The sequence below is a fragment of the Mesocricetus auratus genome, unplaced genomic scaffold (genome assembly GCF_017639785.1).
Source record: "Mesocricetus auratus isolate SY011 unplaced genomic scaffold, BCM_Maur_2.0 Super-Scaffold_100015, whole genome shotgun sequence".
Taxonomy (NCBI): Eukaryota; Metazoa; Chordata; class Mammalia; order Rodentia; family Cricetidae; genus Mesocricetus; species Mesocricetus auratus.
In genome coordinates this window covers 42,173,115-42,244,815 of record NW_024429198.1, presented here as the reverse complement: position 1 = coordinate 42,244,815, position 71,701 = coordinate 42,173,115, and the positions used below count along the sequence as shown (strand labels likewise).

The 71,701-nt window shown below is 45.9% G+C and overlaps 1 protein-coding gene and 1 long non-coding RNA gene across 5 annotated transcripts; one reads left to right on the top strand and one right to left on the bottom strand.

Annotated features, from left to right (window-relative positions):
- Positions 1–14,048: 14,048 nt before the first annotated feature.
- Positions 14,049–48,017, bottom strand: Gata6 (GATA binding protein 6). 2 transcript variants are annotated; one of them, XM_005065381.4, is made up of 7 exons: positions 47,885–48,017; positions 45,442–46,589; positions 41,451–41,617; positions 37,711–37,836; positions 36,393–36,480; positions 36,201–36,304; positions 14,049–15,398 (listed from the first exon to the last, which is right to left on the bottom strand). In XM_005065381.4, the coding sequence occupies exons 2-7, from the start codon at positions 46,550–46,552 to the stop codon at positions 15,231–15,233; spliced, it is 1,764 nt and encodes a 587-aa protein (XP_005065438.1). In that variant the 5' UTR covers positions 46,553–46,589; positions 47,885–48,017; the 3' UTR covers positions 14,049–15,230. The 2 variants fall into 2 exon arrangements, with proteins under 2 accessions (XP_005065438.1, XP_040613758.1); XM_040757824.1 differs by lacking the exon at positions 47,885–48,017 and adding an exon at positions 47,245–47,621.
- Positions 48,018–48,035: 18 nt separating this feature from the next.
- LOC106022253 lies at positions 48,036–52,834 on the top strand. Of its 3 annotated transcripts, none has more exons than XR_005881664.1 (5): positions 48,036–48,156; positions 49,325–49,421; positions 49,522–49,596; positions 49,821–50,028; positions 52,197–52,834. It is a non-coding gene; the product is annotated as an uncharacterized LOC106022253 (long non-coding RNA). The 3 variants fall into 3 exon arrangements; XR_005881665.1 differs by lacking the exon at positions 48,036–48,156 and adding an exon at positions 48,626–49,021; XR_001197272.3 differs by lacking the exon at positions 48,036–48,156 and having other exon boundaries at positions 49,037–49,421.
- The last annotated feature ends 18,867 nt before the right edge of the window (positions 52,835–71,701 follow it).

The following is a 71,701-nucleotide window of genomic DNA, read 5'->3' as shown; positions in this document are numbered from 1 at the left end:
CTGACTGGAGCAGAGAGCCTCACTCCACTGAGTCCAAGGAGAGGAACACAAGGAGCCTGGAAGAAAAATAAAAACAAAAGACTTTGCCCAATACATCTGTCTGCCCTTGTGGTGACAAGTGATCTCCAGGGACTCGGTGGGAAGCTGCTTATTTTAGCAAGTGTAGGTGTTGTCCTGATTTCCTGCTCCTGTGGGACTTTCATTCATTCCTGCAAATGTGGCCTGAAGAGCCACAGGAGACCAGCGAGCATTCCATGCAGAAAACTCAGAAATAACCTGTGGACATACATGGCCCTGGAAAACCCTACTGGAAATGTGGTGTAGTTGGTAGAGTGCTCACCTAGCACGCACAAAACCCTGGTTCAAACCCCAGTACTACATGCACAGGTGTGGAGGCCCAGGCCCCTAACACCAGCTCTTCCGAGGTTGAGAGAGAAACACCAGGCATTCAAGATCATCCATGACTGTGTAGAGAATTTGACACCAGCCTGGGCTACACAAAACCCTGGTTCAAACCCCAGTACTACATGCACAGGTGTGGAGGCCCAGGCCCCTAACACCAGCTCTTCCGAGGTTGAGAGAGAAACACCAGGCATTCAAGATCATCCATGACTGTGTAGAGAATTTGACACCAGCCTGGGCTACACAAAACCCTGTCTCCAAAACAAGGAGGAAGGCAGAGATATGGCTCAGCCAGTACAGGTCCTTGCTAACAAGTCTGACTGACTTTAATTGCCAGGATCACAAGGCAGAAGGAGACAACCAACTCCGGAGAGTTATCCTCTGACCAATATGCATATGTGTGTGAGCACACACGCACACACCATAGGCTAAGAAAAGAACTACCCATATTAGTGTCATGCTAACTCCTACAGTGTTGAACAAAATGATGCTCAGCACAGTGATATGCCACCAGCATCTGCCAAAATCCAAATCCAAGCTTTTGCTCAGTCTCTCTGCATAGTCCAGAACCACAGTCATTGAAAGCCAAGTCTAGAAACCCAGTATCTACTCCAGTGCATCATGGCTACAGCTCTGAGACATGGTTTCCTGAGCTGCACCTTGGAAGGCCCCTCTGTTCTCTACAGTGCTACAGTTCTGCTAACACTAATCACCAGCCCTATAAATGAGAAGTCAGCCCTAATGCATAGTCCTGAGAACATACAAAAGACCCTGTCTTGAAAAAAATACAGGCAGAAAGACCACAATGACTACTATAACACCAGGTAGGCCACAATCCCATGAACCACACCCTTTCTCTCAGTGCCCACCCACCTGCCTGTCTTCGTGGTCCCCCCAATAGTCTACCAGCTCCCAATTCTGTCCCTGAGCCCCTGCTAGACTACTGAGTTATCCTCTCTCTCTCTCTCTCTCTCTCTCTCTCTCTCTCTCTCTCTCTCTCTCTCTCTCTCTCAAACACACACACACACCAAACAAACAAACAAAAAAAACTACACAGGAACTCCACCAAAATCTCCAGGCAGGCCACATGCCCTGGGACCTCTCTCTCAGCCTCCTCCTCACCCTATCTATCCCCAATCCCCCCACCCCTCATCACCATATCCCAATCCCCATTTCTGATAGGGACCCCCTACTTGACCAGAGGCAACCCCAGCCATCAGAAGTTCAACCCTCAATTCAGGTGGAATCCCTCTGCTCAACTATAGGCCACTCGGCCTAAGAACCAGAGAGGAAACAGAAATCAAGGAACAAAACACTAATATCACAAAGACAAAGGCAGAACCCAGCACCCAGACCTGTAACCACCAGAAACCCAGTGTCTACAAAGAAGGTTCCAGGACAGCCAGGGCTGTTACACAGAAAATCCTATCTTAAAAAACCAAAAAAGAAAAAAGAGAAAAAAGATACACACCCCAACATCAAAATAGATTTTATCTCAGAGTAAAGGACTGGGAAAAGATTATTCCAAGCACATGGGCATAAGATGCAAACTGGTATAGCCATTTTAATATCTAACAAAATTAGACTTGAAACCAAAATTAATCAAAAGGAATAAGGAAGGACACCTCATACTCAACAAAGAGAAAAAAATCCATCAAGATGATGTTTCAATTCTTTTTTTTCCCCTGAGACAGGGTTTCTCTGTGGAGCTCTGGCTGTCCTGGGTTCTGTAGATCAGACTGGCCCTGGATCCACCTGCCCCTGCCTCCCAAGTGCTGGGATTAAAGGTGTGTGACACCACCAGATAATGTTTCAATTCTTAACATCTATGCCCCAAATGCAAAGGACACCCACATTTGTAAAAGAAACATAGCCACAGTTTAAATAACACATCGAAGCCCCTACATTGATGATGGGAAATGTCAATATCCCACTCTCAGCAATAGACAGGTTATCCAGACAAAAACTAAGCAGAGAAATACTGGATCTAACAGATGTTATGGATCAAATAGACCTAACAGGTGTCTACAGAACATGTCATCCAAAACAAGAGAATACACCTCCTTCTCAGCACCTTCTCCAAAAGTGATCCCATATTTAGTCATAAAGCAAGTGTCAACAGATACAAGAAAACTGAAATCACCCCTGCATCCTACAGAGAGAGCACCATGGATTAAAGCTGGATTTCAACAACAGAAAACTTACAAACTCATGGAAATGGAATAACTCTCTACTGAATGACTACTGGGTCAAGAAAGAAAGAAAGAAAGAAAGAGAGAGAGAGAGAGAGATACACAGAGAGAGAGGGAGGGAGGGAGGGAGGGAGGAAGGAAGGAAGGAAGAAATGACTTCATAGATGTCAATGAAAATGAATTTATAGCATACCTACATTAAAAAAAGTTGGAGAGAGCTGGGTATGGTGGTGTACGCATTTAATCCCAGCTCTCTCGAGGCAAAGTAGACTATCTTTGTGAATTGCAGGCCAGTCTGGTCTACAAAGTGAGTTTCAGGACAGCCAGGCATGTTACATAGAGAAACCCTGTCTCTAGATTGACCCCATCCAAGAAGGGGAAAGGGACAAGAGTTCCTGAGTAAATTGGGAGCACGGGGGAGGGGTGGAGGTAGGAGAAAGAGGAGGGAAGAAGAGGAGGGGGGGAGGAGAACATAAGGGATCAGGACGGTTGGATTTGGGGGAAGAACAGAGAAGGAGAGTAAGGAAAGAGATACCTTAATAGAGGGGGCTGTTATATGGTCTTAACGAAAAATCTGGCACTAGGGAAATCTCCAAGAATCCACAATGATGACCCCAACTAAGAATCTAAGCAATGGTGGAAAGGCTACCTTAAATGTCCTTCCCCTATAATGAAATTGATGAATGCCTTAAATGCCATCATAGAGTCTTCATCCAGTAGCTGATGGGAGCAGAAGCAGAGATTCATAGCTAAGCAATGAGCCTAACTCCTGGAATTCAGGAAGAGAGGGAGGAGTGATGAGCAAAGGGGAAACCCACAGAAACAACTGGCCTGAGCAAGTGGGAACTCATGGACCCCAGTCTGACAGCTGAGTAACCAGCATAAGACCAAACTAGACCCCTGAATGTGGGTGCCAGTTGTGGGGGGGGGCTGAGCAGTCTATGGTGCCTCTCTCAGTGGAACCGGTATTTATCCCTAGTGCACGAGTGGACTTTGGGAGCCCATTCCCTATGGAGGGATACTCTCTCAGCCTAGATACATGGGGGTAGGGCCTAGGTCCTGCCCCAAATATGTGACAGGCTTTGATGATTCCTCCTGGGAGGCCTCACACTCCCTGAAGAGAGGATGGGGGCTGGATGAAAGGTGGTAGGGTGAAAGGAGGACAGGAAGGAGAGGGAACTGGGATCGGTATGTAAAATAAGATTTTTAATTTAAATTTTTAATTTAATTATAAAAGAGAAACCCTGTCTCAAAAACAAACAAAAATGGAGAGATCTCATACCAGGAAACCTGAAAGCTCTAGAACAAAAAGAAGTAAGCATATTCAAGAGGAGGAGATGGCAGGAAATAATCAAACCGAGGGCTGACCAATAAAATAGAAACAAGGAGAACAATACAAAGAATCAATGAGACAAGAGTTGCTTCTTTGAGAAAAATCAACAAGGCAAGCAAACCCTATCCTTAACTAAAAGATAGAGAGAGACCATCCAAATTAACAAAATCGGAAACAAAAAGGGGGCGCATAACAACAGACACTGAGGAAATCCAGAAAATATCAGATGTATTTTTAAAACTTGCATTTCACAAAATTGGAAAATCTAAAAGAAATGGATAATTTTCTCTATACATACCTGTAGGCATTTCGGGCGGATAGGGTGGGACAGGTATTCTGGCACTCAGGAGTCACAGAATACTGAGTGTTACACAGCTCAGATGGAAAAGGTATCCTGGAGCTCAGGAGCCAAGGACTACCACAGGCTGCAGTAGCACAACATCTGCCTCAGGGAAAGGCTTCCCCAGTGTATTGGCTCTGCTCCGGCAGGAGAGGGTCTTCCAGCTGGGGATGTTTGCCTAGTGTAGCAGTTTTGCTCCTCTGAGCAAAGTTGCAACAGTTCAGCTCTGCTCCCGGGAGAGGAGAGGCGAGTGGAACAACTCCGCTCTATCTGATCGCTCTGCTCTGCCCAGGGTCGCCTCTGCTCTACCGCCTTGGCAAAAGAAGATCTTCACCCAAAGCTCACCAAAGGGGTTTATTGGGAAGAATCCAGGAGAGTAGCTGCCCTCTGCCAGAGTGGCAGAGGACAATCTGGTAGCACAAACAGCCACAAGCTGAACAGACACAGGGTTTATATAGGGCTTCCAGGGTGGGGATTGGTCAGATTTTAGTGCTAGAGCTCACATTGGCTAGAGCTCCTGCTCGAGGATTTGTTAGTTTTCTGCACAGGATTAGGGTCAGATTTGGCTCTGGTTTTAGGGCCAAAGTGTGTTTCTTTCTCTGGTCCTTTTTGCCTTTTGGCTCCAATTTTAGGGCCAGGGTGCATTTCTTTCACTGACTCTGATTCCAGGGACAATGTGTGTTTCTTTGACACTGGTTTTAGGGTCAGGGTACATTTCTTTGGTTCTGAATTCAGGGCCAAAATGTGTTTCTTTGGCTCTGCTCAGAGTGTGTTTCTTTGACTGATCCTTTTTCCCTACAATGCCACTTACCAAAGCTAAATCAAGATCAAATAAAAAAAAGTAAATAAACCAGGAGGTGGTGGCACATGCCTTTAGGGCAGAGGCAGATTAATCTCTGAGTTCCAATCAAGCCTGGTCTATAATAGAGTGAGTTCCAGGGATACACAGAGAAACCCAGTTTCTAAAAAAAAACAAAACAAAAAAGCTTAAGTAGATCTATAACCCCTATGGAAATAGAAACAATCATTAAAAATCTCCCCATCAAAAAAAAAATAATAAAAGCCTAGGGCTAGACAGTTTTAGTGCAGAATTCTACCAGAGTTCCAAAGAAGAGTTAACACCAATACTTCTCAAATTATTTCAGAAAATAGAAACAGAAGGAGCATTGCCAAATTCATTTTATGAGGCCACAGTCACCCTGATACCCAAACCACATAAAGATTCAACAAAGAGAATTACAGACCAATTTTCCTTATGAACATAGATGCAAAAATACTCAACAAAACACTCTCAAACCTAATCCAAGAATATATCAAAGAGAGTATCCACCACAATCAAGTGGGCTTCATCCCAGAGATGCAGGAATGATTCAACATATAAAAATCAATCAATGTAATTCACCATATAAGCAAACTGAAAGAAAAAACCTTTGTGACCATCTCAATAGGTGCTGAAAAAGCCTTCGACAAAATTCAACACCCCTTCATGATAAAAGGCTTGCTGAGATTAGGGGTGCAACAGACATACTTAAATATAATAAAAGCAATTTACAGCAAGTCAGTAGCCAGCATCAAATTAAATAGAGAGAAACTCAAAGCAATCCCACTGAAATCAGGAACGAGACAAGGCTGTCCACTCTCTACATAACTATTCCACATAGTACTTAAAGTTCTAAGTAGAGTAATAAGACAGCTAAAGGAGATCAAGGGGATTGGAAAAGAAGAAGTCAAAGTATCATTATTTACAGATGATATGGTAGTATACATAAGCAACCTCAAAAATTCTACCAGGGAACTCCTGCAGCTGATCAAAACTGTCAGTGATACGGATGACACAAGATCAACTAAAGAAACCAGTAGCCCTGCCACATACAAATGACAGACTGAGAAAGAAAGCAGGGGAACAACACAGTTCACAATAGCCACCAAAGTATAAATGTCTTTGGGTAACCCTAACCAAGCAAGTGGAAGACCTGTGTGACAATAACTTCAAGTCTTTGAAGACGATATCAGAAGATGAAATAATCTCCCATACTCATGGTTGGGTAGAATTAACATAGTAAAAAAGCTTTCCGGGCATTGGTGGCACACACCTTTAATCCCAGCACTCGGGAGGCATAGGCAGGCGGATCTCTGTGAGTTCGAGAACAGCCTAGTCTACAGAGCGAGTGCCAGGATAGGCTCCAAAGCTACACAGACAGAGACACCCTGTCTTAAAACAGCAACAACAACAAAAAATGTCCATCCTACTGAAGACAATTTATAGATTCAATGCAATCTCTATCAAAATTCCAACACAATTCTTTATAGACCTTGAAAGGACAATACTTAATTTCATGTGGAAGAACAAAAGGCCCAGAAAGCTAAAACACTCCTGTACAATAAATTAAATTCTGGAAGTATCACCATCTCTGATTTCAAGCTATACTACAGAGCTATAGTATTAAAAACTGCATAGTATTGGCACAAGAAACAGACATGTAGATCAATGGAACTGAAGATCCAGACATAAATCAACACATCTACAGACATCTGATTAAAAAAAATTAAAGAAGCTAGAAATACACAGTGAAAAAAAAAAGGAAAGCAGCTGTCTTCAGTAACCTGGCCAGGCTGCAATGTTGTGACTGGGACCCCAATCCATCCACAGAACCTTTGACCATGCCTGTCCTGCCTGCAAGATGTGCTAGGGGCATTGGTGGCTCACAGCTTGTGAAAGTGGCCCACCAATGTGTGTGGTCTAACATGAGGCCCAAGCCACATGAGGGGACACTGACACTGCCTGCATAGCCAGGACCTGGAAGCTGAATGGCTCAGAGACCTCCGATAGAACCAAACACAACTGACAAAAAGAAAAAGAAAGCCAATGAAATTATTTCTAAAGATATTCCACTATACTCATAGGTCTGTGCCTAGCTCAATAGACATCAGAGAGGCTTCTTCAGGCAGCTGACCGGAGCAGATGCAGAGACCCTCAGCAAACATTAGGCAGTGCTCTGGGAACTCTGCAAAAGAAGGGGAGGAAGGATTATGGGAGCCAGTGCAGTCAAGAACACCAGGAGACCACAGAGTTAACTAAGCAAGGAAGGCTCACAAAGGCTGAAATGGCAATCGCAGAGCCTGCATGGGCCTATGGCAGGTCCTCCACATCTGTGCTGAGGTTGTTTAGCTTGGTGTTTTGTGGAACTCCTAACAGTGAGAGAGAAGGTTACTTTGAATCTTTTGTCTGCTCTTGGGACCCTTTTCCTCCTACTGGGTTACCTCATGTAGCCTTAATAGAAGGGTATATAAGGGCTTGTGCCTAGTCTTATTGCATCTTATTTGGTTGGTATCACTGGGAAGCCTGATATTTTCTGACGGAAAATGGAGGAGCAATGGATCTAGTGGAGAGGAGAGGTAGGGGGACTGGAAGGGAGGCTGCAGACAGGATGTATTATATTAGAGAAGAATAAATTTTAAAAATGAAAAGAAAATGCAAAAAGAACAGACTGGGGAAAAGGCACAATTATTCAGAGTGTTGCTGTGAGAAAGAGTCCAATGTAGTCAAGCATATCAATGAATTAGAAGTTATGGCAGGTAGCTGGGAACACTGATCCAAGCCTCTGATCCTATGCTGAACCACAAGTGTGTTGAGTTCAAGGACTACATAGCAAGACTCTGCTTCAAAAAGGGGAAGCTGAGGCTGGAGAGATGGCCCAGCAGTTAGGAACACAGGCTGCTATTCCACAGGACTCAGGTTCAATCCCCAGCACCTACAAGGTAGCTCATAACCATCTCTAACTTCAGTTTCAGGAGGTCCAACACCCTCTTCTGGTCTCTGTAGGCATGTACATGGTACACAGATATGCAGACAAAACATGTATACACATAAAGAAAAATTTAAAGCAAGGACAAGGAAGAAATTAACATGAAAGTGATAACTATTATACAACCAGAAAGAAACTTAACCAGAAACATACACAAGACTTGTGTGAAGAAAAACTTAATTTCAGTATTATCAGAAAGGAAGAAATTAGGATGCCATTTGGGAAAGCATACGGTTGAATTAATACATATTCTACAAGTTATAATAAAAATTTCACATGGAAAAAATGCAAGCCACAAAAACAAAATCAGCAGCAGCCTAGGAGATGGGTCTGCTGGTAAGAGCTTCATAACTCAACCCATGTCAACATACCAAAGTGCTGGTGTGCATCTGTAATCACAACACTCCTACTTAGAAATGGAAATGGAGACAAGAGAATTAATTACCTGGAAGCTCTCTGGCCACCTAGCCTGGGGCACAGAAGTCCTCAGAACAAGACAGGAGAGAAACAGCCAAAGAGTTGTCCTGCATATACACACATGCACTCTCTCTCTCTCTCTCTCTCTCTCTCTCTCTCTCTCTCTCTCTCTCTCTCTCTCTCTCTCTCTCTCTCTCACACACACACACACACACACACAGACACACACACACACATATATTAATTGATAAGTAAAGAAAAATATTTAAAAAGCACATTTTTAAGAACCAGTCTTTAAAGTCTTTATTACATTTCTTTATTTTTTCTTTTTGTATGTACCATGGTGTGCAGGTGTGGATAACTCAGGTTGCTAGGCCCTTTACCCACAACCCTCAAGAAGACTGTTAGTAGTAAGGAGGCTCTTTGTAACGACTGTACAAAACTCTAACACCGTGCTTCTCACCCTTCCTAAGCTGCAACCCTTTAATACAGTTCTTCATGTTGTAGTGACCCCCAGGCATAGAATTATTTTCATTGTTACTTCATAATTGTAATTTTGCCACTGTTGTGAATTGTAATGTAAATATCTGTGTTTACTTGTGGTCTTAGGTGATCCACTCAGCCTCCAAATGGTTCAAAACCCACAGGTTGATAATCCCTGCTCTAAAGCCATAGACAAATTAACTATCTTTAAAAAAAAAAAAGACCAAATCTGTTCATAGTACTATGATTTATAATTCCAGAACCCAAAAACAGTGAGGCATGAAGATAGTGAATTTGTGTTGCATAGCAAGTGACAGGCTAGCCTGGGCTGTATGAGCATGTCTGTAAGGATTCAGGCATTATGCTGGCCTGACCCTGTCACCTACCAGAATGCATTCAGACAGTACCCTGGTCAGCCCAGTTGCAAAGGACCCCTTTAAAAGAAAGACCTCTGCCCACTTATGCTCTCTTTCCCTCTCCTTCCTGCTATTCCCCTGAGGCAGACAGGACTTCTCCTGTCTCCCTCCTTTCTTCGGTCCTCTCTCTGTCTCTGTGTCTCTACTCTTTTCTCTCCCCCTCTCCCCTTTCTAATAAAACTTCTCACAACCTTCAGAGCAATACAGAGAAACTGTCTGGGGGGGGAAGGGGGAAATTCACTTAAGCTCTGTCTGCCTTGGTCACCCTCACCTGCCATGGAATCTGCCAAGGTCCCCCACATGCATTATCATAACAATACCTTTATCTCAACAAAGAGAGAGAGACAGAGAGAGAGAGAGAGAGAGAGAGAGAGAGAGAGAGAGAGAGAGAGAGAGAGAGAGAGAGAGAGAGGAGAGAGAGAGAGAGCTGGGCATGGTGGTTCTCTATGAGTCTGAAGTCGCCTGATCTGTGTAGTAAGTTCCAGATCAGCTAGAGCTACATAACAGAGTGGGAGGGGGGGCACGGAGGAGAGTTGTCCAGGCTCTGGATGTGGTTTTGTAGTAAGGCATCCGCCTAGCATTCATGAGACTGTAGATTTTATCCCCAGCACTGTAGAAAGAGAAAGGAAAGATTATCTGGATATATATGTACACATCTGTAATCCCTGCATTCAGGTGGTAGAAGCAGAAAGATCCCTATGTATTTGAGGCCCGCTTGGTCTACATAGGAAGTTCAAGTTCCAGGCCAGACAGAGCTCCAAGTCGAGTCTCTGTCTCAAAAACAATAAAAGCGCTATGAAAGGCCCCTTAATCACTCTTAATCACAGGAAAAGGCATTCAACCTCACTCGAAACAAGAGAAATAACTAAACAAAACGCAAAGATACTAGAGACCAGATCAGAATGTTAGATAGCAGGTCATGTGACTAAGAGAAAACAGCCGTTCTTGCACGCTGTTAGTGGGAGTCTAAACTGGAGTAATCTCTGTAAGAGCAACTTGGCAGAGCTAGGGGAGGAAAAGTCTGTCTGGGGTGTGGCTCAGCCGGCACAGTGCCATCCTCAGCCGTGCTTTAGCAGGGTACAGCCTGGAGTCCCAGCTCTCCGAAGGTGCACAGCCATCCCCGGCTACACGCTTGGGATACATGAGACCCTGCTCCAGCAAGTAAAAAGTCAAAACCCTTGAGTCTGCACCCCTACTTCTAGAAGTGAACGTTTCATTCCACTTGCATATTGTGACCTGACAAAAAATGTTGTATCAATTGCAGCATTGCCTGAAAGCAAAACAATAGGGAACTGATTAAATAATGAGCACAGGTATGCTAAGTGAAAAAAGAAAAAAACCGCAAAGCAGAGTTCGGCGCCTGCCGCCACATACATGAAACCGTGAAATGCGTGCTTTTATGTGCTCGTGGACGCATCCCTAGCTGATGCGCTTCAGCTGTGCGACAAATAAGATGGGCACCGTGGCTCACGCCTCTAATCCTAGCACTTAGTAGGCTGAGGCAACAGGCTTGGCACAGGCCAGAGGCCAACCTGGGCTGTATAGTGAAAACCCTCAGCATACAGACTCTCATATGGGAGATGGGGGGGCTGAAAGGGAGGGGTAAAAAGGAGAAGAGCGAAGGGAAGGAGGAAGGGGGGAAAGACAGAAACAGAAAAGGAAACAACTGGAAAGGAACGGAATGGAACAGCAGACAGGAGCCGCGGTAGAGAGAGGAACTGAACAGATAAAGACAGAAGTGAGGCCAGCCATGGTCCACTGCCTCCAACGCCTGAATTCTGCCTTTGTCAAGAAATGCCAGAAGCCAAGCATGATGATGTGCACCTTTAATCCCAGCACTGAAGAGACAGAGGCAAGCAGGTCTATGTGAGTTCAAGGCCAGTCTGGTCTACATAGCAAGTTCTAGAACAACCCAGACTAAATAGAGAGGTCCCATCTATTATTTTTTTTAATCTTTTTTGTTTCATCCTTTTTTTTTTTTGAGAGACACCATCTTAAAAAAAAAGTTAATTAACACAAAGGCTAAAACATGTAGCTTCCTTATTCTTCTATAAAACCTGTAAAATCAGATGCTGGGGGTTGAGGTGAGGACCCAAGGGCCAGTGCAACTCTTACAAGTGCTGTGTGCAATTCTACTGCGCAAAACATCACTGGCAATGAACAGTTATCAAGTCATAATAGCAACAGTAACGTAAACTGCAACAGACACTCACCAAAGAAGATGGAGCCCAAAACACCGATGCCAAGATCTTGTAGAAGTGTTCCAGAAAAAAAAAAAGGCACAACAAAACTCTCAGAGCCTTTGCACCAGTTAGAGGTTCTTTATATTCTTGGGAAGCAGAGGCAGGAGGATCAAGAATTCAAGGTCAACCTTGTCAAGTTAGAGGTTAATATGGGCTATGTGAGAGTCTCTCTCCAAAAGACCCAACCACACTAAATGAAAACAAACCCCCAAATCCCAAACAACCAGTCCTCCCAAGTGCCTGAATTACAGGCCTGCCCCAGCATGGCCAGCATGCCACCTTTAAGTGGAGATGGAAAGATAAAGGGTTCAAATTAAATGTCAGTACACTGTGCCAGGCTACGGACTTTGTGTGAGGTGCTTCTCTTGCCTGTTCCTCGGTAGGCACCTTTGTAATGCAGGGATCACACACCTACTTTATTTAGTCTGAGACAAGCTGGTTTATGTGCAGAACTTGGGACAGGAACCAGCAGACAGGCTAGGGAGACAGTTCATTTGGTAAGATGCTGGCTATGTAAGCAGGAAGATCTGAGTTCAGAGCCCATAAAAGCTCAGGTGGTTATGTGTGTAAGCCCAGCATCAGGCAGAACCAGAAAGATCCCAGAGGTGCGCTGGCTGGTGAAGCCTAGGTTCGGTGGGAGACGCTACCCCAAAGCTAAGATCGTCTTATAAGGTCATTCCCAAACACTAAAAGAAATTGCCTAAAGTTGCTTTCCAACCTCCGCATGTGCACACAGCAGCCATTGTAACCCCTCCCTCATACATACACTACACACACACACCCACGCACACACATACACACACTCAAAGAAATAATCACTCCAGAAGTGATTTACTATTTCCTCAGGCTAGTCTTGGAATGTCAAAGGAAAATAATTCATAAAAATATAAATATACTGGGGAAATGTCAGCAGGTAGAGTGCACAAAGCCTGGGTTTGACCTGCAGCACCTCAAGCAGAGTTTGGTGGCACAAACCTGTCAATCCTAGCATTCAGGAGGTAGAGGCAGAAGCATCAGTTCAAGGCCGGCCTCTGCTACATACACAATTCCCGGTCACGAGACGGTCTGAAAAATAATTACATTTCTATAGCTATATGCAAAGTGCATAAAAGGTGTAGTACTTTGTGTAGGAACTGGAATACAGCAAGTGTTATCTGAGTAGAATGTATTTCCTCAGTCTATTAAAGGAACAAACACAAAAATATTGAGCAAGCCCATAGGCGGAGGTGGGGAGATGGAGAGGAAACTCTGTAATAGCTGTGAAGACACAGAAGGGAAGCAATGAAAAATTAGCTGTTTCTAAGAAGTAAAAAAATGCACTAAAGACACTGGAGTGATGAGCCAAGCAAAGCAAAACTGTTTTTTTTTCCTAGTTCTGCAGACCCAGCGGCAGCTAGACTTTTCCATTTTCCGGTCAAGGTCCATATGGATGTGTAAATTTTCTGTAAGACTGCAGACCAAACAGGTTCACGGTGAGGGGCAGTGGCAAGTCTCACCAACCAGCCCATGCTCTCGAACCTGATAGGACACATTCTCCCTGGACCTCAAAGACCAATGCTTGGGGTGCAGAACAGGACAGTTCAGCTTCCCTGGTCTGGAGGGCCCTTCAGACTTGAGACTCCAAACTGGGCAACAGGCCCACTGTTGCCTCAAATACAATCTGCCAATGGGACTGTGGGGCTCAAACACAGACGCAGGCAGCTCATTCTAAAGCTAATAACAGAAGGGGAAGTATTTCTGCTGAGCAGTTTATCTTTAATTGCTATAGTGTAGCCTCTTTTGCCATATTCTTTAAAAGAAAGAAAAACCAAGCCAAATAAAAATCTCTTTAAGTAAATTGGTGACAGCAGCCCTGTGACAGCCGTGGGAAACGGTGCAGGGCAGCTCTCTGCTGCAGGTGTGGAAGCACTGCGGGACTTCAGCGAGCATGGACACTGTCTGAGAAGATGAGCTCACCTGTGACCCTATCCTTTAGGGGCCATCACCAGGATCCATTTATCATCCTGAGTCCCTGTGAACTGTCTTTGTGCCTTTGAGAGTCTGATTTTGCGGAAGGGAGGAACAGAAAGTGTCCTGATCTCGGGTCCCACGGCGTATTCATTCACAAGGAACTCTAGGATGCTGTTGTTAAGCAGTGGTCCTAAACAGAACACTCATAATCTCAGGCAATGCCGTTGTTGCCACCCTAAATGGGAAGTGCTAAATCACCGCACGTGCGTGCTACCTTCAGATAAACCAAGGTGCACAACGTCTCCCAAAGGGCAGTACTCTGACGGTCTCGGGGCAGTACTCTGCCAGTCTCGGGGCAGTACTCTGACGGTCTGGGGCAGTCTGCAAACGCCACATGCACTGATCTCATGTGACAATTTACAGACACACAGCAACAAAATGAGATGAAAAGAAAGGAAACTCACTGTACAGAACACAAAACAATACCCTTTTTATTTTTTAAAACTCTGGTGAAATAAGGTTTCCATACGACATCCCATTTAAAAAAAAATGTAAACCAACCTGTGGGTTAGTCACACGGTACAGAATTCAAGAGTGTTTACAGATGCTTAGAATATTTACAAATGCTATTCTTTAGGTAGTAAAGGTTTGTTGTAATTTCCAGCACTTTTTCCTCAGTTAAAGAAAGGGGGCTGTGTTGGTGTTCCTGTATAAAAATTCATATATGGAGAAAAGGCAATTTTCCTGAGAGAAGATTTGTTCTTGATATCTTTTTTTGTTGTTGAGTTTTTTTGTTTTTGTTTTTTTTAAACAATTGGGTATAGAGAAATGGGCTGTGGGTGTAAGAAGCATATGTCTAAGTTAACATTTTTTAAATTATTTTAAGTACCATTAAGTTAAAATGTTTACATTCATTATAAAAATGCTGTTAAATCTTATGCAAATGATTTAACACTGATTGCTGCAACGCAAATTGCACTTAAAAAAATTATTGTGTACATGGAAGAAAAATATCTTGTTTGCTACCCTGTTTACAAATTCCAAGTGGCCTCAGATCAGCCACTACAATGAACGCTGAGAAAAGTCAGTCAGCATCTGTCCGTTATAATTCGGTCTTGCAAACTAATATTCTTGTCGAGACCCCAGGACTGCACTCAGCCTCTGGAATGTACCAAATGGCTTCAATGCTCCTTTCCACGAATGCTTGTGAAATGTGCACATCAATCAGGTATGAAGAAATTCTGGGATAACCAAGGTTGATCACAAGAAGCACATGATTTGGGGCAATATGCATAAAACATTTTTTTTCAATCTCTCAATCTTCCTTAGCAGACAAGGCCTCAGTCGTTGTTGTGATTTCTGCCACTGGTGTGGGGCAGAGCCAGAGGCAGGCTGGCTGCAGGTGGCCCAGGCTGGCGGGAGCAGTCCATGTGCCTGCTGTGCTGGCCCTTCCTGCGGGAGCCATCTCTTCTTACTTCAGCAAGCTTCTTGGGAACTATATCTCTTTCAAAACAAAGGCACAGAAATCATGCATTGAAGGAATGTTATGTCTGCATTTTTACTGCCATCTGACTACTGCTGGACAAATTCAGGCCTGAATGAGGCCCTCAGAGCCCTCCTGGCTTCTTGTCATCCTCTCGGCACCAGCTCAGGCCAGGGCCAGAGCACACCAAGAATCCTGCCGTACGGAGGATGTGACTTCGGCCGGAGAGGACAGACTGACACCTATGTAGAGGCCATCTTGACCCGAATACTTGAGGTCACTGTTCTCGGAGTTGGTGCCCTCTCCCACTGCAGACATCACTGAGGCGCCGGCCTGGTGGAAGGAGAACAGAGAAGAGTTAAGTTAGCTGGCCCAGTCTTCCTGCCTTAACATCTGGGAACAAATGGTTGGCACAACTAAGGCCAGAGTTGCCCCCAGAGAGCAACTCGGGAGAAATAAAGCAAGGGCATCCACGGCGCCGAGCGATGCCAGCCAGTGCCATTCACCTGCTCCTGGCAACAGAAGAACGATGCTGTTACCTACGGGGACCACCTGGCAAGATGCAGAGGTGACAGAGGAAGGGGACCTGAAGGACTCCGGGTTGCCAAGGTGATGAGCTGACAGTGGAGAGGTAAAACACCATGTGGCTCTAGATCAAACGCCACCAGAGCATGACATACCAGTTACAAAACATCGTAGGGTCAACCCAGACAACTGCAGCATTTCACGGGAACCTGCTTAGACTATAGTTTGAAAGTTTCTCAAAACCACATACTCTGTAGTCACACCTTTTTTCTTCCTATATTTCAGGCACCCTAAGCTCTTCCAAGGGTTAGGGCTCTGTTCCATACTGGATACTTGTTCGAAACAGGCTATGATCCCTTAAAACTTTAAATAATATTTCTGGAAACACCACCCCTTAAATTCCTCAAACAGCCACACGGATGTTCTGGCCATGTCTCAGAAACTCAGGCTGCCAGGTGGATTGGGGGTGTGCTCTGTGAGGCCTGGACACAATGCGGTCCAATGGACTCCATTTCTCAAGGTGGATTGGTATTGTTCTCCAACCCTCACATGCCTGCATGGAGCTAGAAGGCAGTGCTCCAGGAGAGAACTTAACTAGTCCAGTCATGTGACCTGCCCCCGCCTCACCCAAGCTTTCCGACAGGACAGACCAAACCCAACCTATTGTGCCTGACCATGTTGACTCCTCATGACTCCCAGAGAGGAGTAGACTGGGGGTGGGCTGGGAGGAGGTGGGAGAGGAGAAGGAGGGGTGGGAGGGAGAACCATGGTTGAAATGTAAAATGAAATAAAAAAATAAAGTAATACAATGTAAAAATATGACCCTGAAGAAAAGGGAGAGAGGGAGACACAAAGATACAGTTCAAGGCCAATCTTGGCAATTTAGCAACATTCAACCTCAAAAGTAAATGTGAAAAATGAAAAGAGGAAGGAAGGGAGGAAGGGAGGAAGGGAGGAGGGGAGGAAGGGAGGGAGGGAGGGAGGGAGGGAGGGAGGGAGGGAGGGAGGGAGGGAGGGAGGGAGGGAGGGAGGGAGGAGGAAACCTCTAAAAATTTTAGCTGAAGCCAGGCAGTGGTAGCGCACACCTTTAATCCCAGCACTCGGGAGGCAGAGGCAGGCAGATCTCTGTGAGTTCAAGGCCTACAAAGCAAGTTCCAGGACAGCCTCCGAAACAATACAAAAAATACAAAAAATAATTTAGTTGAAATATAATAAGTGCATTTTGTAATGTGTATGTACATGCTCTGGAAGTATTTCATCTAGATCCTCTTGCATCAAGAAGATACAGGGTGGAGAGCAGGAAGGTTGAGTCAGGGGAAGAACAGAGGAGAGCAGGATGAGAGATACCATAGTAGAGGAGTCATTTTAGGTCATTTAGGTTTAAGGGGAGATCTGGCACTAGTGAGATCTCCAGAGATCTACAAGGATGACACCAACTGGCAAACTAAGCAGTAGTGGAGAGACTACATTAATAGCCCCTCCCTGATAATGAGTTTGATGACTGCCTTATATGCCATCCTAGAACCTCCATCCAGTGACAGATGGAAGCAGAGACAGACACCCACAGCTAAACAGTGAACTGAACTCCTAGAACCTAGTGACAGAGAGGGAGGAGTGATGAGCAAAGGGGTCAAGACTGGGCTGGTGAAACCAGAGAAACGGCTGACCTGAACAAGGGGGAGATCTTGAACCCCAGACTGATGGCTGAGAGGCCAGCATGGGGCTGATCCAGACCCCCTGAATGTGGGTGTCAGTGAGAAGACCTATGCAATCTATGTGGTTTTTGGGTAGTAGATCAGTATTTATTCCTGGCACACAAATGGACTTGGGGTGCCCATCCCACAATGAGGGATGCCCTCTCAATCTGGACACCTGGGGAAGGGCCTGGGCCCTTCCTGGAATGAAATGACAGACTCTAGAGATCCCCCATGGAGGGCCTTACCCTCCCTGGGGAATGAAATGGGGATTGAGTGGGGGGTTGGGGGGGTTGGTAGGGGGAAGCTGGCGTGGAGGGAGAGGGAGCTGGGACTGACATGGGAAGCAAGCTTGTTTCTAATTTAAATATATAATAAAGTGTTTCAAAAAAAACATAAAAAGAAAAAACAGGGTGGAAATGTCACAAAGTCATTGAGATGTCAAATTTTTGTTTTGTTTTGTGTTGTGTTGTTTGTTTTATTGTTTGAGACGGTTTCTCTGTGTAGCCCTGGCTGTCCTGGAATTCATTTCTGTAGATCAGGATGGCCTGGAACTCAGATCTGTCTGCCTCTGCCTTCCAAGTGCTGTGATTAAAGGCATGTGTCACCATGCCCAGTTGAGATAACCAAAATTTAATAGAGATTCTTGTGAAACTGTTGAGATGACTGCAACAATACTGTTCAACAAGCTGATGCTGTAGATAGCATGACACTGGTAATTCTGAGAAGAAACTTCAGGTCTTAATTCCAGAAATCCGTTGTGTTAGAAAGGCATTCTACAACTCTACAACAGGGGCAGATGACATAGGGAGATTTCTGTCACATCCAACATCTCATCAATCCACTTATTCCAGAAACAGCAAATCTGCTGGCTTCTGGCTGTGTCTGAGTTCTGTGAGCAAGTGTTGTTTCTGAGAAATGCAGTGTGCTTGGATTACCCAGACAGCAGGGATGGCAGAGGGCTCAGTGCTCACAGCACTCCACAAGGCCTCTGTTGGCTGAGCTAGGAGCTCCCAGGAACCAGGGTATAAGGCTAGCCAGCAAGCCGCTCAACCGCCTGTCCTGGCTGACAGCTGAAGATGAGTGGTAGGGCAAGAGTCAGAAAAGGAATCAGAGGCCAAAGGCTTCTGGGTTAGGACCTAAATCAGCCTGCTTGGTAGGGACAGGTTGAATTCCAAAGTTCTGGGTGGGTCACCCAGAGGGTGCAGTCACCTCCCTCCGTCTCTTCTGTGTACTGATTACATGGCTTAGGCATGGCTCAGGAGATCATGTCTGTAATCACATCGGCCTTGCTATGTGAGCATTACACGGCGGAAGCTATGTTCTCTATATGTAATATTTCTTTATTGATGTGTGTATGTGTGCCATGTGCACGTGTATACAAATGCATGTGTTCTCGACAGCACGTATGTATCTGTCAGGAGAATTTACAGCAGTCGGCTCTCTCCTACCCCCCTAGGCCTTTCCTGACGTCGCCATCCTACCCGCCCATTGCTGTTGTTAGTGAGGCCAGGATCCTCAAGAAAAGGGGTCCGCATGAGATGGGAGGACTTGAGAACACAGAAAAGAGATGCGGCTGAAAGGCAATCTACAAATGGTATCAAATGTCTTGCACCTGTTTCCTCGTCTACCAAATAGATGTCTGCTGCTGGAGAAGGCTCAGCAGTTGAGAGCACCGGCTGCAGCGGACCCGGGGTTCAATTCCCAGCACCCACATGGCAGCTCACAACTGACTGTGACTCCAGTTCCAGGGGCTCCAACACCTTCATACAGACAACACATGCCGGCAAAACACCAACATACATACAATGTAAATAGATAAGTGAGAAGTTCTCGAGGGAGGGAGGGAGGGGGGGAAGGGGGAAGGGAGGGAAAGGAAAGGAAAAGGAAGGGAAAGTGGGGGGCATACACTTCTAATCTCAGCACTGGGGAGGCAGGCAGTGCAGGATTTCAGAGTATCAGGCCAGCCTGTCTACAGAGTATCAGGCCAGCCAGAGCTACATTGCTTTTGTTCCTGGGCAATGACTGTTGGGCTCAGGGAAGAAAATAAGCATGGAAGAGTATCTTAACAACAATAACTTAATAACAGTACTTTCCATGTGCGTAATCTTTACTACAGTTGGGTACCTACTGTAGAGACTTTATATATAGATGCTAACTACAATGTCCAACATAGGTGCAATTTAGATATTCATTTTGGCTTTTCCAGACAGGGGTTCTATGTAGACCTGGCTGTCCTGGAACTCTGTAAGTCTGTCTGTCTGTCTGTCTGTCTGTCTGAGAAAGGGTCTTACTATGCAGTCCTGGCTGGCCCATAATTCACTATTTAAATCACAGCTCTACCTGCCACTGCCTCCCAAAGCTATACATTTCAATTTTAGTGACAGCTCTTCACAGAGAAATGCAAGACACTCAACAGCCAGTCAGAAGAACCCTTGGGTCCTGGCATTTTTTGAAATAATCCATGTTTTAAAAGAAAACCCTTTGAGCTGGGAGCAGGGAGACTGAGGCTGGAGAAATACCATGATTTGGAGGCCAGCTGGGGGCTGCCTGATGGGGTCCAAGCCAGCCTATGTTACAGAATGAAGTCCTTTCTCAATGAAAAAGGGAGGAGAAAGACTCGGGCTTTCCCATGCACTAAAACCCACACATGTAAGCATGTGCAAACACACATACCACACAGTTGCAAGGAAACCACCTTTAGTGTTCTTTTATTGTCTGAGTAATAACTCCAAGTCTCTGAGTAGTAACTGTCTTCTCTGTGAATAAAACTACATAGGCAAGATCAAGTCTAAAAAAGACCCAGCAAACCCAAACACACACATGTGCACCTGAAAAACATCAGTCCTTTAGCAGTTAAAAGCAACAGCTGAACCTCTCGGGAAACAAAAGAGAACTTTGTGCCCAAGACTTCATTCATATCTTTTAATGTGAGTGAGTGTGAGTGTGTGAGTGTGTGTGTGTGTGTGTGAGTGTGTGTGTGTGTGTGTGTGTGTGTGTGTGTGTTGAGAGGAGAGAGAGAGAGAAAGTAGGGGTGTACCTGTGCCACACCATGGTGTGGGCAGAATCAGTTTTTTTTCCCTGTCTCTTTTATATGCTTTCTAGGAACAGAACTCGGGACACCAGACTTGTACTACAAGCATCTTTAGTCACTGAACCATCTTGCCAACCCTAAGAACAGAATACTTAAAAGCACAATACAAGAAGTCTAGGAGCTGCAGGTAATACTGAAATCCTCTGTTTTCTCTGTCACCAGAGGGAAAATTAAGTCTTTTCAATACTTCAAAAGGCTGATGTCAGGTAAACATGCCAGTCCCTTTGTCTGTGGCCCATGAGACTACATTTTGATTTTGACAAAAGGCAATTAGCATTAGTGTCCAAGGCCACTGAAAAGTTTATGCCCTGATGAACTCTGCAATTTCACCTCTGGAAATTTATAATAAGGAAATTATCCAAAAGAAAGGAAAGGTGCTACAGAGGAAGCCATCCATTGCTGGAGTACTTAAAATAGTTGAGATCCTGGGAATGGCCTGGAAAAGCTGCCTCATCCGCTCCATGAACTATTATGCAATTATTAAAAATAATAAGATCACATAGCAAGATGGAAAAAATCCCGTCATACAACGGTTAGTGAAAAACAGCTATGCCCCGTGCAATAAGCCTGAGTAACACCAGAGACCTGCACAGCTGAGCGAACATCTGAGAGGACTAGGCCTGTCAGCCAGCTACTCCTCTTTGTGTGTTCACCTTTAACTGTTGTAATGGAGCAGGGAAGAAAGAACAAAAGTTTCAGAAATCAGAGGTCTAAGGTCCAGGCAGCTGAAAGGGACCACAATGCAGATCAAATGAGAGAGTGAGAGTGAGTGAGGACACGGTCAAGTACATCCCGGTCAAGTACATCCCGAAACCACCCCACGCTGCTCAGCAGAGGCCTGCCCCACCCAAGCCTGGAGGAGACACCGCCTGGTTCCAGAGCACCTGTGTCCTGCCTGGACATAGCTCACTACTGGTCTTCATCTTAAATCTTTTCCCCTCATAGGTCTTATTCATGGACCATCTGAGGAGAAAAAAAATAAGAATGATAACCTTGGAACTAGTATGTTCATACATATGTTATCTCCACACTCTGGAAATACAGGCAGAAGGATGGAGACCAGCATGGACTACACAGTAAGGCTCTGTCTGTCTCTGTCTCTCTATCTCTGTCTCTCCTGGAGAGCAGCCTTGCTTTTTTGTCGAGCAAGGAGGAGGGAGGAGAATAGGAATCGAGCACAGTGGTGAACCCCTGTAATCCCAGGACTCCGAAATTGGAGGCAGGAGGATAGGGGTTCACAAGGTCATCCTCCTCAACTGCACCCTGGATTGGAGGCTAATCTGGGCTATGAGACACTGTCTCTCTCACACACACACACACAAATCTAAAACAAAAACACTAAAGTGACAACCACAATTATCTGGTAAGAGTTTTAGTGGTGACACACGCCTTTAGTCCCAGCCCAAGAGAAAGGCAGGCAGACCTCAGAGTTACAGGCCAACCAGGGCTACATAGTGAGACCCTACATCAAAACAAACAAATCAAAGAATCTCCATGAGTTAACGTTTCCCACATCTAATTAAGCCCTTCAAAGTTCTTTATCAAATTGTGGGCCTCTCTTGGTATAGCAGAAGGCTCTTCTGGAACGGAAACAAATGTTCCTGAGAGAAAGCAGAGAAGAGCACTTACGGATACCCAGAGCCTAACTATCCTTTCTCCCTTCCCCAGGCAGAAGCACCCCCCCCCCAGATCAAAGTGCAGTAAGGGTGGAGTAGAAATCTGTTCTGTGTTTCCATTCACAGCTTATCTGCCCTCCACCCTCCCACGGACAACTGAAAATGGAGGCACTTCCTGTTGAAAGAACGTGTTATCAGCGCCAGACTCAGCCTGGCTTAGCATAGCATGCAGGCAGGGTAGGTGGGAAACAGCTGCCCCACCAGCCTGGAAAGAAGTGATTCCAGGGAGAACTTGTGCTGCAACAGGGGGGACTGTGGAAAATGTCCATTTGCCAGGGAGGCACTGGGAGGCAGGCTCGGTCTGCCTCACCCGCTTCTTCCTTTGAGAATAAAGCCACTCTGCTCTGGACATCACTGGAAACCTTAGTAAAGATTCAGACTTGACACACTCAGGCAGTCAAGTGCTCTAGCAAGAGTGTCTAGCAGCGGGCTGGCTCCCAGCACTAACGCTCATCTTTCTTGTCCTTGCCTTTTCATCCTTCCAGTGATGGAAAACTAGGGAGATCCTCCGTGGGATTGGAACAGGGAAAAGAAACTGGATGTGCTGAGCAAGCCTGACAAACTAAGTTCAATTTATAAACCACAGAAAAAGGAGAAAACCACTCCTGAAAGCTGTCCCCCACAGATGGGGTGCAGGAGTGCTTATAGACACGGCACACATACACACACATACAGAAACAATTCCAATTTAAAAAAAGAACAGAATGTTGTATCTTTGGGGAGGCAGAGGCAAGAGAATCTGTGAGTTCCAGGTCACCCTGGTCTACATAGTGAGACCCTATCTGAAAAAGAAAAACAAAACCACAGAGCTAAATAAAGACAACAGAAAAACAAAGTTTTCTAGCTTATGAGATTACATGTGCATATGCAAACACACTCACATTTTGGAGATGGGGCTGTGCTGTGAGCTCAGGCTATACCTGCTCTCATTCACCATCCTCCTGCCCCTACTTCACAAGTGCTGGAAGCACAGAGACGTGCTACTGTGTGCAACCTAAATTTAATTTCGTAAGGAAACCCAAATGAAGATGTTGAAGCCATAGCTCAGTTTGGTAGAGTGTTTGCCAAGCATGCAAGAAACCCCAGGTTCAGAACGTCCTCCACCACATGAGCTGGGCCAGTGGCGCTGCCTGTAATCCCTGCCCTGGGAAGAGGGAAGGGTCAGAGGGATCAGGGGTTCAGTGTCATCTCAGCCACACCCCAAACAGAGGCCGGCGTGAGTGGACTCCAAGGGGCCCTGTGTCAGACCAAAGGCACAGAGGAGATCCTCTCTCCACTCTCTACAGAGAGAACGTGCTGTGCCCAGGCAAGTGTAAGACATGTGTTCATTCATGCTGGGGGTTCTAACCTTCAAGACCTTGATGCCTCCCTATGCATCTGAGTGAGTCTGTGGTCATGACTCCCGTGAGAGGGGAAGCCAGTCTCCACCCCACCTCGCCTCGCCTCCACAAAGCTCTGCTTTTACAACCTCTAGATTAAACTCCTATGATCTCTAGCTTATGTGTGAGTCCCAGCAAAGGGACTTGCTTGGAAACCTTCATTTCCACTTGCAAAGCAAGGGTCACTTGGTTCAGGTGGAGCGAAAATAGGACGAGACTAAAAAATGACTCAAAAAGTTTCCAATGCTACACGTGAAAGGTTCGGGAACACATATTCCATGAGGACATCTGAGAATTGTCCCTCACAGTACAGCCCTCAAATTCTCCACAATAGCTTTAGAAAGCCAGCTGGTTCAAACACCTCCCACCCGAAAAGCAACCAGCCACCCTAACTGCTCATTCTAGCTCAGTGTTTGATTCCTTCCTGGAATGTCACTGTTTGCCCTGAGATCCAGGCTCTACTCTAGAGAGGAAATGATTCCGTAGCCATGATCCATCCTGGGCAAAGGAGCACGTGGTTTTGTGCCTGTGTCCCACTCTAAACAGGGGCATGCGGTAAGGAAGTCAACGGGTTCAAGACTATGCAGAGCGGCACCTACAAACTGCCGGAGTCTGTCCCTCAACTTGAAGTAAATCCGGAAACACTCACAATCAAAGGCTTGTGAAGTCAGAATGGATTATTCTATTTTAGTCATCAAATGAAGCTGTACAGGACCCTGAGGCAAACATTTTAAACCCTGAGTCAACATCTTTACAGGCTTTTCAGGAGCTGGGTGAGGATCCTAAACTCCGGGCATTCTGCGCAAAAACACAAGCGGGGTCAGAAAACCAGCCAGCCACCGCGGCAGGAACCAAGGAAACACACACTGTAAAAATGCTCTCGGAGAAATAAAAATCTTGAGAACATGGCTACTTCATGCAGCACAGGAACCCTACATCTTTACATTTCTCTTTTAGAAAGTAAAGATTTACTCCCAGTGTCTTGGGGGTGGGGTTCCATGAAAACTCTCTGCTATCGACATTCAGGCTTTAATTTTAAGTGCTGCTATTCTTCTTGGGCTTCAAAGCATCTCCCATTTATGCGACACACTTCTCCTAAGGACCAGATGGGAGGAATTACTCTTCCCTTGTAGGAGGACAGGCCTTGTCAGTTAGTTCCCTATGGTTGCAGGGAGCTACAGCTAGCTCTTGGCTGTCTGAATCTGCCTCCTCCCAGCAACTAATCCAAGAACCCCAAAATAAATTTCAGATCATATCCAGGCTTCACTACAAATCAAGCACTAAATGTAATAATGACAACATTAAACATAAAGTCTTGGTGCTTGATACAATAACATATGGCTTGTAGCACTGGTGAAAAACTCTTGTAACTACGGTGAAAGCAGGCCATGCCAGTATATCAGACAGGCAGCAGGCTGTGGAGTTGATCCCCCAGAAATACCAGATACTATCTTGGAATTCTGTTTATCACATGACTTGGGGTGTGGTGGCAGATACTTGTCACTGCTCTTAGGAAATGGAAGCAGGAAAATCAGGAGTTCCTGGCCAGCCTCGGCTACACAGCAAGTCTGAGGCCAGCTTGGGCTATGTAAGATTCTGTCACAGACACACAAACTAGGTAGACCATCCTAAAGCTAGATATGAGAGTAGCTGAATTACAAGCCATTAAGTTTGACAATGCCTGTCTATAAGGTGCCTATAAGTGTTGGCATTTCAGAGAAAACCAACAGGTAACCCTAAACATGAGTGGGGCCATCAGACTGTGTCCAATTTAGACCCATTAAGTCTTCGTTTTGCTAGTAACTCTTTGGCAGACACCCATGAAATACATAATAAATTACTTCGATTCCAGTAAAGGAATTCATTCTCTTCAAAGATTCATTTAGCAATAACATCTCAGACCACCCTAAGCCATATTTCGTGTGTTTAGCCTTGTTTTCCCGTAACATTCTTTCACGTTGTGACAATTTTTGAATATTTTTATAGAGACAGGGATTTAAAAAAAAAACAGGTAAAGAATCTTTAATTTGGATTCAAATCTTTAATTCCCAAATTAAAGATTTAAAAGTCTTCAATCTTTATTAATGTTTAATTTGAAATGGCAAATAACATCTGCCTGCACTTCTTCACTCTGGATTTTAGAGCTCTGAGTCGCAAGGGTAAATGAGCCTTAGTTCATGGTAACTCAGAAGGACTCACACATTACAGCCTCTCCCTCCCTCCCTCCCTCCCTCCCTCCCTCTCCCCACCTCTCTCTCTCTCTCACACACACACACACACAAGTTTAGAAAATGAAAGTATAAAAATCCAATTATTGACTCTGCTAGGGTGACTCTCTGGGTTAGAAGTTACTAGAAAGGCTGAGAACAAGCACAGAGTGAGAGGGTGCCTGGTACATAGGGAATGTGAAGATAAAATGCCAACAAAATATTTATGCTCACGGTTTGCAGCATGTGGCAAGTGGGATATTAATAACGGAGTTGATTGGCCAACTCCCAGGGAGGGTTTACAGCCCTGACTTAGATAGGAGATGTTGGTTCCAGTCCCCACTTCAACACCAGCTTGGTGTGTGACCTCATGGAGTCAGAACCCTGCTTAATAAATGAGGCAGTAACAGTGCCCAAGCCCAATGCCCATGACCACTGTGAGAGATTAATGATTTTTAACTTTTTTTAAAATTATTATTCTTTAGAGAAGAGTGGCAGTATATATGCTAAAACTAAAAGTGGGCACTAGCCTACTGGAAAATGTCTGTATAATGATTTCATACAACTGAGGTCTAGCTCAGTTCTCGGTGGGAAAGGCTTGCTAACAAGCCTGATTATCTGAGTTTATTCCATGGCGTCTGCATGGTGGGGGGAAGGACTCCCACACGTTGTCCTCTTACCTCAATATACAAGCTATGGTCATATGCACACTCATGCACACTTTTGTCATAAAGATCAGAAATAGTAATTACTATAGAGCATTTACTGCTTAATAACACTTTTAATTTTACTCTTACAAATAACAAGATAATAATACCTTCTACCTAATATCTCCCTCTTAATCTCTTAGAACGGTAATTCATTTTCTATATTCTATGTATCAAGACTTAAACTTAGATTAAAACGATGTGTTTCCTAGGCAGTGGTAGCACACGCCTTTAATCCCAGCACTTGGGAGGCAGAGACAGGTGGATCTCTGTGAGTTTTCCAGGCCAGCCTGATCTACTGAGTTCCAGGACAGCCTCCAAAGCCACAGAAAAATCCTGTCTCAAAAAAAAGGTTGTGTTCATTGTTAAAGCCCTTGCTTAGAGTTCACATGGTCTTGGGTTCAACTCCTAGTACTAAGCAAAAAAACAGAACAAAGGTTATATGGATGCAAACCTCATATCCTAGCGTCTGAGGCAGAGGCAGGAAAATGAAGAGTTCAAGGCCATGGTCTGGAGAAATGACTCAGTTAAGAGCACTTGTGCAGGCTGGGCGCTGGTGGCTCATGCCTTTAATCCCAGCACTCGGGAGGCAGAGGCAGGTAGATTTCTGTGAGTTCGAGACCAGCCTGATCTACAAGAACTAGTTCCAGGACAGTCTCCAAAGCCACAGAGAAACGCTGTCTCCAAGCCAAAAAAAGAGTGCTGCTATGTCATGAGGACCAGAGTTACAGTCCCAGAAGCCATACTAGACAACGCCCTAATCCCTGTGACTCCAGCCCCAGGGCTTCCACAGATACCCGGGCTGACACATGCACTCCTAACGTGTGCACACAAGCAGACACACACGTGCAATAAACTTGTAAATGGGGCTCAAGAGATGGCTCAATGATTTAAAAAGCACATACTGACGGCTATTGCAGAAGACGCAAGTTTGGTTCCCAGGACCTAACTTGGGCAGCTCACAAATGTTTGCCTACAGCTCCGTGGTAAAAATGCTTTCTTCTGGCTTTCACAGACACTTGCACTCATGTGCACCCTCCCACACACATACCCGGCATAGACATACACCTAAGACCAAACACACACTCTTGATTCCAGGGGAGGCTGAGGCAGATGGAGCTCCATGAGCTTAAGCCATATTGGTCTACATAGCAAGTCATCCAGGGCTCCAAGACCAGCCTTGTGCATAAAGACACACAAGGTCACTATTTACTAATTATTTTAGTGGGAAGATATTTGATTCTTAAATTACTCATTGAGACCAGTGAGATGTAAGAAAACATTATTTTTATCTAAAGATTTTGAAGAAATCAGTGTTGTGCACTGTATTGGCTACCTTGATTGCCCAAGCCAGACCTAGTCACAAATCAAACCCACGGCCATCAAACTTGCTACTTGTTCTTGAATCCCTTCCTTGCCTTTGTGGCCCCTGGGATGAATGATTAAATGTACTGAACATATAAGATACTTGATGGAAACTAAACTCTTGCCCCCCCCACTATATCCACTAACTTGTGAGAAGGTACATGGTAAAATACGGCTGGGTAGATGACTTGTCAGTTAAGAGTACGCATTGCTTTTACAGAAGACCCAGGTTTTACTCCCACCACACATACCGTGGTGAGCAAACACCCATAACTCCACTTCTAGGGGGTGGGAAGCTTTCTGAACTCCATGGGCAGTGGTAAACAGACGCACATGCAGGCAAACTATCCACATATGTACAAAAAACAAAAGCAACAACACAGCCTTGATCCACAGCAGAGATCCAAGCCGGGGAAGGTAGCTCAAGTCTGTAATCCTAACACTAGAGGGGCTGAGGTAGGAGAATTCCAGAACACGCATGCACATACATACATACATACATACATACATACATACATACATACATACAGGAAGAGCACTCAGACACACAAAATAAAGCAATTCTTTAGAAAAAAAAAGTACAGATTAGTTTTCCGGCACCTGAGGCTCTTGAGGAACATGCAAATGAAGAAGGCAGAGCTAGGGGTGGTGCTATGCTGCATCCAGCCCCTCAGGGGGCTAGGACAAGAGAACCATTGTCACCCAGAGTTCAAGGTCAGCTTGACCAGCACAGGGAAACCCTGCTCCTATCTGGATGGATAAATAAATTAATAGGAGCTGGGCTAGAGAAATGACACAGTAGTTAGAATTACTACTTTCCCACCAACTAGTTCGGCTCCCGGCACCCACCCAGCTGGCTCAGAACCACCTGCAGCTCCAGAGGATCTGACACCCTCTTCTGGCCTCCATCGCCCACACATGTGTAATACACTCACAAACATATATGTACATAAATACAACAATTTAAAAAAGTATATAGCAGGCCTGGGGTTGTCGTTCAGGTCGTAAGTACTTGCCCAGCATCCTTCAGGCCCTGGGCAGGGTACCCAGCACCAAGGGAGATGAGGGGGTGGGAGGAGGAGTGGGTAAAGTGATAACTTCCTGGCCCAGGGCCAGCAAAAGCAAGTCACACTATAGTCCTTCGTGGATGTGCCTCCCAGTTCCTACACAGAGACAATTAGTCTGTGTCCCGCAATAGCATCTTGGTAAACTCAAAGTAATTCCAACACAGAGAAAAATCTTCTAATGAAAAACTTCACGATGGTAATCCCAGCACTCAGGAACAGAGGCAGGTGGGTCTGAGTTGTAATTTCACCACAGGTTGCAAATACCCATACAAAATCTTAGCACTTCTGGGAGGCAAAAACCCACAGGATGATAAGTTCAAGACCAGGCTCAGATATATAAAAGGGTTTGAAGCCAGCCTGGACTACATGAGGCCATGTCACAAGAAGGCAAAAATGTTAAGGCTGGAGAGACGGTTCAATGGTTAAGAGCTCTTATTGCTCTTGCAGGAGACCTGGGGTTCAATTCCCAGCAGCCACATGGTGGCTCACAACCATCAATGACTCCAGTTCAAGGGGATCCATAGCCCCCTTGGGCCTCTTCAGGCACCAAGCACACACGCAGACAAAATATTCATACATATCAAATAAACTAATCTTTTCTAAAATGTCTATGAATCTGCCCAGGTATCTCTACTTTTTCTGAATGTCCCTAAGTCACTGTTGCTGTTGAAAAGCATGTAGGGGTGGGTGCATGTTAACTCTTTGAAATCACCCAACCGCTCAAGGGTACCTATAGCAGGGAAGGAGGGTGGTGAGGTACAGAGTACCCCAGAAATACCAGAGAGGAATATTGACATCTATTAATATTCCAAAACTGATCCAAGGGGGAGGCCACCAGGACCCAGACAGTGTCACCAGCAAAAGGAGGAAATGTGTCCCCCAACATGCCAGAACTCGTTTGTTATGGGGTACGGTGTTCCCCAGCCCTCCCCACCCTCAAGCCTGAGGTTGAGTAACCGCAGTGTAAGGGTTAGTTCAGGGCACATAATGCGCTTCCAGGAGAGACGGAAAACAAGCCGGTGGACAGGCAAGCAGCAGCGTGCTGGTATTGCTTATTTCTGTTATCAAAATACTCCCAATCAAAAATATGGTAATAGCTGGATTCTAAGCATACAGACAGAAAACACAGCTGTCATGGAAGCCAGGGTTAGCTAAAGTTCATAATTTACAAATGAACACAATTTGGGCCTCCTTACTGTTGACTTTAACAGGGATTTAAAAGATTTTTAAAAATCTACTTTGAATATTTTTTTTAAGAAACCTGATTCACGCCCCTGGCTTCTAAACCCCCAAGCCCAGCATTCTGGCCACACCAAACTCAAATAACCGGCCTTTGGTGCCATGATTACTACTCCTGCCTGGACACTTCTATCTGCATTTGATTCTTTTAATTGTATGTGAATGTCACTTCACTGGTGTGAACCAGGATAACTTCGGGGAGGTTTTATCTGACTTCTGCCACTTGCATCCCTGGGACTGAATTCAAGTTCATCAGGCTAGACTGTAAGCACCTTTCCCAGATCTCCCTGTCTATCCCTAGTTTTCCCGGCAAAAGCCCTACACAATTGGGGGTAGAGGATACATGAACAAAATATCTTATACAAAAGTCTCAAAGAACTAGGGTTTTTTGTCGTTGTTGTTGTTTTTGTTTTGTTTTTTGTTTTTAACGAGAAAAAGAATCCTACCCAACTAGCGAGACCTGGTGGCGCACGGAATCCAGCACTTAAGTAAAGGCAAGGACATCAGGAGCTCACGGTCATCACTGGCTACATAGGCTAAGCCACAGGGGACCCTGTGTTTAAAAATTAACTGGACCTGAAGAGATGGCCCAGCACCTAAAGGCCCTGACTGCTGTTCCAGAGGACCCAGGATTCCAGCACAACGTCTGCAACTCCACTTCCAGGAGATCCCATCCTCTTCTGCCCGTGTCAGGACTCCTTAGGCACCAGGCACACACGTGCACAGCTGGCACACACATGCCGGTAAAACACACACCCATGCATGAAACAAAATCTTAAAAAAAAAAAACTCACCTAGACAAACATTGCCCAATTACTTCAGGGTTCTTCTACTCTACACGGCCTTTCCCAGTTCGGCAACCAGGGCTGACTGCGCCTCCCTGGGTCCCTCCACTACTTAGCTTATCTCAGCACTTTCAATCAAGTCTGACTGGCAGAGAAACACTATGTATGTATGTATGTATATGCCTGCCACTCCACCACCTCCACATGAGAACAGTTCCAGGCCAGAGACCTTCTCTGAAATACTTCTCAACAACATCCAGCAAAGCAGAGGCCAGTTAGAGATTTACCAATGGCAGAGTGCAGTGTTACAAGTTTAATGATGACTGTAATATTATAGTTTCAATATAATTGAGCTTTTTAGTAATTACTGATACTATTTTTAGGCAGGCAAAATATGTTCATTGATTCCTTATGATCACAGATTAATTCTCTCTACATAATCCCAAAATGGCCTCAATCTGGAGATTCTCCTGCCTCAATTTCTGAAGTTTTGAGGTTACAAGTGTGGGTCACCACTCTAGGCAGATGAGTGTCACAAGTGTATACACCCACAGTATTTTCCAGTGTTAGCATTTTAAGTCAGAGGGGAGAAAAGACTATTTACAGGATGAAGTAAGTTTCTAAACAATCACTGAAATTGACCATAGTTAACATTTTACCCCAAAAAACAGTCTACATAACTCAGTCTAACAACTGGAATTTTTTGTTTTGTTTTGTTTCAGTTTGGGGGAGGTTGGTTTTGTTTTTGCTCTTGATTTTTTTGTTTTTTGTTTGTTTGTTTGTTTGTCTGTTTGTTTGGTTGGTTGGTTGGTTTTTGAGACAAGTTTTCTCTGTGTAGCTCTCTGGCTATCCTAGAACTCACTCTGTAGACAAGGCAGGCCTGGAACTCAGAGATCTGCCACCCTACAGATCTGGAGCTCTGTATAGATTAGTGGCCTTGAACTCCGAGGTCAGCCTGAATGCCGAGATTAAAGGTATCACCATATCTAGCAGATTTTAGTATTCCAATATTCCATGGAGAATAAAATGTCAAATTCTGGTGTCAATTTAGGTCAATTAAATGTTTTTCAATAAACCTACAAATAAGAAATTAAGCCATATAAGATAGACTACTGCCATGAAAATGAATCATTAGCGTATTTGGTAGCATGTGAAAGTAAGAAAGTGTGCTCCTATCCGTGCCAGGCTGCACAAGGGCGTCTCCCCAACCCCAGGCAGGAGAACACTGCCTCCCTTTTTCCTTCAGCCCCTCACACCAGTGCAGCTCCCCACAAGGAGAAACTGAGTCAGAGTGACCAGGCTACGACCGGGTGACTCACCAGAAGTCTTTCTTATTCTCCCCAGGGGTTCATTAGAGCACACACGAATCAAAAGTTGAATCAACAAAAGGAAACCTTGGAGCAGAAGTGATTTCCTAGCCCTGTGCTTGCCAGGAGCCCAGGTTTGGTCTAGCCAGGAATGGTGGCATTCAGCAGGTCTCCCGCCCGCAGAGACAGAGTTCAAGGCCAGCCTGGCAACTTAGTAAGATGACAAAATGTAAACATATTTTAAAGGCCAGACATGGTGGCCCACACCTTTAATTCCAACATTTGGGAGGCAGAGGCAAGTAGATCTCTGTGTAGCCTGGTCTACACTGGGCATTCTAGGATAGCCAGGGCTACACAATGAGACCCTGCCTCAATAAAAAGTAAATAAGTATTTTTTCAAAATTGATTACTAACCACCCTTTAAAAGGATTGGGGACATCACACAGTACATTAACACTTGCCTAGCATCCACAAGGGCCTGGATTCAAAACTTAAGACTGCAAGACAATAAGAAAAAAAAAGTAAAGGTTGGGCAGTAAGATGGAAAACTGCTGTCCACACAAGCCTGACTACACAGTGTGAGCCCTGGAAGCCCAAGGAGAGAAAACTGACTTCCCAACGTTGTGCTCTGACAGTCACGTGCTCACCACGGCATAGGCACATACACAACAGAAACACACAGTAACAGTAAATTAAATATCTCCAAGAGTGACAGAGGACTGCTTCCCACACTCTGTCAACGCTGGGAAAGGACCTGGGTTCGTGTTTACAGCAGCAGACAAGACAGCCTCACTGTCCCTTGGGTCCCTTGGCTAAGAGAACCCAGGAAACTGGTGCCCGGGTAAATGACCCACAGGCAAGACGCCAGCTAGAAAGAAATGCCACCATTTCTGCCACCACTGGGTTCCTAACGGGAGACTCAGGAGAAGATGGGCGAGGGTGCCACAGCCCAGAGACAGTGTTTGACTTCTTGTAACTCACAGCCTCTAAAGAAAGGCAGACATGCCCTTTCCAGCTCTCAGTAGAGGGACTGTGACTCCAGCCCCAGCATCTATGGAGACTGCCTGAGATGTCCCTTCATTTCCTAGTCCAACTGTCTCGTGACAACCTCCTCCACCGCCTCCATACACAGTGAATTTTTTACTGCATCAGTCCTCACGGGCGGCAATGGAAATCCTTGGGGGTGATCCACTCTTTTGAGATTTGTATCACCAGACAGCCTTGTATGGGGATCCCATGTTCTCTTCAACTATAATATTTCATAGGGCCTGCAGTGGGTCAGAGGCAGCTGCTTACCAACAGACAAATGACCCAGATGGGAAAAGGACACATTTCTGTCAACACCTTCTGCCAGCTGTTCACAGGTGATTCCCAGCATCCTCTCCACAGAGGCCGCCACACTGACCACTCATCCCACACACACAAGTTCGGCACAGTCAGAGAAGGTACTGGAAAGTGCTAAGGGACCAGAGGCGCCAATGGGCCCCTTTGGGAATCATCTGGAGAAAGCACCCTAGCCTCCTCTTTGAGTAAAGCAACAGCCAGAGGTGGCCAGCAGTACAGCAGCTGCCAGGAAGGCCTGAATCCTCACAGCCAAGTCAAGAGCGACTTACGGGGACAACTACGGCAGGGTTGGGTTGCCATGAAAAGAAAACCTACTGGCCTAGGTGGCAACCTGTACTCTCCCCAGGACGCTGGCCAAGAACCAGCCCAACGAGGGCAGGTAGGAGATGCTGCCAACCAGCTACAACCCCTTCAGTCCTGGGCTGCAGCTGCCACAGGCTCTCCAGGCACCATGGAGGTTTCAGGGCTCAGAGCTTGCAGGTCTACAGCCTTGTAAAGGGCTCTCAGGAGTCCCCACTAAAAACACTTACTGCTCTGCCTCCCAGTCACTAGGAGCCTGGCCTCTCCTGTGAAGCCACAAACAGCAAGCCTAGAACCAGCCCAGTCCCTAGGACCCTCATCCAGTCACAGTAGGTTCCTTTTTCACTTCTCATTCTCTTTGCAACAGATTGGATTTATTAAGAGCAATTTTGCATTTTTATATCACAAAAGCACAAGAGCAAACCTGACTCCATTCACAATAGCACCAATCCCCAAGCTAACACAGAAGCCTTGCATAAGACACAAACAGGGGTCCCAAACCTGGCTGCTCCTTAGTACCCCAGAAAAAACCAAAACATCATTTTGCCTAATTCAGCTATATAATCTGAGGACTGGAGGTAGGAGGAGGAACAGGATTAAATAATCTTAATCTTCCATTTCCCAGCAATAACAAAATCTATTTGTCACTTCAAAGTTGTCTTCTGATCTCCACATGTGTGCAGTGGCATACATACACGTGAACACATGAATACCCCACACATACATCATGCACAGATGCGATACTACAGACACACGTTCACACACACAGAGGCATGCATTCACACATACAGGAACACACACACTCACAAGCACACACTACCCTTTACATTTATAAAAGCTCAAAACAGCCTTTAACCTAACATTGGCAACAAGCAGAACCAGCTGAAGGCTGAGCAGCATGGCGCTCACCTTAGTTCCAGAGGCAGAGGCAGGTGGGCCTCTTTGCCGCCGAATCTTAATCTAGAGTTGTGTGCCGCACAGGCCAAAGACCCTATCTCAAACAAATATAAAAACAATGAAAAGCTTTGCTCATCTTACATCCACACAACAAACATTTATAGGAATGCGTTAGATGCCAGTTACAATTTTCTTAACTCTTTGACAATGTCGTACAAGCACAGGATAATGTTTGATTATTTAAATCTGTTTTCATTAAAGGAATTTGTTCCACAAAGACACAATGCTGTTTTAAATATGTTAATTTGGGCTTGTGACTGCGGTAAGACCAAAATAGAAAGCCCTTTTGCAGTTCCCAAACACCCCCAGGGCACACTTTCAGTTTCTCCGGAGGCTGTTGAATGAAACACAAATTTCTAGGCCCCACACCCAGAAATTTTGACTAAAAAAATCCAGGGTAGGGCTTAGAAATCTGTAGTATTTAAGTACCCTAAACAAGCCAGGGTCAAACTAAACATAGCCTACAGCTACTAGGTAAACAAGTGTTTGGTCCCTAGTCTAGTCCTGGCTGAAAGAGAAGGATCTTAAGAGTCCCACTTGATGACTGGAGTTGTGTCTCAGATAAATTGTGATCACCTCATGTGTCCTGCCCAAAAATAAAACCCCCTGAGGGAGGCCAGGGGATTAGAGACATTAAAGTGGGAAAATGCTGAGTAAAACTGAGTTCCCATCACAGGAGAAAAACAGCAGGCATCATTTGTCATGGTGCTGAAATAATTCTTCAGAATTAACAACCACTGGAAGGCAGCAAGGGCTCCTAGCAGGCGAACACAGGTTACAGGAAGCACAGAGATAGATAGATAGATAGATAGATAGATAGATAGATAGATAGACAGACAGACAGACAGACAGACGCCTCCATGTATTTTTCCAATCTATGTTAGGAACTCATGGTGTGTGATGAGAGAGAGAGAGAGAGAGAGAGAGAGAGAGAGAGAGAGAGAGAGAGAGAGGGAGGGAGGGAGGGAGGGAGGGAGGGAGGGAGGGAGGGAGGGAGGGAGGGAGGGAGGGAGGGAGGGAGGGAGGGAGGGAGGGAGGGAGGGAGGGAGGGAGGGAGGGAGGGAGGACCTGGGGCAGTAGTGATAGCCACCTTTTAACCCCAGCACTCAGAAGGCAAAGACAAGGTGATGATCTGAGTTTGAAGCCAGCCTGGTCTACAAAGAGGGAGTGCCAGGACAGTCAGGACTAGAAATACCCTGTCTTAAACAACAAAATAATGGAGGGGACAATAAATACAATCAACCTGAATATTTTCCACATTTATTTCTTGGACTAATATAACCACTAAAAATGTTGCATTTTAATTAAGAGGTTTGTAAAGTACTTAAGTGCTGTCTTGTTGACATTCAAACATAATTTCCTCTAAAAACCGCTTCTTAGGGACCAGTTCACTAAACTGTTGGTTCAGATTATTACACTTTTGATAAGATAAAATGGGAGATAATTTAATGTAAAACAGTCTTCTGAAGCCCCAGCCTTTCACACTTACCCCTGAGGCTGTCGGTTGTGTGGAAGGAGATGTGTTTTTGGTGCAGTCATCTGAATTAGAAGAGGAGGATGTTGGAGTCATAGGAACAGAGTTACTGCTGCTACCTGCAAGAGACGAACCATGAGTACATCTACCTCTGTTGTCAAAGCTGGAAAATACTTGCCAGGTGAAACGGCATGTTATTCTACTCACCGGAGCAAGCCTTTGACTTATTTATGTTTTTAGGTTTTCGTTTCCTGGTTTGAATCCCTTCTTTCTTCATTGCAAGTGGTCGAGGCACCTAAAAGATGTTCACAAAACACCTAAGTATTATACTGAGTGAAACACAGATGGAGGATGTGATTTAGTGCTGAAAGCCCTCATTTTAAAGAGCCTGGGATATGGCTCAGTGGAAGAACAGTTGCTGGGCTCCGTGAGGCCGTAGGTTCCATCTCCAGCACCACAGGAGCTGTGCCATTTTCTCAGTGCTAAGGACTGAGGGAAGCTAGGAAAGGACACTGAGTGACATCTCCAGCTTTGGACTAATTAAAGACTTCGGTGTAAATTTCATCCATATATATATATATATGTTGATATTTATTAATACATAGATATTACATACATGTTCTAGATGCATAAAGATTTCCCCTCTCCCCCAAAATAGAGATTCTTTCAGGGGAAAATGTAGTTTACTGTGGATACAATTTAGTATTTTCAACTTTATGTATACTACCTGAAATAACATTAAACATTTATTTATGAATATTTACCTTTAATATCCTTATTTAAAAGAGATAAAATACTTTCTCCCTACAACATAGGTTATTTCCTTTGTAAAAGGAAATATTATTAGAGGTCAGTGGCTATGCCGAGAAACCAGCATTCAGAAGTCTAAGGTAGGAAAAGTGCAGCAACCTGGGCTAGCGAGTTTGAGGCCAGCCTAGGCTATAGGATGAGACCTTGTGACCCTGTCTCAAAATCAACTTAAGGTTGAGATTTATAGTAACCTCTATAGTCCTTTGATTAAGTATAGACTCTAACTGAAGATATCAAATATAACTTCTTCAGACAAAAATCTTCACCAAATTTCTTAAGAGCTCAAGATCTGAAGTAATTATTATTTGCTATCAATTCTAAAGTGTACCCTTTACATTCTTGCATTTCTCGTGCTTTTCTTCTTGATGCAAGGTTTCTCTGTGTAGCCCTGACTGTTGTATTAAAGGCGTGCACCACCACACCTGCCTCATTTTTACATTTTCTAAAATCAAGATGTTTTACTAAAAAGGTCAGCGTCACATTGGTCGGTTGTGCATTTTAATTTTTGGCCCCTTGCTGACTGAGATGACTGACTCACATTGCAGTTGACAGTAGCTTGGATTCAATGCGGTCCATACACAATACACTCTCAGTTTTTCACTTTCATATCCTTTGATACCTTTTTGTTCACTTGCAAATTCCGCCTTACAATGGAAAACATGCAGTGTAGATAGTAAATGTGTGTACTCATAAATGGAACAAACGGCATACATACCCCGTGGAGTTTCATATAGAGTCCGCAGGCATTGCACACAGGTTCACCCTCGGCGTTTCTGCGCCATAAGGTCGTGGTTGTGGTATGACAGTTAGCACAGGACAATCCAAGCCGCCGTGATGAAGGCTAGAAAATAGCACATAAGACACTAATGCTTTTATATGTACATCCTGTTCCTATCTTCAAAAAAAAAAAAGAAAAGAAAAGAAAGCATGCCCAGTTAATTACACATTAAATACTCCTTCAGAACTCAATCTGTGAAGTGTAATTAGGCAAACCTTTCTGACCCAGAAATCTTGAGTTCTGCATAGTGTGCTTGATCCCACAGATGACATTATCTCCCCTCGCCTGTTACTAATGGTTATAAGATAATATGCGAGCAATCGTACACTGACCATGCAAAGCTGTCACAGAATCATGCATGTTCCCCTGGTGACTGTCCCTCTAAGAATTCAGGTTTCCACTTATTGTTACTGGGGAATTAGATTTACTGCAAGATGTCCCAAACAAAGCTAAATTCTAGAACATAGCAAAAATACAACCGCCTGCAGCCTACTCCGTTGTCACTATATGAGATATGAATCATGAAACACAATCAAAGCCACCAATGTGCTAAATGGCTTTGGCCATCTAAGAATTAGGGACAACTACATCTATTTTTCAGGTACATGTAGAGAAAAATCAACCAGAAACTACAAAAAGATGAGTGAGAACCAGGCCAGTAGCAGTACAGACCTTTAATCTCAGCACTGGAGAAGCAGAGGCAGTCAGTCTCTGAGTTCTAGGCCAGCCTGGGCTACACAGGGAAAACCTGTCTAAAACAAAAGTAGAAAGAAAAAGTGTCTGAGTAAAGAAATACACTTGTAATGGTCATCCTGGTGTCTCAATTCTGTTGTATCTGTTTTACAAAAGATGTAAGCTCATTGGGTAGCATTCTTTTAATGCTAACACTGCCTTTGTCCCAGTTTGTCTTCATATAAATAGTTAACTGGCATCACCAGGGCAAGTTGTGTCTAATGCTCCCCTTCATGGTCCTAGCACTTTTGAAGGAATATATTTCCTCCAAATCCCACATAGGGGAGGGGAGGAGAGTGAAAACAATACAATCCTCTCCCAGAAAAAAATATTTTAAGATTACCAAATACAAACTGTTTAAAATTACTAAAAACAAGTTGCACCAATGCCACATCTTATATATAACTATATTAGAATATATACCTAGTATATATAATATATATTAAATGAAAATGTGGGAACCAATGAAAATATTAAGTGATGAAACTCAAAAAAATTACCAGTTTCAATTCATTTCAGAAAAATAACAATTCATTTTATACAGAATGAAGATTAGAAAAAGAGCAGGGTGGTGGTGTACACCTTTAACCCCAGCACTTAGGAGGCAGAGGCATTCAGTCCCAAAGTCAGCCTGGTCTATAGAGTATGTTCCAGAACAACCAAGGCTTCACAGAGAAACCCTGTCTCAAAGAGAAAAAAAAAAGAATACAGAAATATATAGTAGGTATATTGCATATTCATGAGTCAGAGAATCAGGTTTCCAAGTTCTTTGAAGACAAATATAAATGATCAAACAGGATTTTTGCATTTCTAGCTCATACCCGCTAGTTAGTATCCCTTATAATCAAGTTCTAGAATCAGAGGCACTTTCATTAACCCTTCAGCCCTGCAACATTTCTAAAAACTCAAAGCTAATAATTTACAGAATTTGGTGAAAATGAACACACTTGGCTGATAGAACTACTTGAGAAATTGTTTTGCTAAAACAAAAACAACAAAAATATTAGCAAAACCTTAGACACCGATGGCTTCTTTTCACTCCACCTTCTTTAGGGCTGAGGGAAAAAAAATCCAGGTGAGCACTCCTTTCTCTCCATAAATATGAAATTAGTACAGGGACAGGATGATCCGTTTTTTTGAACGAGCCATTTATGACAAGTTCCAGTGGAATTGGAGCCGATGTGGAGCAAAGCTGTTATCAGAATTATAACCAAGAGTTTTATGACTGCCAACTGCAGATCATAAGTGAAGGCAGTCTCCATGAACATGAGACATGAAGGTGAGCAGCTTATAAAAGGTCCTTGTAACAAGCGACCTCAGTTCTGTTCCTCACTGACAAGGAATTCAAGCTACACCATAAATCGCGTATTTTGCAATGTATTACAAGTTCAACTTCACAGCGATTGGTTGTGTCCTGCTGGCTTAACAAACTGGGGTTCAATACTCTGTTTCTGAGAACTAAGCCACCAAAACTATATGCCCACAAGGAGAACTAATTGGTAGTGGCACGCCTACAATTGGTATCATTTATAACTCATTCACAAAGCATATTGGCTGACCTTGGTTGCTGCCAAGACACCTGCCACAGAAAAAAAACTAATCTATTCACAAACATTTAAATTGTTTTTCTTGTGGGTAACAATTTTTACTGTTAAGTGTGTGAAATAAATGGCACTATCTAAACACAGTTGCTAGTTGCTCGAATTTGCAATTCAACATGTATATCAAGGTTTTGCTCAGCGTTGGGGGAAAAAAATTACCTTCCAGGGCTCAGCTAGGACTCTGCATGAATAAACCTTCCCTCCAGAAAGCAATGCTTCGTTGTTCATACTTTGGTAAGTGGAGGCAAGAGCTTCCTTGGAATATTTTCTGATTACTTTCTTAACAAAATACATACGGATTACGAAAGCCAGTGAGTTGGTCGTATCCTGAATTTAAGAATACTCTTTAAAGAAAACCCTAAACTGGGCAAATTGTAAGGAGCTTAAAGCACATTCCACTTAAATTAACCTTAGCTGCTTTATTTTAAATACATTAGAAACAAAACTATCATAAAACTAATTGCCTCTCCTTAAGGTGTCAGACTTACCTTGTGATGCAATTTTGCTCTAATCTAGTTAACACAAACAACATGCATAACGTTTGTTCTGCTAATTAGAGTATAACAATTAAATAAATTACCTGGGTCCTTAAGATGTCTGGCATCTAATTGCAAAGCATCTACTTTAAATAGCGTTTAGAACACTATCAGTTGGGGCTAGACAAACGTTAGCTTTAAGGCACAGTTCATGAAAGCTTTCTTTCCTTTTCATTTCAGCTTTAAATGTATCAACAAATGGCTAAAAGAGTTTAATCACAAAAAAATTAACAAGTCCCCATACTTATTTTTAAAGAGATAAATATGTTTGAATTGGTGAAAGGAGCCAATTTAAGAAGCGCGGGTTCTGTGCCATTCTTTGCAACAGCCAGATTTCAAAATAACTGTTTGATCAAACACGTTTTCACCATACTCAGGGCAATTTAAAAGGCAGGGGAATCTGGAGCTAAATCCGGCTCTCCAAGGAAGGGCGTTCGGCCCAGAGAGAGATAGGGCAGGACTGGAGAACTAGGCTGTGCTCACCCGGTTTTCTGTCTTACTCCTTTGGCTGGTCGGGTATTGAAAGGGAGCTAGCTTTTTCAAATCAGCTGGGAGGACACCAACCAAGTCACCTTCCCTTGCCTAGGTTTGCTCTGTCGATGGTACCTGCAGACGCAATTTCCTTGAGTATTCATTCTGTACACTTGCCAAGAATGCTTTTCTAAATTAAAAAATAAAAAGGCATCACAGGCGCTGAGGCGGCGATTCAGCAAACTCTGGAAAGGAGACTGCTACCAGCCACGCTTTCCTTTTTGGCCTCCCGAGAGGCCAGCGGTGCTACAGGTCCGCACCGTGCGGCGACACTCACCACGCGCTTCTGGGGCTTGATGAGGGGCCGACTGAGGCCGTTCATCTTGCTGTAGAGGCCGCACGCGTTGCACAGGTAGTGGCCGGTGCCGTCTCGTCGCCACAGCGGCGTCTGGATGGAGCCGCAGTTCACGCACTCGCGGCTCTCCGACAGATCCTCCAGCAGGTCTGCGGGGAGAACCAGGACCAGAGGCCGGTGAGGTCGCCTGCCCCGCGGTCACCAGAAGCTGGAGGCGCGCCCCCAGGCTCCCCAAACCCTGGCCTTGGCCACCTGAGATCGGCTGACCACTGCCCCACAGTCCAACGTCCCCCGTGGGGTCAGTAGAAAACCCTAGAAGTCAGAGACCCTGAGAATGACGTGATCTGGAGATCACTCGGGGCGCCTTAATGCTCTTCCAGAATGTCTGTCTAAGGTAAAACTGATGTTGTCCCAATATTCACTGATTGCTGACCTCCCCTAAAATCCACAAATACCCAGGACTCACTGCCCGGTTATTGTTGCCTAAGTAATTTAAAAAATATTTTCTATGCCCACGCTTCTTACAGGTCTTTTCTTCAATTAAAATAACATTAAAAATACTGTTCTTAGCACTCATATCAATTAATCATCATTAAAAACACTAGAAATACTGTTCTTAGCACTCATTTCAATTAATTATAGTTATAAATAAGAAAATGAAGAGTTTCCCCCCCCCCTCGGGAAGGGGAAAGGCACGTTAATATGCATGGAGACTACATTTTATTTTCATGTCATGAGGATCTAACACTGAAATATTCTGATTTCTATCTAAGATCTATTTTTAAAATGGCTTTATGATTCTTTTCATTGTAGACTGCATTGTTAAATATAGGTTTCCATCTTTCGGTTCATGTGGTTAGTTTTTGGAATTTGAAACCAACCTGAAGCTAATTAAAAACAAACCAAACAATAATCTTAATTAACAGAAATAACATTTGCTATTTCTCTGCAAGGAGATTAAGTATGAAATAACATTAGTTGTCTAAAATTAAATGCTATTCATATAGACTTTGTAAAGAACAGATGATACCTACTGTGGAGTCCTTTCTGTTACAGAGGGTTTGAATGTTCTAATTTGACATCCTTCAGGAAGAAGCAGTTGAATCACTTATAAAAGTGAATAAACATTGCGCTTTAGTCTTTTATTTGAAGAGTATCCTGCCGGCAGATCTCTGTTCTCCTCACTCCCCTGATGTTCATAGTGACTACAGTCAGTAATGTGGTAAAGACATTTAAATATGGTTTTAGCATTAAAATGCTTTCGCCATTAACTTTTACCTTACCAAAAAAGTGTCCTTCATTCCTAGAGTTATGTCTTAGATTTAAAGGAAGCTAACATCCCACAAAGTGAGTTCAAAGTTATCCTGGGGACACTGGAACTTAAAACACATCACAAAGATTTATTCTTCTCCGCCCTAAAAGCCACTATTGACCACGGTAATCAGTAAAATACTCAGGACTTCAAGGACACTGAAGTTAAACAAGGCATTTGTCTTTGCTGTTGACTTTAAAATGTTACCTATCAGAGAGCCCCTTTTCTAGAGTGGGGCATTCCCTGGAAAACCTAGCCCTAGGTCTGGCCTCCTTCACTGGGCTAGGAACAATAAAAAGGCTCCCTGGAGACTGTGTGGATACTCTAGGTATGACCTAGCCTTGGGGAGCCCCACAAATAAAATTTCAAGTTCTGTAAAGCATTTTTTTAAACTAAATAAAATTCTCTAGTTCCTTTTCTGCCTCTCTGCAAGGGCCAGACAGCAATAATTCTAGAACAAAAGAAAATACACTGCAATTATAAGATCTGATTTGGTTGAGGTTGGCACCTCTATCCTAAGTGGTTTCTTGGGGAGCTCCTGGGAAGTGACAGACTCCAATCAGGTGTGATTCCTGCAACCAAGGAGTGGGGCTCTGCTCAGTGGGAGCTTGGGGACTGTGAGGACCTCAGTTCCTCTCAGTGTGAACCACTTCAGATCAGTCCACCAGGCAGGGAAGGGGAGGAAGTAGGAGCAAGAGTTTCTTGCTGTGCAAGTTTAGAAAGCACAGCACTCAAGTTTTAGCCTTCGTGTTTGCTCAAAATGTGGTTTAAAATAATAATAATAGTTGATGATGAAGACAATTGCAAAGACAGGAAGCCGGCTACAAATTCAAGGCTACCCAAGGGCTACACAGGCGATCCTGGCAGAGACGAGGGAGGGCTCTCAAGGTGAAGAAACAGCAGTGCCCTGTGTGACCAAACTTGGAGTCACCCTCCCACCCAATTCTGCTTTAGTCGCTGCTGCTTTTCTTAGCAGACTACAAAACCTGTATGTCCCCAAGTCCCTTCACTCCTACTCTTGAGATACAAACTGCTTGAGTCTACTCTGCAATGGCTTGAGACTGGGGGGTGGGGGTGATCGAGGAAAATATAGGCTAAATTCAAATGGTGCCTGTAACTGCATTTCCCAAGGGAACCCTCAGCTGTCAACATCTAAAGATGTGCACAGGATTCTGCCTGTGCACAAGCTATCTCAGTCAAGGGACATAGCTCCAGGAGCCTCTGTCAAGCAGCAGGCATGCTGGCCCCACAAACTCTGGGACTTCCTACCTACCTCCGGACAAAAGCATCACACCCAAACCACAGCTCCCTTCTCATCCTTTGAGGGATTTTAGTCTCAGGGTCTCTACTCTTGGGAGCCAAGCATGGCCTTTATGTGGTAGGAAGGGTGACAGCCCTAAGCCACCAGGGCTCATCAACAAGGTCCTCCCTGTGCCTCTCTTGTAACAGTAAAGCTGCAGGAGTAAGCAGAGAGAGTGACTAAAATCCCCTGTGAACTGCTTCTCCGGAGAAGATCAGCAAGGCACGGTTCAGATCAGGTTCTCCTCTGCATTTTCTGAACAGGAGCTGAGCTAAGCAAACTCAGTCTAACCGGTCAGGGGCCCTGAAAGGACTGTCCCCCTAAACAGAAGTGGGGAGGGGCTCCCAGAATGATGCAAACGGTTTGTGGAAAGGACACTTTGGACCAGCATCCCTCAATTCCTAAGACTGACCAACTGCCCTCAAAAAAAAAAAAAGTTATTTTTTTTTCCTTGTAGGAAAAGTTGTCGAATGGACGAAACCCCAGGAGGGGGAGCCTATGGATGAACTCGGGGGCTTAAAACTGGATGGCTGGGGAAAGAAACCAAGCCTGGGTTCAAAGCTGCCCCTGCTAACAGCGGGGGGGGGCACTTTCCAAAATATGGTCTTTCCAAGGTAGCTGGAGATTTGTTTTCCCACTCTACACTTAAATAGTCCCCTGCACAGAAGAGTGTGCTGTAACTTGGGCTAAACTCTGAAAGCCCCCCCCCACGCACCAAGTGGGAGCTACATCAACAAATCCCAAGCAACAGATGCCAAGCCCCAAAGGCTGCCTGGTGGATAGGTCCACCAGCTATCCTTAGGGATAAAGTCGGGGCTGGTTCATCTAGGGCTCTTCTCATCCGCCCCCCACCCTGCCATTGCTTGAGGGGATAAACACCAAGCAGATGCCTGGGGCGGGGGTTGGGTGTCCTTTTAAGTCCTCTCGTCCAAAGAAGCTCCTCACCTAAGCACTGGATTAGTTGAGGCTGAGTATGCCCACGTGTCTCTCTGAGCAAGAACCCAATATTCCAAATGCACTCAATCCTAGAACCTCATATCCCACTCACCCAAACCAGGACACTTGCAGAGCTCTGACCCCCACATCTCTCTCAAACTAAAGTGCGTGTTTTCTCGATTGCTTCTTAACTACTCATGAAGCGTCCCTGTGCATATATACAGACCCTCCCCAAGGCCCTGAGGTAATAAATGTGCATTCACCCTCTTTCCTAGACATGAGTACCCCCAGAGCATCGCTGCTTGCCCGAATATCCTGCAACTGACTTACAAAATCTTTGCTGGGGACAGGTGGACAGCTGCTCCATACCGGCTTGCGCCCCAGCGTCCCTGGCCCGCACCCCCACACCTCGGCTGGATCCTTACCTGCACTGGGGCCTCGTGGCACTGGAAGCGGGGCTCCTGCTCGACTCTGTAAGCTGTGCAGCACCGGCGTTTCGAAGGGTCCGGCTGGCCAGGCGGGAGTCAGCGGAGCCCCCATGTAGGGCGAGTAAGTCGGATGATGGTGATGATGGTGATGGTACGTCCCGTTCAGTGGCCGAGCCGCGGATAACGAGCTGTACTGGTGCTCCCTGCCGCCCATGGCCGCCAGGCTGCCGCCGCCGCCACTCACGCTGCCCGCGCCGGCGCTGCCCGCAGCCACGTAACCCCCGGGGTCCCGCGCGCCGCCGTTGGCCATGGGCGGGCTGGGCGAGTAGGGGAAGCGCGCCGAGGCGTGCGCCGTGGCCGATCCCGCACCTCCTGGCCCCGCTGCCCCGCCGCCCGCTGCGCCGCCCCCGCCGTACGGGGGACTATCGGCGGAGGCCTGGGGCCAGCCCGGGTGAGCTCCGGCGCCGCCCGCGTGGTTGCTGGGCCCGCTGCTCGGCCCCTGCAGGTACGGCAGACCGGGCAACATGGAACCCACGCGCGTGGTGGGGACGTAGACCGGAGAGCTGGCCGCTGCCGCCGCCGCCGCGGCCGCCGCAGCCGCAGAGTGCACGAATCCGCCGGGCGCGCCGTCGTAAGCGGCTGGCCCCTGGCTGGACAGGGCGGCGAGGGTCTGGTACATTTCCTCGGGCTGGTCGGGCGCGAAGGGGCTCAGCTTAGCGCCCCGGCTGGGCCACAGCAGCTTGCTGGCGGTCGCGGCCTGGTCGAGGTCAGTGAAGAGCAATAAGTCCTCCCAACTAGGCAGGGCGCTCCCGGGGCCAGGGACCCCGGGCGCCGAAGGTCCGTGGGCAGCGGCGAAGGGATGTGAGGCGTAGGGGTTGAGCAACAGCGAGCAGCCCGGAGGTCCCGCCACCGCCTCGGTGTCGAGCTGTGGAGTCCTGCAGTCGCTGGCGCCGCAGGGACCGCGATCCGCGCCCCGGGAGCAGGAGGAGGACGAAGAAGAGATAGGGGAAGGCGGGGAGGAGGGTTCCCGAGTTGGGAAGGTCTCAGAGTCACCGGCGTCCGCCCCGAAACGCTTAGGCAGGCACCAGCCGATGTCAGTCAAGGCCATCCACTGACCGGCGCTGCTCCAATGTGACTTTTGGCTCCTGGGGTGGGATTGAGGAACAAGACAGGAAGACAGATAAGTGGGCTTACCAAAAAGCGAAGACAGTCTACCAACACGCTTCAATGTCTCTCTCCCAGCTTAGGGCATCCCTTAAAGATCCCGTGTCCCCCCAATGTTTAAGGGGGGAAGGAAACGGGAAATGAAATCTGTGGAGCAACCACAGGGTTCTCGACGACCAGGGTGCCCTCCTTTCTCACCCAGGACTAACGTCCCTGCGCCCTCCCTGACCACCCATCGACAGCATCCTCTCCACTTCAAGGTGCGCCAGATCCCGGGAGTGACCACAAAGCTGGCCGAGGTTTTCCTTCTGTCCCAGCTTAACTAACTGTGACCGAATGACACACAAAAAAACTTTATGTATGTCAGTGCTGTCTCATCCTGCCTCCCCGGTAGGTGCCCCTCTCCTGGGACGCCTCTGCGAGAGTAGCTAGCAAAGGCAACCTGTCCCTGAAAACGAAACCGCCGCTTTTTCTCGGAGCTTCCCGGACCTCGCTGACCAGATCCAACGCAAGCTCCAGGAAAAGCCGCCAGCCCAGAGAACGTGGGACTCCAGGGTAGACGCATGGGGCTTGGGAAGCAGTGCCGGAAGCCCACTACTTCATGCCCAACCGAGTCCAGGCCGACCGACCGCACACCTTACACACAGATCGCGTCAAAGCCACCAGCCTGCGCGCTCACGCCGGTCGGGACACCCCCGGGCCACCCCATGGTCAACCCCAGCAGGGGGAAAGGCCAGATCGTTCTGGAACTGGACATAGTAGGGTGGAGCAGAGCGCAGAGGAAAGGAGGGGGGAAACGCAGGAGGGGAGGGGGTGAGACCGCCCCAGAGCCGAGGCCACCCCAAAGGGGAGAGCAGGAAGAATGACAGGGAGACTTGGAGGGGGTGGGGAGCCAGGCAGGCCTCTACCAGGCTGCTTTTCCAAATCACTTCGGCCCATCGGAGATAACCACGCTAAAATTAATGCCCACACACAGACCCGGGCAAGATAGCAAGAAAGAAGTTTCTCTGCCCACAGGACTACGGGCTCCCGCCCCTTGGCGCAGAGATAACTCGGAGATAAGGATGCGGGCAGATAAGCAAGGGGGGGTGGCGGGGCTGGTCCGCAGTATCCCGGGAACCTGGGAGTCCCTGAAATCCTCCAGGAGAGCGAAGGAGGGGAACACCCTCGGAGCCGATCACGGCCGGAGAAAGGCCGGAGAGCTGGAGGCCCAAAGGCCTGCTAGGGAAGGAAGGAAGGAAGAAGAGGGGGCAAACAAAAGAGGAAGCAGCCGAACCTCGGGCGAGTGACGTGCGTGAAGAACGGCCGCGGCGGAGGTGCTCCCGAGCGCGGAGTGAGGCCGAGGGCGCCGGCGGGAGAGCGCGAGTCCGGGGTCTCCCAGCGGCTGCTGGAGAATAAAAAGGAGAGAGGAGGCGCCTCTTACTGCTCTGCCGGAAAACTGCAGCCTGCGCTCCTGATTGGACTCACCGAGCCCTAAACAAACAGCGCTCGCCGAAGGGTGCCAGGCTGTGGGTCGGAACTGCTCTCTCCAAGCTGCTGGGTGCGGAGGTGAAGAGAAGGAGGAGGGATCGAGGGGAGGAGAAAAAAGCGGGTGGGGAGGGGACGGCGAGGGGGAGGGGAGCGCGCAGCGCTAGCAGACAATAAGTGCTAGGCAGCCTGCGGGCGTGGGCTGAGCGGCAAGCGCTGTCCCCAGAGCGGGGGCGAGTCCACCCGGGGGCGCCTAGCTCGGGGACACTAGGGGAGGGGCAGAGGCAACAGGACGCCTGACCTGGCCGGCGACCCTTATTCATCCAGCAGTGGAACACACCCCCGGATCCCCAGTTGCGCGCGCGCGCGCGCACACACACACACGCGCACACACACACACACACACACACACACACACACACACACACACACACACACACACACACACAGTCACACCCTGGGCAGAAGGGAGACTTGGCACCGGAGAAGCTGGGTCTTTGTAGCCCCGCACTGACCGCGGCCGCAAACGAACGGTCGCGCCGCCTCTCCTCCCAGGTCGGCGCGCCCCTAATGTCAGCGGGGAAAGTGCCCAAGTGGCTCTCCCATCTCCCCCTTTCAAGTTAAACCCCTCCTCCCGGTGCGCAGTTGCTTGTGACCAACCTTAAACTTCCCTGACCCTATTTCGGGATGCTCAGGCTGTGCGGGCCATTTGGGATCCAGGGTGTCACCTGGGAAAGGCGCCCTCCTGCCCACTCCTGCCTTGCCCCTGCTCTTAAAACATATACGAAATTCCTGGGCGGTTTCGTAGAGTTCGGGAAGGCGTTCCCCAGCTAACCTTTGGGTCTCGGCGTACGGAAAGGTTAAATCTATGAGGTGCTGGGGACCGTCACGGAATTTAAACTCTGTCCGGTGGTCTCGTTCGCTCTGAGTTTTCCCCGGACTTCAGGTAACGCATAGATAACGTTGGAAAAGAAGAGAGAGTACCCTCTCGGATCCCAGAGAGAAACACCGTTTCTCCATCCCCCAAGTCTCGCTCTCTCTCTCTCCCACACACACACACCCCTTAGTCGCTGCTCCCTCCAAATGGTTATCACAACTGTGTACAAACTGATATGGCCCTTAGCGGGCCAAGGACTGGAAAGGAACATTGGCGGGGTTATCAGTGCCGATCTGTCAGCAGCGAGTCGTACGCTGCTCGTCCCAGGCAGCAGCAGTGATATACGTCCTGTTCCTCCGTGCTCACAAAAAGGATTTCTTCCGACGAGCTGGACACTGGAAGGCTGCGGAAAGGGAACTGAACAGGAGGAACTCTCTTATTGGGATGGATTTTTACACGCACGTCCCAGGTAAATCAATGTTTTCTATAGATCTTCCTGAAAGCATTGGGGCTGCTTTTGTTTTTGTTACTTTAGTTTCGTTTGATATTTATTTTTGCTATTTTTCCAGTTGAAGAAAGGAGAGGGGTCCAAGCAGAGCCGAACAGGAATACATGAGTGCGCTGTAAAATGTGATTTCGAGAAGGTGTGAGACCTCGTTGCGAAGGGGTTCTTTCCTTGAACTGTACCTGTGCGCTGGCGGAGAAGGGACAGAACTTGCTGGGGAGGGGGTGGGGGAAGGGGAGTCGGAATCCAGGAAGTTAGCGAGAATTCTCCGTTTTCATTCGTTGTAAATTGCGGTCAAACACTTCTGAATTTTAACCCTGCTACCGACCACTCTTGTCTAACTGCGTCGTCACTTTTTACCAGGTTCCTTTTTGCGCCCCCCCTCAGTCACTGTGGCTTCATTGTGGCTGCCTTCTGAATGGCTGAAGATAGAAAACTCTGGAATGAAAAGGCGAGCTGCTGGGGCTTTAAATTTTAACCCGTTTTCGATCGAAAGTCACTACCACAAGAGACTGGCACGGGCCGGCCCAATTCCCAGCACAGGTTCCAGCGGCTTGCTTTGGGTTGTTCGGTAAGTTCCGACCAGATTTTTAAGCGAACTGGGTTCTGCGAAGATCATTTGTAAGCAATTCATTAAAACTCTGGACATCGTTCTCCCTTTGAATCCAATTGTTCGGAAACAATGTCTCACGTTTGCTCTAGCAAGCAATTTTTACAATGGCTAACTAAATTCGGTGCCCTGGCTGTGAACGGCCTTCAAGGCTGAGGAAGATCGAGCCCCGGCGCGAGCCTGGTTCTTGTCCCGGGTTTTCTTTTCTTTTTTATTTTTATTTGAACGTTCAGGGTTATCCTGCATAAATTTCCTGGGACAATAGCAAACCCCCCACCGGTCTGCTTTCCGGACGCAGTTAGGCAGCCTAGCCTAGGAGCACACTGGCCCCGGCGCCGCTGGGACAGATGTGAGGAGCCGACCCATATTGACAGATTCGACAACGTTCGGGCTCTAGGGGCTCGGGAACCGACTCACAATTTTATCATCCATATTGCCAATCATTTTAGTAGTGTCCCCAAACAAAGAAGGAAGCTAGATCGCTGTTTTTCCTTTCAGGGCCACAAAATTCACTATTAAAAAAGACTGGCTTTCCGAACGAGAAATAGGTTAGGGAAATAATTTCTTATGTCAGTTAATGTAAAAATAAAACTGTTTAACATGTCCGATTAACTCAGACAAAAACTTGAGCTGCCTGGAGACACTGGTTTGCTCGTTTTCGGACTCACGGACTCTGTCAACAACACTCCCGCGGCAAAGGCACATTTCAAAGCTGGTCCCACTGGCCTCAGGCTGGACGCTCCCGGGGAATGGAAAACCAGCAGAGTCCGGGGTGTCGAGGGAAAAGAAGCACCCAAAACTAAGGGGGGCCCAGGAATTGGAGATGGTCCCCGTCATGCCCCAGGTAGCTCCTAGAAGTTTCTTTGTAGTGTTTTTCTCTTTTGTTTCTCTTTCTTTTTAATTCCCTTCCCCTTGCCCCTCCTGTCTTTCCTCGCCGGATTTGCTCATCTTGAACGAAACCGTTTCGCGGGAAACTACTTGGGCTGTGGGAGCAGGCCCTCCGGACCAAACTTTACTCCTACCCCACCAGAGGACCGGCTCTGGGGCGCCGCCTGTCCCCCTAGGCTCATTTATTTGGGCCGGGCCACACCACTGTTCGCCTTTCAAAGGCAGCCAGAACACAGCAGCCAATTGGGCAGGGGGCGGGGGCTCTGTAGCTGAAACGGAAGGGGTGTTTGGGGACTCAGTGGCGCGCAGCTTCCTGGGGCACAGCAGACCTGGGCCTGGATGTCTCGCTATACACCTTTGGCCTTGCAAACTCAAGCTCGTAGTTTCACGAAGTTTCTGTTTGCTCCAACATTGAGTCAGAGGGGGCTGGGGCGGGGGTTGCAAGTAATTTCTGTCTTAAACACGGTTTGAACTTTACATTTAAAAATATTAGGTTAAGGCTATAACTCACTGGTAAGTCACTTTTTTGAGCAAGGATGTGGGTTCAGTTCCCATGCATTCCAAAAAGAGAAGGAAATACACCCGTACAAAGCCTTGTTGGTTTCTTACTGTCCTGGGGACTTTCACCAACGACACAGGTCACCTTGGCCTCTCCCCATTCTCCCCGGTGTCCCACCCAGTCCAGGGCTTGGGCCGTGTCCCCATTTTGGAACTCCAGCCATCAACCAGGGTGCTCCTGACTTATGTCTGTCTTTCCCTTGCTCCGTCTCTCCCTTCCTGACGCTTCCTCCCTTTTATTCTTAATTTCCTATAAACAAACAAAACCGTGGCAGACTTGATCAGGTGGCGGTGGAGGAGCGAACGTCGCCCCAATTCCGAGTGTCGGTCGCCTTCTCACTTGGCCTCAGGCCTCAGGCTAATGCAGTCCCCAGCGGTGGGAATCAAACTACTCGAGGGACTCTGCCCCGCGAGCACGCAGCCCGGGTGACCCCGGCCGGCCGCCGCCAACTCAGCGCCGAGGTGGGCTCGCTCGGGCCCAAAAGGTCACCACAGTGGCCTCCCTCTCTGTGCGCTGTTTACGTGACTTAATGTACTTCTTACGCGGCAGTAAGTCGGGGTGGCGATAAGGGGGGAGCCAGAAAGGGTCGCCGTAAAAGCCCCACGCTGGGTGCCTGCGGCCCCCCCCCCTCAGCCATTAACCTTTTTTACTTTCTTCTTCCCTCTCCCTCTCTCTCTTAAAGCTTGTTATCTGGGCCACCCAATGACCGACGAAAGATCTTCCCTCCCCACGTCTCCCATCGCCGCTTTAAACCAAATAAATTTAGCTATTAAGGGACAAGACGTCTGACAAAAGATCGAAAGGTGTCTCTCTGGGATCGCTTAAAGAAGCGAAGAGGCTGGCGGCTCTCGAATCCCGATAAAGAAATTCCACACCGGCGCCGGCCTCCCTCTCCAGCCTGCTTGCATCCGACACCCTGAGATCAGAACCTCCAAGGTCCATTGGGACCTGTGGCTACAATTGAGGCAATATCTAGGGTCCCGGGCCTGGGGATGCTAGGCCTTGGGAGGGGGCACTGAGGTCCAGGAGCAGTAGGACCTAAAATATTCCTGCCAAGCTCCAGAAGAACCAAGGCCAAGGGAACCCAAAGTAGCATTTAATTTGTCTCTTGCCCCTCTTTCCTTGAGACAAAGCCCCAAGCTCATGACCCTCTCAACTCAAGCCTGGGTTCCCTCTATATGTGAACCCGGCTTTTTATTATCTAGATCAATTAAGAACTCGATTTATACTGTCGAGTACCGGGATTACAAGTGTAGCCTTGTCCTGCCGTTTTTATTATTTTCTAATACTAAGCAATAAAGACAAAGTCAGTCATGCCTATCTGCCTTCCCCATGTTCATTTTAGGAACAGAGAAGCACCCCTCATTTCCTGGGGTGATGAGCAGAGCTTCTGACCCCTGGTAGAAATGGTGGTGCATCTGCACCCTTGGGCTTGAACCCAAAAGGGTGTAGACTCTCCAAGGTTGGTTTGGTCAAATGCAGTATTTAGAGTCATGATTCATTGCAGCCGCCATGGCTGCTTGAAGCCCAGGGCTGTGTGCTAGCCAGAGTCACCACCTCCCTCTTAGAGGGTGAGACCCACAGCGCTGCTTCTCAGACTTCACTGCTCTGGAGCTGAGGGGGACAGCCAGGGTGGTCAGACTATGTTTTCTAGTGCTTTGAAATAGGGAGGGCTGGTGGGGGGGTCAGTGGGCAGGACTTGTCTGCTCCCCAATCTCTCTGGCTCATTCAGTCTGTGTCACCTTATGCTGGGGTGTAAGCTTCCAGGCACCCCTTTTCCTATCCCTTCCAAACAGTTTCCTTCCCAAACACTCTCTTTATGTAGCCTCTGAAAAGAGAGAAAGGGAAGCCTGGGAAAGAAAAGGGAAGCTCTGCTCCCAAGAAAGAGACATAAATTTCCAGCCCCATAGGGTGAGCTAGACCTGAGGTCTCCTTGGATGTGTCTGGCATCCCAGGAGCACAGACCCCATGAGTTATGGGACCTAGACCTGTGTCTGCTTCCAGTCCTTCCTCCCTGTTGAGTAGCGTTTGCCCTTTTATTTTCTTTCTTTTAAGGCCAGGCAGGGATTGATAAAGAGAATTAGGAAAAAAAAAGAAAGTGAAAAGAAAGAAATGAGTTTTTGAGAGATTTGCTAAATTATAAATGCCATCCTTGAGTCAATGATGGGGGAGTGACCAAGAAAAGTTACTACTCAGAAATATGACCTCTCCATTCAGCTATGTTGCAAATATGCAGAGAATTAGGACCAAAGGGTTTGTCTGCCACTGCATAGCCTTCCAGCTTCCTGCCCCTGAGTATGCCTTGCAGGGAGAAGAAGCAGAAGAGGCAGCTCCAATCTCGGAAGTGTTTACAGTCTAGGAGGCTGGCACCGGTTAGGCAAAGTCCCACAGCAACTCTGAAAGGGCACTCAGATTTCAGCCATCCTCCAGTCTGCAAAGTGGGTTTGGAAAATTGCAAGTTCCTCTAGCTCATATGCTTAGGGAATTTCTAAGAGCCCCTGGGCCATCCCAGGACTTGAGGCTAACAAGCGGGAGCCGCCATCTGTTTCCTGTGTGAGGCTAGCAAGTCACCCAACTTCTCCGATCCAGTCAACTCTGGAGTAAAATAAAGCTAAAACTCCAAGCAGAGTGTTCTGACTATGCCTGGATCCACTGTGCTCGGAGGCTGAGGCAGGAGGATTATATGATTCTCACACCAGCCAAGACTGCACAGTAAGACCCTGACTCCAGAAACCAACCGGGGGTGGGAGGCTCAAAGGGTGAAGCTGTTTGCTGACCGGATAAACCAATGACCCGAGTTTCATTAAGACACACTAAGGAAAGATACTCACCTCCCATAACTCCCCCATAATGTTTCCTCTGACCTCCACTTACGTGTCATGCTATATGTGATATGTGCATGTGTGAGCACATACATAATGTAATTAACAACTTAAGGAAAGAAAAGACAAAGGAGGGAGGGCAAAGAGAAGGAGGAACTCCCTTCTGGACCATTGCAAAGACTAAAATCTTTGGCAGTAATGCTGGCACATGCTAAGTTGTATGACTTATTACTAACATCCTTACATACACAATCTCAACTTCATGTGTGACCCAACTGCCCCTGTACTAAAAACTCCCAGGAAAGGGGAGCTGCTTGGAGAGCTTTGTCCCAGCACCAGGACTTCTGTTTATTGCATTATGGTAGGGAAGAGGGTGAGGGGTGAGACAAACATGGGTCCTTTGCTGGCTTTTGGTGCCTTTGAAGAGGAGACATTCCTCGTTCTACCCCCCTTCAAATGCCAGCAGCAGACTCCAGCATCTTCTGCAGGGCCAAGATAGCAATCTTGAGGCTCTCAAAAAAGAATCCCAGTGCCTCACAGCAGCCTCCCTGCCGGCTCCTCTCTGGAGATAGACAGGAGAGGGAATGAGACCCAGCCATTAAGAAAGGCAAAGGAGCTTTTGAGGGCCAGAGGAACTCTCAAACTTTCTTGTTACTGTTTTGTGGGTTTCCTTCCCCCATCTCACCTCCCCCAGACCCTTATTTTTCTTTATTTCGTGCTGGAGATGGAGCCCAGGACCTCATGCATGCTAGGTATGTGGTAAGGCTGAGCTACACCACCCACAGGAGCACATTATCCATCACAGGGCACTCTAGACATTTTCAACCTTGTTTTCTTCCTGGTACTTCTCTTCCCCCTTCCACTGTGTACTCTCAAACAAGATCCGACCCTCAACAAAGCACACTGCTCTCTAGTAAGAACAGTGAAAGAGATGCATCCTCCACACGCCAGATCCAGAGTGGGTGTGAAAGCCTCTCTCTTCCATTTGACTGTTTGCTCTGGTCTTCCACGGTCCTGATCTTCTGTTTGATTTACTGAGTGCTGTCATTTCTCCCCTCTTTACTTTCACAATCACACATTCAAACCTGATAAAGTTCAAGACCCTGAGTGCTCGCAGCTTCCCAAGATTGACAGTCCTCCTGCCCTCCACCCCAGCCAGCCTGCCGAGGCTGATTGAATCCTCATGGGCAGAAGCCTCCAGGGAAGGATAAGAAGAGGTAGCTAGTCCAAGAGGTGCAGGGAATGCTAGCATTTCCCTGCCATCTCTGCTACCCCAGCAAACCTCAGTCTCTTCTTTCGCAGAGACAGATTGGCAAAGACCTGTAGGTAAGGGGGTGAAAGACCTGAGCTTGTCACATGCAGAACTGGCTAAGACTGGACGCAGAGCTCCTAGACAGCTGGAGGCAGAGCTGGCTTTCCTAAATCTACTAAACAGCAACGGAATCAAGGTCAAGACACTTAACCTCAAGGTGCCTCAGTTGCTCCATCCATAAAATGGTAAAAATATTGCTTTGCACCAACATTCATCACAGACTAATGACCAGGGTCTTACTTACCACATGCCTTCTTTTAGGCTCCATGGAGACGGCATGCGTATATCTAGCCTGGCTCTTTGGTTCTTGTCAGGTTCAATACAAATTTAGACGTTAATCTAAATACTATGCTAGTGGGCTAAACAAAAGGAATGATTCATTTCCAAAGGCTGAACAGTTAACTTAGACTCAAGTTCCCAGATCACTGAAATGTCTTCCAATGGAAGATGCTTTCTAAATACTTTATTTTCTTCCCATAAGTATAAGTGAGCAAAACCAAAGAACACAGGCTAAATGTGATCACCAAGCATGGAGACCCTCTACTCTTAGTGTGGACGCTGGACAGTGGCTCAGCTACTAAGCACTTATTTATTTATTGCTCAAATTACTGTCTTCAGTAATTTGGCCAAGAGAATGAAAGAAGCCAAAAGGGGAAATGCCAGGAAGAGATCCCCAAGAGATGCCACTGTCCTTGCTGAGAGCGTCTACTTTCAAGTCTGAGTCCAGGTAAAAAGAATTTTTTTTTTTTTAGTAAGAAATAATAAAACCTTGGGGAAAAAAAAAGCAAAAAAAAACAGGTGATGGCGGCCCACACTTTTTTTTTTTTTTTTTTTTTTTGGTTTTTCGAGACAGGGTTTCTCTGTAGCTTTGGAGGCTGTCCTGGAACTAACTCACTTTGTAGACCAGGCTGGCCTCGAACTCACAGAAATCCGCCTGCCACTGCATCCCGAGTGCTGGGATTAAAGGCGTACGCCACCAACGCCCGGCCGGCCCACACTTTTAACCCCAGTACTGGGAAGGCAGAGAGAGGCAGGAAGGTCTCTGAGTTTGAGGTCTGATGGACTGGTTAACACAGTTAGCTCTAGGACAGCCAGGGCTATAGACTATACATACACCCCGTCTCAAACGAAACAGCAATGGAAATCAGGGCTGGAAAGGTGGCTCAGCAGACAAGAGCACTGGCTGTTCTTGCAGAGAGGACCCAGTGTCAGTTCCCAGCACCAACATGATGGCTCACAACCATCTGGAACTCCAAGGGATCCGATACCCACTTCTGGCCTCTGTGGCTTCTTTATGCATATGGTGTGTAGTGCATACATATACACTGCACATAAAATAAGAATAAACAAATCTCACAAAGGAGAGAAAGAAAATCAAAACAAAGCCAGAAGGCACTTTTCACCTCTCTAGTCAGGAGACATATTCATGTTTTCTGACAATAGCTGTCCATAGTGCTGGCCTCTAGAGGTACTAGAGATAGTCTGATATCAAATGACTTCTCCTGGCACATCCTCAGTCAGACTATTACTCTGTTTATGGTACCACAAATTAAAAGGCTGTAATTACCAACAAAAACAGTATAAGTGTTATACCATTTATGAACACTACCCCATAGCAGTACCTAGATAAAGTCTAGCCAAAACCACAATGTAGATCCACAAAAGTTGTTTGCCTTCGAGCTTTCCTTCCTTCCTTCCTTCCTTCCTTCCTTCCTTCTTTTCTCTCTTTCTTTCTCTTTCTTTCTGTTTTGTTTTTTGAAGCAGGATTTCTCTGGCTGCCCTTGAACTTATTCTGTAGCCCAGGCTGACCTCAAACTCAAAGATCCACCTTCCTCTGCCTCCTGAGTGCTGTGATTAAAGGCATTCGCTACTACCACCAGGCTCTGCCTTCAAATTTCAAAGGCACCTCTCTGCACAATGCAGCTGTGGAAACCGCTGGGTAATAGAAAGGAGCCTGTGTGAACCAGCACCTGAAGGCGATAAAGCTCTAGCAACCAACATGAAGCCTGAAAGCCTAGAGTCACAAGTTCAAATCCCAGAGATGGAGTTTGCTGTCTTTCTCTGGCTGGGAGCCCTTATGCAAATCCTTTACTATTACGGTTTCCCATTGTCTTCAGATGTACAAACTCGATAAGAAGAAGAGTGTCTTCTATACACCATAGGCTGCTTGAACTGTTTGGCAATTATTGGGAATGGAAGTGAGGGGAAAGGGGTATCAAAGGTTCAGGGACTCTAGAGAGGGAAGACCTGAGTCAAGGCCTTTGAGAAGATGAGACTGAGGAACATTGAATGCCATAAAAAGCCTCTGTGTGTTGATGGAGTCTGAGGAGGAGCAGTGTTTGAGGCTAACTTGGACTACATAAACAAAACCAAAAATCCTTGGTCAATGGGTGGTCGTGATGGCTCAGCAAGTAAAGACAGTTGCTTCCAAGTTGAATGCATTAGTCACTGTTGTCTAAGGTAACACGACCAATGGAATAAAGACAGCTAAGTAGATGCATATGTACTTATGATGTATTAGATTGACTTACGGGTCGTGGTCCAAGTGGTCCAGCGGTGGATCAATCACCCCGGAGAGTCTGAGAACCTGGTAATATTCCACGATAGATGTCTCTCTCCACAAGCTCAATCTGGCACCACAGACATGGAGGATTCCTGGAGAACTGCCGGTCTTAAGCGTATGTTGGAAGTCCCCAAATAAAGTAGCTCCGACATCAGAACCAGGCCTATTTTTTCACTTCCTTTCATGAAAACTGCGACTGCCAACATACGTTTATTCATTTATTTATTTGTTTGTCTTTGTTTTTCTTCCAGAGAGGGTTTCTCTGTAGCTTTGGACGCTGTCCTGGAACTCACACTGTATACCAGGGTGGCTTCAAACGCGCAGAATCCCGCCTCCCAAGGGCTGAGTCTAAAGGTGTGCGCCACCAACGCCCAGCTGCGCCACCAACACCCGGCCGTCCACCTTTATTCTGTTTTTGCTTCCTTCAGGACAGGGTTTCTCTGTAGTCCTGAAACTCTTTATGTACACCAGGATGGCCTTGGATTCAGGGATCTGCCCTCTGAGTGCTGAGATTAAAGGCGTATGCCACTATGCCTGGCTGACACTTTTAGGACAAGTCTTCCCACTTCAAAATATCAGTTCAAGAAAGTATTTCCCAAGACTGCCCAGAGGCTTCTATTTTAGTAAATCCCAGACCTAGTCATATTGACAAGTAAGACCTGGGTTGCATCCCAAAAGACCACTAGAGTGGAAGGAGAGAATGAACTCCTACAGTTGCCCTCTGATCTCCACAAGAAAATCATGGTACACGATGAAAATTTTAAATCCTCTACCCAGAGCTGTTCAGAGCAGGCGTGGTGATGCTCTCCCAGTAATTTCAGACTTTGGTAGGGTTTGTGGGGTAGAGGCAGGGGGATCAGTTCAAGAGCACTCTTGGTCACATACTGAGTTTGAGGCCAGCCTAATCTATATGAGGCTAATGAATCAATCAGTCAATAAACCAATCAATAAAAGAAATGAAGTTACAAGGCTTTGATGTTGTTTCACTATAGAAGTTATCATACTATCTAGGCATGGTGGCGCATACCTTTAATCCTGGTACTCTAGTGGCAGAAGCAAGCAGCTCTGTGTGAGTATGGTCTACATAGTGAACTCCAGGCTAGCCAGAGCAATATAATGAAACTATGTCTCAAAAAAGAAAAAAACAAACAAAAACTAAATAGCATCTTTTAGAACAAATGGTAACTCAACTAAGAAGAAAGAAATTATCAAATCTCTAATCAGTTGAGTAGAAAATTTACCTTAATTAAGTATGAGCCCATGAGTAGCGACAAATGTACCAATGAGGGCTGAGCCACAGTTGAGTCTCCCAAAGTCATTAGAATGAGATTTGGGACATTAAAATGAAGCCCAAAACAGCGACATTAGGATGTAATACTAGAATTCAGGTGCAATAATTATCCACTTATGAGTGAGTACATATCATGTTTGTATTTCTGAGTCAGCATAGTTTTATCTAGTTCCATCCATTTGCCTGCTGGAAGTGGTTGCTTAGTCTGCTCAAGGGTTTCCCCAGAGTCCAAGCCAGACGTCTAGCACATAGTAGGTATACATTTATGAATAAATGTCACATTAAGGCATATAGAGTTACCATCCTTTTAGTTTGCCATTTACTTCCCTCAAACAGAGACACTGTCACCAGTCTCCTAGAGACACCATCATAGGTGTCTCTGGGAATGTAGCTCTCAAACCTGTATGCTCGGGGGTGCTTGGCAAGGCCTTTGAGATGTAATTCAGGTCAGACAAGCACATGAGGGCAAGGCTCCATGAAGGCATTACTGAGGAGAAAGATGGGGCCAGCAAGCCAACACCCCACAGAGGGTATAATGCAGCAAGAAGATCCTCCCCACACGCCAGCATTATGCCCCTGGGCTTTCTAGCTTCCAAATACATGTCTATTCCTTACAAATTCTCTAGTCTCAGGCATCCAGGTTTCTTTAGGGGGGGGTAATTATTTTATTAATAGTACGAGTTCATTTTTAAACGTTTTTTTAGATTTCATCTTACATTCCAGCCATAGTTCTCCCTCCCGCCTCTCCTCCTGCCTGCCCCGCCCTCCCCCAGCTCACATGCTCCATCCACTCCTAAAGGGTAAGTAAGGCCTTCTCCCGTGGGGATTCAGCAAAGTCACTAAGTTGGGGCAGGACCAAGCCCCTCCCCCTTGCATCCCACCATAGGGAATGGGCTCCAATAGGGATAGATCCTTCTCTCACTCCCAGTGCCCCCTCAGATAGACACAGTTACACAACTGCCTCCCACATGGAGAGGACTAGTTCAGTCCCGTGGAGGCTCCACAGAAGTGAGTCCAGAGTTCATGAGTTCCCAGGAGCTTGGTTCACCTGTCTCTGTAGATTTGTCGGTCATGATCTTGACCTCCCTCTCTTCAACTGGATTCCCAGAGCTTGGCATGGTTCTTGGTTGTGAATCTCCGCGTCTGGTTCCATCAGTGACTGGATGAAGGTTCTATGATGACAGTTGACAGTTGGAGTATTCACCAATCTGATTACAGTTCAGACATCCTCTCTGCTATGGCTAGAAGTCTTAGCTGGGGTCATCCTTGTGGATTCTTTTTGTTTGTTTGTTTGTTTGTTTGTTTTTTCGAGACAGGGTTTCTCTGTATTATTTTGGAGCCTATCCTGGAACTTACTCGGTAGACCAGGCTGGTCTCGAACTCACAGAGATCCACCTGCCTCTGCCTCCCGAGTGCTGGAATTAAAGGTGTGTGCCACCAATGCCCCTTGTGAATTCTTTTTTTTTTTTTTTTTTTTTTTTTTTTGGTTTTTCGAGACAGGGTTTCTCTGTGGCTTTGGAGGCTGTCCTGGAACTCACTTGGTAGTCCAGGCTGGTCTCGAACTCACAGAGATCCGCCTGCCTCTGCCTCCTGAGTGCTGGGATTAAAGGTGTGTGCCACCAACGCCCGGCTCCCTTATGAATTCTTAAGACTATCCCTACCACCAGGTTTCTCTCTAGCCCCTTAATGGCTCTCTCTATCAAAATGTCTCTTCAATTGTTGTCCTACTCCTTCTCTCCCCCAACTTGGCGTTCCCTTCCCTTATCCTTTTCCCCTTTACTGCCCAGTTTACCCAGGAAATCTCATCCAATTCGCCTTCCCAGGATGGTCCATGTGTCCCGCTTAGAATCATCCTTGTTACCTAGCTTCTCTGGTAGACTGTAGTCTGCTTATCTTTTACTTCACATTCATTACCCACTTATGAGTGAGTACATGTCATATTTGTCTTTCTGAGTCTGGGTTACCTCACTCAGCGTAGCTTTTTCTAGTTTCATCCATTTGCCTGCAAATTTCATGATATAATTGGTTTTTTTTTACAGCCGAGTAATATTCCATTGTGTAAATGTACCACAGTTTCTTTATCCATTCTTGCAGTTGAAGGGCATCTAGGTTGTTTCCAGGTTCTGGCTATTACAAATGAAGCTGCTATGAACACAGTTGAGCAAGTGTCCTTGTGATGTGATTGAGTATCCTTTGGGTATATGCCCAAGAGTGGTATTGCCATATCTTGAGGCAGGTTGATCCCTAACTTTCTGAGAAACTGCCTTGCTGACTTCCAAAGTGGCTGTACAAGTTTGTACTCCCACCAGCAATGGAGGAGTGTTGCCCTTGCTCCACATCCTCTCCAACATACGATGTCATCAGTGTTTTTGGTCTTAGCCATTCTGACTGGTGTAACATGGTATCTCAGAGTGGTTTTGATTTGCATTTCATGAATGGTTAAGGATGTTGAACAATTCCTTGAATGTCTTTTGACCATTTGAGATTCTTCTGTTGAAAATTCTCTGTTTGGCTCTGTACCACATTTTAAAATTGGATTATTTTGTAAGTGATGTCTAGTTTCATTATTTTTTGGTTTTTTGATACAGGGTTTCGCTGTATTACTTTGGAGCCTGTTCTGGAACTCACTCTGTAGACCAGGCTGGCTTTGAATTCACAGGGATCCACCTGCCTCTGCATCTCTAGTACTGGGATTAAAGGCATGTATCACCAACACCTGACTTAGTGTCTAGTTTCTTTGGTTCTTCATATATTTTGGAGATCAGCCCTCTGTCAGATGTGGGGTTGGTGAAGATCTTTTCCCATTATGTAGGCTGTTGTTTTATCTTATTGACTGTGTCCTTCACCTTACAAAAGCTTCTCAGTTTCAGGAGGTCCCATTTATTGATTGTTGCTTTCAGTCTCTGTGCTACTGGTGTTATATTCAGCAACTGGTCTTCTTTGCCAATACATTCAAAGCTACTTCCTACTTCCTCTTCTATCAGGTTCAATGTAACTGGAGTTATATTGAGGTCTTTGATTTACTTGCACTTGAGTTTTGGGCATGGGGATAGATAGATTTGCAATCTTCTACTTGTTGTCATCCAGTTATACAAGCACCTTTTGTTGAAGATACTTTCTTTTTTACATGGTATAATTGTAGCTTCTTGTCAAAAAATCAGGTGTTCATAGGTGTGTGGATTAATGTTAGGATCTTCAATTCGATTCCATTGGTCCACTTGTCTGTTTTTATACCAATACCAAGCTGTTTTCATTACTATAGTAGAGCTTGAAGTCAGGGATGGTGATACCTCCAGAAGTTCCTTTATTGTACAGGGTTGTTTTAGCTATTCTGGGATTTTTGTTTTTCCATATTAAGTTGAGGATTGTTCTTTCAAGGTCTGTGAAGAACTGTATTGGGATTTTTATGAGGATTAGACTGAATCTGTAGATTGCTTTTGGTAAGATATAGGTATATAGTTTTTTTGTTTGTTTTTGTTTTTTTTTGTTTTGTTTTGTTTTCCGAGACAGGGTTTCTCTGTATTGTTTTGGAGGCTGTCCTGGAACTCACTCTGTAGACCAGCCTGGCCTCGAACTCACAGAGATCCGCCTATAGGCATCTAGTTTTAACAACAGACTAAGAAGGCCATAACACACACAAGCAAGTAAATAAATGCAATAAAATGTTTTTCAAAGAAAGAAAACAGACTAAGACATCACTCCTCCACTTTGGTTTTTTAACCTAGTGTGGCCTGGAATTTGATAAATAGCCTAGGATGGCTTTGAACATATTCTTCTGACTCAGCCTTCTGAGTAGTGGGATTATATCTACATGAGCTTATTGTCAAATTCCAAGGCTCATACTGGAGGGAGAAGAGAGAAGGGAGCTGAGAGCTGAGACAATGTGTGCTAACTAATCTTGGTGTCAATTTGGCACATCTGGAACAAGGGATCCTCAGATTAAAAATCTGAGGCCAGGCATTGGTGGCACAAGTCTTTAATCCCAGTACTTGGGAGGCACAGGCAGGCAGATCTCTGTGAGTTCGAGACCAGCCTGGTCTACAAAGATCTAGTTCCAGGGCAGCCTCCAAAGCCACAGAGAAACCCTGTCTCTAAAAACCAAAAAAGAAACAAACAAACTGATTCCATCAGCAGTGGGCTGGTGTTGGCACACACCTTTAATCCTAGCACTGGGGAGGCAGAGGCAGGCAAATCCAGTGAGTTTGAAACTAGCCCGGTCTATAAGAGCTAGTTCCAGGACAGCCTCCAAAGCCACAGAGAAACCTGTCTCTAAAAACCAAAAAAACAAAAACAAATTACAGAGGTGTGCTACCACACCTTGATCTGTTATTTGTTTGTTTATTCATTTATTTGTTTGTGTATATGAGAAGGGAGGAGGAGAAAATGGAAGAAAAGAGGGAGAGAGAGAAAACATTAGCTAGAGATGGAATTTCTGGATGATTCTTGTGTCTCCACCTCCCACCTCACCATAGGTGTGTCACCCATGAACTTGGACCATCTCTCTTGTGTAACTAGTGTGTTTACCTGCTGAGCCATCTCCCTGGCCCCTGTCTTTTTGTTTCCTGTTTTGTTTTATTTGCTTTGTTTTTGAAACACAATGTTATGTAACTCACGCTGGTCTCGAACTTACTGTGTAGCCAAAACTGGCCTTGAACGCCTAATCATCCTGCTCCTACAGCCTAAGTGCTGAGATGAGCATCATCAGGGTTATTTGGTGCTGAAAATGGAACCCTGGGTCTTTCTTTTTTATTTATTTTATTTTCCAAATTTTATTTGTGTATTTAGTTGCTTTTTCGTGACAGGATTTCTCAATGTAGCCTTAGGTACCCTTGGCTGTCCTGGAGCTCAGTCTGCAGACCAGGCTGGCCCTAAACTCACGGAGATCCACCTGCCTCTGCTTCCCTGGTGCTGGATTAAAGGCGTGCACCACCACGTCTGGCTAAGAACCCTGGGTCTGATGCATGCTGGGCAAGCACTCTGCCTTCTGAGCTACGTTCCCTGCCCATCCTCTTCCGGCTACATCCATCCTCATCCGGCCCTGGCCCTCTCTCACCTCCACTCGAAGTGTGACTGGCAGCAGACTCTTTACCTGCCAGCCACACTCTAACTACTACTCCCCAGACTCTTCTCTTCTCAGCCCGGACTCCCTCCTTTCCAACTCCCAGGTCCTATCATTTTCCTCCTTCTCCAAACAACCTGGGAAATTAGGACAGACACAGCAATCACTGCCTGGATCCCCAATAAGGCTTCCTTTCTACTCTGGTGCAGGCTTAATCCCAGCATACAGGAGCTCTCCTTATCTCTGTGATAAGCACATTCTTGAAGTTCCCATAGTCCTCTTTTTTTTTTTTTTTTTTTTTTTTGTCTCTCTGTATTGTTTTGGAGCCTGTCCTGGAACTCAATTGGTAGACCAGGCTGGTCTCGAACTCACGGAGATCCGCCTGCCTCTGCCTCCCGAGTTCTGGGATTAAAAGGCATGTGCCGATTGCAGTGCCTGGGGATTGTCTGGGGACTGCCACAGAGCTTCCCATCCCAGCAAGACCTATGCATCCCAGATCCCAAGTCTTCTCTTCCACCAAAGAGACCAGGGGACCAGGTGGGAGAGACTACACACCCCAGATTCCTGGGCTTCTTCTCCAAACAGGACCAGAACTAGGAAGATGAATAGAAGAACTACCAGAGTATTGGACTTGATTGCACCCACCGAAAGGGAACTCTGGTCCCCAGACCAGTAAGGGGCTCTTTCTGCACCCACTAGAAGAAGAGATGGGAAAGAGACAATACAAAAACACACTCAGTAACAGAAAAACAAATATGACACCGCCAGATTCTAGAGACTCCACATCAGCAAGACTCCAACATTCCAATGCGAACGAAGCAGAAGAAAATGACCTTAGAAACAACTTCATGAAAATGATAGAAGCCCTAAAAGAGTGTATAGGGCTGGGCGTTGGTGGCACACGCCTCTAATCCCAGCACTTGGGAGGCAGAGGCAGGTGGATCTCTGTGAGTTCGAGGCCAGCCTGGTCTAAAAGAGCTAGTTCCAGGACAGCCTCCAAAGCCACAGAGAAACCCTGTCTCGAAAAACCAAAAAAAAAAATAAAAATAAAAAAAAAATAAAAGAGCTAGTTCCAGGACAGGCTCCAAAGCCACAGAGAAACCTGTCTGGGGGGGGGGGGGGAGGAGCAAGAAATGGAAGAAAAAACAAACCAAAAAATTCAAGAAATGGTAGAAAAAACAAACCAAAAAAATGCAGGAGAGCCAGGCGTTGGTGATACACGCCTTTAATCCCAGCACTTGGGAGGCAGAGGCAGGTGGATCTCTGTGAGTTCGAGGCCAGCCTGGTCTACAGAGCGAGTTCCAGGACAGCCTCCAAAGCCACAGAGAAACCCTGTCTCGAAAAACCAAAAAAAAAAATGCAGGAAATGGAAGAAAAAACAAACCAAAAAATGCAAGAAGTGGAAGAAAAAACAAACCAAAAAATTCATAAAATGCAACAAATGGACGAAAAGATAAACTGAAAACTGCAAGAAACAATTCAAACAGTGCAAGGGTTGAAATAGAGACAATTAAAAAACAACACAATCTGAAGGCTAGAAATAGAAAAGCTGGGCAAACAGTCAGGTACAACCAATACAAGCATTACCAACAGAATACAAGAGATGGAAGAGAGAATCTCAGGTATTGAAGATACACTAGGAGAAATGGATTTATCAACCAAAGAAAATCTTTTTTTTTTTTTTTTTTTTTTTTTTTTGCTTTTTTCGAGACAGGGTTTCTCTGTGGCTTTGGAGGCTGCCCTGGAACTAGTTCTTGTAGACCAGGCTGGCCTCGAACTCACAGAGATCCGCCTGCCTCTGCCTCCCAAGTGCTGGGATTAAAGTGGGTGCCACCAACGCCCGGCCCCAAAGAAAATCTTAAGTCCAACAAATCCTTAACACAAAACATACAGGAAATATGGGACACCATGAAAAGACCAAACCTAAGAATAATAGGTATAGCCGGGCGTAGGTGGCGCACACCTCTAATCCCAGCACTTGGGAGGCAGAGGCAGGCGGATCTCTGTGAGTTCGAGGCCAGCCTAGTCTACAAAGTGAGTTCCAGGACAGCCTCCATAAGCCACAGAGAAACCCTGTCTCGAAAAACCAAAAAAAAAAAAAACCCAAAAAAAAGAATAATAGGTATAGAAGAAGGAGAAGAAAACCACCTCAAAGGGGCAGAAAACTTTCCCAACCTAAAGAAAGACATGCCAATGAAGGTACAAGAAGCTTACAGAACACCAACTAGAGTGGATCACAAAAAAGTCCCCTCACCACATAATAATCAAGACCCCCAAATATACAGAATAAAGAAAGAATATTAAGAGCAGCTAAGGAAAAAAGCCAAGTAACATATAAAGGCAAACCTATCAGAATTACACCGGACTTCTCCATGGAAGCTCTGAAATCCAGAAGGTCCTGGATAGATATTCTACCAACACTAAGAGACCATGGATGCCAGCCCAGACTACTACACCCGGCAAAGCTCTCAATCACTATAGATGGAGAAAACAAGATATTCCATGACAAAACTAGATCCAAGCAATACGTATCCACTAACCCAGCCCTACAGAAAGTTCTGGAACAAAAACTCCAACCCAAGGGAGTTAACTACAACCAGAAAAACATAGGCATTAGATAATCCCACTTTACCAACAGCCAAAAGAACAAAGGGGTAGAATTCCACACATAATTCCAACAACAACAACAACCATTCCAAATCAAAGAAGAATGAGCTATCCATGGTCATTATTTTCCCTCAATATTAATGGCCTTAACTCACCCATAAAAAGGCACAGGCTAACAGAATGGATTTGAAGACAGAACCAGAACCCATCCTTCTGCTGCATACAAGAAACATACCTCAACCTCAAAGACAGACATTACCTGAGAGTTAAAGGTTGGTAAAGATTTTCCAATCAGATGGACCCAAGAAACAAGCAGGGGTAGCAATACTAATATCTAACAAATTAGACTTTAAAATAAAATCAATCAAAAGAGATGAAGGAGGTCATTACATACTCATCACAGGTGAAATCCACCAAGATGAAGTTTCAATTCTGAACATCTATGCCCCAAATACAAAGGCATCAATGTTCGTAAAAGAAACATTACTAAAACTTAAATCACATATAAAGCCCCACACACTTATAGTGGGAGATTTCAACACACCACTCTCACCACTAGACAGGAATACCAGACAAAAACTCAACAAAGAAGCAAAGGGTCTAATATAAGTAATGATCCAATTGGGATTAACAGACATCTATAGAACATTCCATCCACATAAAAAAGAATATACCTTCTTCTCACGACCACATGGAACCTTCTCAAAAATCGACCACATACTTGGCAACATATCCAACCTCAGCAGCTACAAAAAAATTGGAATAATTCCATGCATCTTATCAGACCACCATGCATTAAAATTAGAATTCAACAACAGCACAAATTGCCAAAACCATAAAAAAATCATGGAAATTGAATAATGCACAACTGCACCATTCCTGGGTCAAAGAAGAAGTTAAAAAAAGAAATTAAAGACTTCCTAGAATTCAATGAGAATGAAGACACAACATACCCAAACCTATGGGACACTTTGAAAGCAGTGCTACGGGGGAAGTTCATAGCACTAAGTGCCCACATGAAGAAACTGGAGACTAGTTATACTAGAGAATTAACAGCACAGCTGAAAGCTTTAGAACACAAAGAAGCAAACTCTCCCAGGAGGAGTAGATGCCAGGAAATAATCAAACTGAGGGCTGAAATCAATAAAATAGAAACTAGGAAAACAATACAAAGAATCGATGCAACGAAGAGTTGGTTCTTTGAGAAAATCAACAAGATAGACAAACCTTCATCCAAACATACCGAACAGCAGAGTGTGAACATGCAAATTAACAAAATTAGAAATGAAAAGGGGACATAACAACGGACTCTGAGGAAATCCTGAAATTTTCAGGCAAATAGATGGCACTAGAAGAAACCATCCTGAGTGAGGTAACCCAGTCACAAAAAGAGAAACATGACACGTACTCTCTCATATATGGATTTTAGACATAGATCTGGGGAGTACCAGCCTACAATCCTATGGCCAGAGAGTCTGGGAAACAGAACCTTCATTCAGTGGCTGATAGAAGCAGAGGCAGACTCCCACAGCTAAGCACTGAGCTGAACTCAAGAAATCCAGTGACAGAGAGGGAGGACTGATGACCAAAGGGGTTAAGACTGGGATGGTTTAACCCCCAGAAACAGCTGACTTGACAAGGGTTAGCTCTTGAATCCCAGACTGATGCCTGGGAATCCAGCATGGGACTGATCAAGACCCCATGAATGTGGTTGTCAGTGAGGAGGCCTAGGTAATCTGTTGAGCCTTGGGTGTAGATCAGTTTTTATCCCAAGTATACAAATGGACTTTGGCCTCCCATCCATCAATGAGATAGGCACTCTCACCCTGGACTCTTGGGGGAGGGTCTAGGCCCTGCCCTGGATGAAATGACAGACTATGGACACCCCCATGGAGGGCCTCACCCTCCCTGGGGAAATGAGGGGATATTGGGGGGGTTGGTGGGAGGGCGTGGGAGGAGGGGAGGGAAAGGGAGAGGGACCTGGAATTGACATGTGAAGCAACCTTGTTTCTAATTTAAATTATTTATATATATATATATATGTATACATACATACACACACACACACACACATATATATATATATAGCATGTGCCACCAACACCCAGCTCCCCATAGTCTTCTGGTTGGTTTAGACTATAGATGTTAATTCTCCAATTCAAACTAATCATTAATTGGCTATAAATTTCAACATGTATGGCTTTAGTTGGTCCATTGCCTGTTGACTTTCCTTCAAGGCCCTAATGCTTAAAAATTTAATACGATCTTGTTTTTTTTCAAACAGGGTTTTATCTGTGTTCACATTGGCCTTAAATTCCATGTGTAGCTAAAGACAAGCTTAAACTTCTGATCCTTCTGCACATTATTAAACTTGTCTTAAAATCCAGGGATCAAGTCCAGGGCTTGGTGCATGCTAGGCAAACAGTCTACCAACTGAGCTACATCCCCAATAAGCCCTAACGTGTTTTTTATTAAATTACGCTTTATTTACTGTGTGTCTATAGATGTGTGGATGTGTCATGGCGTGAGGACCACCTTCAAGAGTGGATTCTGAGGCTGGGCGGTGGTGGCGCACACCTTTAATCCCAGCACTCGGGAGGCAGAGGCAGGCGGATCTCTGAGTTTGAGGCCGGGCTGGACTGATAGCCTCCAAAACAATACAGAGAAACCCTGTCTCGTAAAAAAAAAAAAAAGTGGATTCTGGTCTTCCACCATATGATTCCAGGGATTTAGGTTGTCAGGCTTGCCAGCAGATGCCTTTACCTACTGAGCCATCTTGCCAGCTCTAGGCAGTCTGGTCTGCTTACAAAGTTCCTGGTCAGCCAGAACTTTACAGCAAGGTTTTGATTTGTTTCCTTAGTGGTGTGTGTTTTGTGTATATACACCTGTGCCATGGTGCACTGGTGGAAATTAGAGGACAACTTATGAGAGCCTTTTTTTTTTCTTCCAGCACGTGGGTCCTGGAGATTGAACTCAGGGAGTCAGGCTTGATAGCAGGCACCTTTACACATTCACCCATCTCCTCAGCCCTATAGCAGTAGACATTTTAGTTAACATACTTTGTATCCCAACTTAAAAATACGTTTCCCATATTTCCTTACAGTTAAAAGGGGCCAAAGGGGCTAGGCTACCTACAGTGAATGTGTACAATCGTTGGGTCATGCCCTTAAAGGGAAAGGAACCATGCTCTTCCTTCTCCCTCTTCCCAAACACACCTATGATCATAGCATTTGGGAAAATTAGGAATTCAAGGCCAGCCTCAGCTACAGATGGAATTTGAGGCCAGCCTGGGATATTTGAGAATTTGTTTCAAAAGCATATACATAATTATGGAAATTTAGCTACAACCCTAGAACCACAGAGGGTAGGTATGTAATATGAGACTAGAATAGTGATTCTCAACCTGTAGGTCATGATATATTCATAGTATAATCATAATATATTCATATATGTATTCACATTATGATTCATAATAGGAGCAAAATTACAGTTATGAAGCAGCAATGAAAATAATTTTATGATCAAGGGTCACCACAACACAAGGGAAGGCTGAGAGCCACTACACTAGAGAATACAGATAAATCTCATTAGAAATGGGAATAGAGCCGGGCGTTGGTGGCTCACGCCTTTAATCCCAGCACTTGGGAGGCAGAGGCAGGCGGATCTCTGTGAGTTCGAGACCAGCCTGGACTACCAAGGGAGTTCCAGGACAGCCTCCAAAGCCACAGAGAAACCCTGTCTCGAAAAAACCAAAAAAAAAAAATGGGAATAGAATAGATAATTATAGATTGGGGGGCTGAAATAGGAGGTTCAACTTGTAAGAGGCAAGGGGGTTGAGAGAGAGAATATGGGGAAAGACAGTTAAAATTAAGGGGTATTTGAGGGATAGTATGGAAGCCAAATACAGTAGAAACTTCATAAAGTATGCACATATATGAAGGCAATATAAATGAAATTGCCAAATAGTGGGGTAGACAGAGTCCTAACTTGCTATCTGTAGTCATCATATGAAGCTTCCAGTAGTAGGGCTGGGTTACCTCTAATTGAGTTGTCAGCCAAAGGGGCTCCCATGGGAATCCCCACCAGCCTGGACTGTTGCCTAAACAACAGGTTGCTTTCTACAAACTGACAGCAAGGACCCATTGCTCATGACAGCACATACACAACTCATTGAACACAGAGTAGAGCTGCAGCCTACACAGAGCATTCACCCCATGCTCTAGCATCTTTGATACAGGAAGGTACCAAATGAGAAATGTGAGCACAAAGCCAGCCACAAACCCTTTGACCTGCAATGGTGTCCTGCCTGCGAGATACGCTTGGGCCATGGTAACACGAAGCTTGTAGAAGCAACCAACCAATGTCTGATTAATTTGAGGGCCATTCCGTGAGATGAAACCCATACTTGACACTGCTTGGGTGAAGAAGCAGGGACTTAGGGTAAAACCAAATACTACTAGAAACAAAGAGCCCGGCGGTGGTGGCTCACGCCTTTAATCCCAGCACTCAGGAGGCAGAGGCAGGAGGATCTCT

Coding starts and splice junctions, on each gene's coding strand:
- Gata6 (XM_005065381.4), bottom strand. CDS start 46,552: ATGGCCTTGACTGACATCGGCTGGTGCCTGCCTAAGCGTTTCGGGGCG. Junction 36,305..36,392: donor TAAGTCAAAGGCTTGCTCCG/GTGAGTAGAATA, acceptor CGTCTCTTGCAG/GTAGCAGCAGTAACTCTGTT. Junction 15,399..36,200: donor CACAACCGACAGCCTCAGGG/GTAAGTGTGAAA, acceptor TCCTTCCACCAG/GCCGGCGCCTCAGTGATGTC.